This window comes from Aplidium turbinatum, chromosome 9 (genome assembly GCF_918807975.1).
Source record: "Aplidium turbinatum chromosome 9, kaAplTurb1.1, whole genome shotgun sequence".
Classification (NCBI taxonomy): Eukaryota; Metazoa; Chordata; class Ascidiacea; order Aplousobranchia; family Polyclinidae; genus Aplidium; species Aplidium turbinatum.
The window spans coordinates 20545650-20617738 of record NC_137480.1 but is presented as its reverse complement, the minus strand read 5'-3'; the positions used below and the strand labels follow the sequence as shown (position 1 = coordinate 20617738).

Sequence of the window (72089 nt, the reverse complement as noted above, 5' to 3'; positions counted from 1 at the left end):
TTCAAACTATTAGCGTCCAAACAATCTAATTTGTTCATTATCTGTACTTTGTTTGCGTCGGCCTTGACTTCGCTATTTGCGATTTTGTGTCTTGAACTTTGTCTTGTTACGCACGCATCACAACGTCACTTATTTGGTCTGCTGGCGTCATTCACCGCTTATTGTTGTGCTTCGGGGTGGCTGTAATGTCACGTATCGTCCTGACGTCACATGTTGGTTTTTCATCAACTGTCAATCACACAACACGCTGTCATTCCATGATGGTGTCATCCAAACATCGTTTGAGTCCGGTGGATTCTTATGATCACGTAGTGGACCCTGCTGCTGAGGATGATCCAGGAGCGGTTGAGGACACACCTCCTCATCAAGCTGATGTTTTAGAAGAAGCTCAGCCCTTCCTCGATCAAGACCCCGACATACCCCCTTTTCAGGCTGAGATTTTACAAGACGCTCAGCCCTTCCTTGACCTAGACCCTGTCGATTATTATGGTCAGGTCTCTCTTGATGAATTGGACTGGTTATCAGCGTTTGATCCGGATTATGACCTGGACACGGGATATTTTGAATTGCGAGTGCGTGGAAATCTTCGATATTTGTTTCACCCTTCCTTAGGATGGGTTTTACTACCACGTCTAACCGTTGATGCATTACCACTCGGGTCCGAATCACTGATATACCAATATAGCAGTTTACATGGGACTGCCTATTCACCTTAATCCATTTTTTCTTGTGTCGCGTTGTATCGTTTTCACAATGTCTGCTTCGTTTGTTTAATATCTGCTTTTTATTGAGTTGTAATAAATACGTCTTTGCATGCATTTCATAGCAGTTTACATGGGACTGTTTATTCATCTTAATCCATTTGTTTTGTGTCGCATTGCATCGTTTTTACACTGTCTGCTTTGTTGGTTTAATATCAGCGTATGCTGCATATCTTTTCAACTTTGGTTTTCAACATCTGTGTTTATGAGCCCTCGGGCGTTTTGTTGCTGCTGCTCATGTTTGAATATGATGTCGCATACCTCTTGATGAAACATAATCTTGGTTATGATGTCATACTTTCGCGCGACGAAACATATGGGTTTCTAATATCCTGTTATGTCTTGTCACTTTGCTGTTCAATGTGCTTCAGTGGTTGTGATGTCACGTATTGTCCTGACGTCACCTGTTGGTTTTCTATAAACCTTCATTCCATGATGGGGTCATCCAAACATCGTTGTCTCAAGTTTCAATGTACGTCATTGCACGATGTCGTCAAACCAGCTTCGTCAAGTGCGACGTCATGGCTTCAATGTACATCATCTCATGATATCATGTTTGAATATGATGTCGCATACCTCTTGATGAAACATGATCTTGGTTATTATGTCATACTTTCGCGCGACGAAACATGTGGGTTTCTAATATCCCGTTATGTCTTGTCACTTTGCTGTTCAATGTGCTTCGGTGGTTGTGATGTCACGTATTGTCCTGACGTCACCTGTTGGTTTTCTATAAACTGTCATTCCATGATGGCGTCATCCAAACATCGTTGTCTCAAGTTTCAATGTACGTCATTGCACGATGTCGTCAAACCAGCTTCGTCAAGTGCGACGTCACAATGTACATCATCTCATGATGTCGTCATTTCGGTGTCGTCATGTCATTGTGACGTCAATCACCAATCCGATTCGGATTGGTGTTTGCTTTACACTATGAAGCCCGCACAACAAGGCAGCTGATGTCATCGCATGATGTCGTTATCCCCGTTTCGTCATCGAATGATGTCATCGATCCAGCAACGTCATACGTGATGTCATAGTGACGTCAAGCACCAATCCGTAGGATAAAACTCACTAAATACTACTATGCTCAATAGCGTAGGCTAACTCATTAAGGTTTAGACCTGGGAAAAAATGTAGCTAAAAAGCCCAGTTTCCTACTGGGCATACTTATATATAATAGGCTAAGCAAAATGCAAATACAGTGACTTGTAGGGCAACGTTTCTTTAGTATGTTTCTCTATTTGGGCTTTGTTCTCAATTGTCTTCTACGCCCTTGGCCAGACTAACTAATAGTAGGCTACAGTTTGATCATTTATTAAGCCTCTTATATAAGAGGCTTTATAAAAAAAAAATACTGTATATGTCTTCTTCTTGCGTTTGAGGCCACCGCAGGTCACGTTGTTATATCCAGGCACAGCAGCCAATGGATTGTGTGCTCTTCAAGCGTTGTTAGGTCTACATGTCTATCCTTGGGTCGGTATAAAGGACATTGGTAGGTTTTGTGATATGCAGTCTGAAAATTTGAGCTGAGGCCCCATTGGAAGATGTTGGTATTGAAACGGCCCACTCCAGTTCGAAAACGATTGAGCTTCACCCATTTCTTCCGAGTTAGTTCTGCTCCTGGTGGAGCATTGATATTGGGAAGGAGCGTGAATTTAACTGGTCTGGCGACTTCTTTCCGTTCACTGTTCCAATCTTCGGAAATGTGGAAGTTGGAGTTGCAGGTAGCTGCAGCACGGTGGGAAAAAGGCGTCGAAATTTCAAGCGCTTGGAATTTTGGAGGTGCAATTTTAGTACCATCTGGTTGAGGAGGTGGTCATGCTTTGACACAGCTTGTAAAACCAGCTTATGCACGTGATTTTTTCTACAGAGTCTAGCTGGGGCAATGCCTGATAGTAGGCGACCGTCAGAAAGTCAGTGGGAGTTGGAAACAGGCAACCTGTGATTATTTTCATGGTGGTGTTAAGAGCAGTGTCAATTTTGCTAGTGTGTACGCTGCGACAACAAGTGGGGGAATTATATTCGGATGTGCTGTAAACAAGCGCAAAAGCACTTGTACGGAGTGTAGAGGTATTAGCACGCTAAGATGTTCCAGCTAATCATCTCAGAAAGTTGTTGCGTGCTGATAGCTTAGCAAGCAGGGCTTCACTGTTAGGCTATAGGTCAATCGTTTATAGGTTTATTGGTCAATTGGCGCTCGAGCTTTACTTCTAGATAAGTGGGGCATGGGTTGTGTGGTAAGGAGTTTCAGTTAAGAAAGACCGACAATTGGCTCGTGGATTCCATGTTGCATAGGTGAAAATGGTGTGACGGTAGTCTTTACGTCAATGTCAACTGTAGCCTACTGCACACTTACAGTATACATATTTTGGAAGACAACGATATTTCTTATCCGTGGACCTTCAATGAACAGTTGCTTACGCAGAAGCGTAGCCAGCACACAATCTTGAGGGGGAAAATCAGTGTTATTGCGCATGTCAGTGCGCCCGGCAACGAGTCGGCAAAGGCGAAGCACTCAGAGGAAGTCTGGGGAGCCTCCTCCAAAAAGTTTTGAAACTTATACCTCAAAAATGCACATTCTGAGAGTACTTTCAACTAAATCAGTACTAAAATTCTCTCAAAAGATGCTGCAACACAGGTTGAAATGTCTATTTAAAATATTTTTGGGAAGGGGGCAATTGCCCTCCCTGACCGTACGGTATTTTTCGGAGTTTCTTAATTAAAACCTGTAATCTTCTACAGCACACATTAAGCTAAAATAATTGTATTTGATCAAGAAGTTAACTAGCGAGATCACATGCACTTTTGGAATCTCGTACATAGCAGTGTAGAAGGATACTTAATCAGTCGAAAATAAGAAGTTTAAGAGACTGGTTGGTTGGTATTGAATCTTTATCCTGGGACTGACAAAGCCTTGATAGATTATACTTGTAGTAAGGGGGTTATCGGCCTTTTTTTTAAATCCAACTTTAGTCCTGGTATAAGGATACAACAGGACATTCTAAGACCTCTGGGAAAAAATTGAAATTTCCGTCCAACCCCCTACCCTGAAAATGTCTTTTTACGTTTAATTGCCTAATACTGTATTGTATGAACGTCACTTTTTTTACGATAAAACCCTAACCAGAAAAACTGTTTGCGGCTGTCTTGCAACATTATGTTAACGTGTTTTTGTACAGTAGCAAATAATAGTTGAACTTTAAATGCCATAAACAAAAATTGACGTCAATGCAATTTGACGCGAAAAGTAATTTTCGGAGTAGGAGGAGCTTTTTGGATGGAAATTTCAATTTTTTTCAGAGGTCTTAAAATGTCTTGTTTTATCTTAATATCAGGGCTAAAGTTGAAAATAAAATTAACTCCCCCCTACTTGTAGAGGTTTTTGACGCAGGGCCAGTTACAGAGATTGGCAGTGTGAAGTTTTTTGATTGTTGAAGTGTTGTTGCCGGGAAATTATGTGCCGCTGAATGGAGAGCAGTCCTTAGAATGCGTTGCTCAAGCGCAGACTTCGAGAGACAAACCAGAGCCGCTTGATCTAATTCTAAAGCTTCTTCGTTCACGAAGTCACGCGCTAACCAAATGAGCTATTGGGGCGAACAACAAACCAAAAGAAACACTTTTTAAACGTGAGGACCTTTTACAAAAAAAACAGTAAAAGAAAGAGAAACGATTCAACGCCATCCAGGGAATGGGATGAGATGGAATGGAAGGAAGATTTTGGGATGAAAGATGGAAAATGTCAAGGATGGAAAGGAATGGAAGATCTTGATGATGGGATGGAAGACAATCTTCCATCATTCCATCTCAACTCCATCATTAACTTTCTAACGCTTTATCAAACATGCAAAATATTTCGTTGCTTTCTGAAATAATTCGATTTTCGGTTCGTATTAAACCAACGGGACTGTTGCCTGACGCGTATTTGTCAAACCTACTGTCGTTAGACAGAATTGACCAATCAGAAAGCAATAAATGTTTTTTCTTTTTGTTGCCATTAAGCTCCTGATACATGCAATGCAGCTTATGAAATTTTTTGTGGCTGCCAGTCCAGGGGCGGCGCCAGCCAAAAATGAGTGGGGTGGACAAAAATATTTCGAGGTAATATGAACAAAAGAATAGAATGGGGCCAAACGCTCCCATACATTTCCTCTGCGGTCCATAGAATTGCCAACTACGATCTTTATGTTAGCAAGCTTGTCGTTATTTTATGTCATGGAGCTGCTGCAATGATAGGCGGCCTCATAAAAATTTATTGGGTGGCCCCTTAAACAGAATTTTAAAAAACCTGGCTATTACCGGTACCTAATAATAATACCCATTGCCATAGGTTAAGAACAGAGATGTAGCCTACGTATACGCCGCAAATTCTACGCCGCAAGTATGCGGCGTAGACTTTTTGTTTACGCTAACGCTTGCGGCCACATTTTTTTGGATAGTTTGCGCTTGAGGCTACGCCGTAAAGTTTTCGCGGGTTTTTAGCGCATAGCGTCAACGCATAGGCTACTTTTTAATGTCTTTTTTTCGCTACAACACGCCAATACCTTCCAGCGCTGCAGTTGAAAGAATGTTTTCAATGGGCAAAGACATATTGGAACCAAAACACAGCAAAATGTCTGATGAACACTTTCAGATGCTTGTGTTTCTTCGTGGAAATTCAAAATAAAACTTGTTTGTTTCGAGTGGTTTATACCGTGTGAATGTTTGGCACCTAGCAAACAAAATTAGTTTACGCTAATGTATGCGCTGACGCCGCCAACTTTGTTTTTACAAGTTGCGTTGACGCATACGGCGCATGGTTTTTCAAACGTTTGTGTTAACGCTGACGGCATCAATATTTTTTGTATGCGCGTACATTACTGGTTAAGAATCACTGCACTAAAGTTTTATTTTGCGCTTGCAGGTCAGTTGAAAAGCTTTCACCATTTTTGAGGACCAGTGTTGTCGGCAATGTCTCGCTTACTGCTGATCTGCACCAGATGTTCAAGTCTTTGTAATGATGGCAGGTCGCAGATAATAGTTTATTGTCTTATTTTGGTGTGGATACGTTCACAAAATGCCACAGTCATGGGCAAAGTAGCAACAGTAGCAATAATTTGAAACAAATCACTGTACAAATGATTTAAGATCGTTTTGTCCACACAATTTCAAAAGTGAAGGCAGACACAACCACACGGTCCACTTTGGTGCTTTTCAATTTCTAGTTTCCACTTGTGACAATTAGCTGACCCCAAAAAAGAAGATCCTATTGCTGCCCAACCTGATTTTCATGGAAATTATAGAATTTGACTAAATATTCAACTTTAGGCAAATTTGATGGAGACATGTGCGTGTAATAAAATGCAGCTGCATTTGACATTAATTCACATGTTTGATCCGAGTAGCCTAACGCTTTTTAAGTTCATTCAGCATTCTGTCAAAGGATAAAGAAAAATCTCGTCTTAACTATTCTGTAATGGATTCAGATTCACTCCACGGAAGACTGTTGCAACCTATCAATAATATCTGACCATCTCGGAAATGGCTTGGTGGGTAGCGGCATCGCTTAGCCGGCGTAGTGGTTTCACTGGTAATTTGATTTCTATCCGCAAACAGCGATGTGTTGAAAACCAATTTGGTAAAATCTTCCTCTGAACGCAGTGAGTCCAATGCTCTTGTCAAGTCGTTGATAACAGCAACCCCAGTGGTGAGATCCATTTCTTTACTTTTTAAATAATCTGAAGCCTGTTTACTTAACGAAAAGCATTTATGAAGAATTAGACTAGCAGTAACAAATTCAGTTTGCTTGATGCGGAACAAACATCCAGTAGATACACCATTACCTTCGTTTGACATTTGTTGGAACATTGACAGCAGTGCTGGATATAGGCTACATTAATAACAACATCCAGATCATCTGAACGTGCAGACCAATGAGACCATCTAGTAGCCTATCAGATAACGAGTGCAATGCAATTTTTCTAGACGTGATTCCATCCTTTTTAAAATGCTTTTTATACAAAAAATGTATCTTGGGAGAACAGTCCATAAAGTTGTAGATGTTACCAATTGTTTTGACTGTCGCTACGTTTTCAACACTGTGCCCAAGCGCAAGATTTAGTCGGTGTGCAAAACAATGAAAATATACCGACGGTTTGGCACCCGCTGCAATTAGGTGTTGCTGTGCACCTTCATCCTTGCCTGACATGTTGGTGGCCCCATCAAAACCTTTGCCTATTAAGTCTTACAAAGCTTGTGTCTCAGCTGTGATAAAAGCCATCACCTCAAAATGGTAAAATTAGACTACAATCAATCAATACAATAGAGCAATAACCATGAAGATTCTTTATTTCTTCGTATGTCAATGCTGCAACAGTAATTCATAAGTAAGAAGTTGAAATTAATTTATGACGCAGTCACTTGGCCCCCCTAACCCCCTGCATACACCCCCCCAAGTTTTCTCATCGGATCTCGACGAATTACAAAATTGACCATAAATAGAAGTGGGGTGGACATGTCCACCCCAGTCCCCCCAGTGGCGCCGCTACTGGCTGCCACCCATCAGTAGGCTACTAGTGTTTTTGTTTGTTAAACTCACGCAGGACTAGCTTTAACCATATCATCCGATGATGATGACTTTAACGTGTGCTTTTATTACACCAATTGTCCGCAATGCTTCTCAAGTATTTTCGTTACATTTTTATCTTCAACGTAGACTACTACTACAGTTTCTTTAACTTTGCTATACGTGTTGTTTTTTCTGTATTTATAGAATCAATCTACGCTTCTAGTTCTAACACCAAACAGTACGTAATCCTTAGGAAAATAGTGCTGTTAAATTTTTAGCTTAAATTTAGCCTATGGTTTTTAGGTTTATTTGTGGCATATTCAAAGCGGAGATCACAAAATGTGAAGATGGAAGATGGAATGGAAGATGGAAGAGATTTCTGAGATGGAATGGAAGATTTCTAAGATGGAATGGAGATGGAATGGAAGAAAATCTCAGGAATGAAGATGGAAAGAACGTCTTCCATTCCATTCCATCCCATACCCTGACGCCAGCAGTTAAGTTTGAACATAAATTAAAATAGTTTTAAAAGCCCGAAAAGACAAGACACGATTAAAACGTTGAACCGTTGAATTGGTAGAAAACTAACTAAATTCGCTTTGTAAAGGTGACAAAGCTAGCACATACTTTGATAGACGTCTCAGCAACTTCCACACCAAGTTAACGTTTGTAGACGGCAATTGTCACATCAAGTCATGTAGCCTTAAACTGTTCTCGAGGTCTCTGACATTCGTTTAATTAAAAAAAAAATTAATGCTTATTGCAACGTCGAAAAAACACAGAAAAAAAAACAACAATCCAGATTTATAAAATATAAACAAAATCAGCCAGGTTCAAAAACTTGTATAATAATTCATTGAAAAAGCTTTTGCCACCGTAAAGGTAATTAAAAGGTAAACAAAGGTAAATATTTTGTTTACCTTTATAAAAGGTAAAAGCCAGGTTCAAAAACTTGTATAATAATTCATTGAAAAAGCTTTTGCCACCGTAAAGGCGGTTTCTTCAGTATCTTATTCAAATAGAATTATGTCTTGGTTTTTTTTATATCTGAAGTGCTAAATTTTTTAGAAAAATTTTGTTTCAACCAACGTTTGCTTCTAACGACTCGCCACACGCTTTCGTAACCTACAGCAATACCACTAACTGAAAACTTTGCTTCACAACAAATGTAGCCTACCCACGATTCAACGTGTAAAGCAGTATTTCTTAATATTTTTTGCTTCAAGGCGCACTTGCAGACCTGTGAAGATGTAATGGCGCACCAGGCGAGCAAAGCAATCGCAAAATTTCTTTTGGATATCCATACCGGTATTTCTCTTGAATTACTTGGAGTTTTTTATTAGCCTAGCCTACTTTGTATTTTTTAATTGTTGTGATTTATACGTGCTAGCTGAAGATCCTTTTATTATAGCGAAATCGATTCTGAATAAATTACGCTAAGAGGTTAGATTATACAAACGCTAACAATTGATGAATGCAAAATAGCAGTAAGGAAAGGTCTGGTTAGTTGAGCCAGAAATCGATGTTTCTGCAATAAAAATTTAACGACAAACTTTACCAAAAATCGGAAGCGATCATGATAAATTTCAGTCTTTTGCGGTTCTTGTGAGCATGTTTGTGTTTGCGACTGACCCCGATTCATATCATTTATCGGTATTTTGAAATTGACACTCAGCCGGCTCAAATGATACCCTACATTTCACGGTTGAGCCACCCATTGTTCACGGTTGATCCACTATTATTTCACTTCCAAAAGATATCCCAAAAGAAAGCTCAATCTGCATCAAACACAATGAACTCTTCTCTTGAACATCTTGCAAATAAACAGTCAAAAAATGTTTAAACTATGTATTGTATGTAGTGGCTTAAATTGAAATAACAGTGAAAACTGAACAAACAGAAATTTATAGGCTACTATTGAAAACACTGAGAATCATTGAATAGGAAACTTTGCACGAAGCTGCTTTTACTTTTCTGAAAGGATTTCGCGAGGTTTGTGAAGAAAACGAACATTAGCAACCAGTGGCGTTGCTATCGAAAAATATAAGGGGGGAGTGCTAAAAAAATTACTCTCAACCTGGCGCATTACAGAAAGAATTACTTTTATGGAAGTTTAAGGGGGGCAGTTGACCGCCCCCCTCCCGACTACGCCACCAGTTCTACGCATCAATTACAGTACGGTAGGCTACAACAAAACTAGGGCAGTACGTAATTAACCGTATCTGTTACTGGCGTAGACCTTATGGTCTCGCCCTCTGCTAATTCAGCAATTTCACATAGAAGCAGTGACGCTAGAAACCTGAGATTTCTTGACCTTTACTTTTTTTTCTTGCCCCAACTTTTAATCCCGATTATGTTGGTATCGGATAATTGTGAAGTTCACAATAAACCTTTTGTCACAGCCAGTTATAAAATGCAAGAAATTTCCTGATATTCAATAGCTTGATTGACAGTTTACTATTAGCGTGCGGTTTCATTTTGTGTCTGTCAGTCATAACACGACGGCGCTAACATTCCATTCTCTACCCAGGCAGCAAAATCCGTCATTTTTACATTGATTCAACGTCGATTTTGCTGTCTAGGTAGGGAGTTGGTCTTTGACGCGATATGAGTCATTCTTTGCTGGCAGACATCGATTAGGAAGGTAATTTATTATTTGCGCAAATTGCTTTGTAGTGCAAAAAGTGCATGGAATACTGTTTGCACAAAAACGGAAAAACAAAATTGATGAAATTCTGTGTTCTCTGCAAGAGGACTTTCAAAATAAAATGTCAACTGAGAAATTTGACCAAGAAATGGCGAAAATAATTCAAAAACCGAGTCTTTATCACCTTTTCTACCTAAAATACACAATCACGAATATATTTTGCGAAATAAATTGATTGAAGTGATAGCTAAGGCTTTTGACCAACGGCATACTTTTTCCCGTTGTTATTAGATATAAGCCGACGGAGTAATTAGCAATAAGAGAGACGTAGACCTGATGGTCTCGGCCAGTAACTCTTGACGCCAAAAGGAAGCAGTGACAGATACGGGACCATCGGCTCACAAACTACATTCCTTATGACAAAGACGTGGCTCAACGGTGAACATTACAAGTCGCTCAATTGTTAACATTGTCGCCATTTTCAAAATTCATGAAAAATTGCTAATAACCAACTGGCTAAGCAAGCAACGAGAACTACTAAAACAAAGAGTAAGTTGCCCTTAGCTATCCCAGAATTTCGATTAAGACAACGATGAAACATCGTACGAAAAAATAACATATTTCTTATTTCTCTCAAAACTACTTTTACCTACCATTTTACATTTAACTGCTTCACAATTTTTCTGCTTGTAGAAAATCCCTAAAACTACATGTCCTGATGGACTTCAAGTTTTTCCATCTTTTCGTTATGAAACGGTTGACTAATCATGCACGACGTTGCGATAAAACCGGATGGATCAACCGTTACCCGGCTCAACTAACCAAACCTTCCCCTAGTCTATAAGCCTCATAGTTGCATTATTGTCTTCAAAGTAGGCTACTGTAGTTTTGTAGTTAGTACTATAGTGTAGTACTGTAGTCTATGCTCAATGAGATAATCCTAAAACAAAAGATTTCGTTTTATAAAAAGTAAAGCTTTTATACTGTATTAATTTCAATTTATAAAAACACACAGCACAACCTGTGGTTAAAAAAAGGTTCTGACCAACAAAATATCACACCATATAATAAACTGAACTAATCATTTCATTGCCTCAGATTGAGAGAACACATACTTTCTATCCCTGATTCTAAACATAGTAAAGACATCAGTAGCGTATTTAGGGGGGAGGATAAGGGGCGATGGCCTCCCCCTAATGATCAGGTAAAAAAAATCATAAATTTTGCAAAAAAAAGTTGTAGCACAAGACATAATTGCTTGGGTGATTCATCCTGCGCAACTGTGTCACAAGACCTAAGGGGCGATAATAGGCTTTTTCACCAACTTTTTGGCAAGACTTGCTCAGTTTTTGGCGAAGAAATCCGAATGCCGCGGAGAGCACCTAGACAACAACATTGACCTAACATTTCAGCTAAAACCGCGGAGATCTATTTCAAACAAACAGTTTTTCTTCCTTTTCTTGACAATGGACCTTTTACACATTCAAAATCACCAGAGCGTGACGTTTGAGTTACGCGGAGTCTGAAGGTTAAGAATCGCTTGTTTTCTACGGTTTATGAAGACGTTTCTTGTTATTGCAAGCAAGCGTGAGGTCGCTGGCAGGTGAAAGGAAATTTTTTGTGTTTATGAATTGTTGTAAGTTATCGGTACACTTCAGTTCTTGTTCGTTTTAATCATAATGTTGGCTAACAGACTAGGAAAGGCAATTTAGGACGGCCATTGTGGAGCGTGTGCATTTTGACCGGGAATTATGGATCACGTTATTGCAACATTTTCTTTTCATTCTGCATAACATATGCAACAAACCAACCACACTTCATTGGTGATGCCAAGCATAGTCACTGGTATTTTCCTGTCGAAGATGTGAAATTGACGAATTTTTTTTATGGCCCACTCTCTACATGAATGCGATGGCGTGCAATACTTCGTGTATTCAACACATCGTCTTCACTCATTTGAGGCCTACCTAGGAAAGGAGAGATATTCAAATGTAGACCAATACCATGTAGGCTAAATCTTTTTCTATAAGAAACCCTTTTTCGGCCATAACAGCATCATTGAAGTGCAGTGCATTAGCAGCTATTTTCTGCTTCAAAAGGTGAAACATCCACTCCTCTGACGTATTTCTTTGTCACTCACATTACCAGTGTAGCCTACAACTGAGATACAAACATAATAGCCCCATTTCTTAGATCAACTCCCACTAATCTAATGCCTTTGCAGTGTTCGTACTTTTATAGTTCGAGTACGTTTGCGACTGACGGTGAAGTGAGGATGGTGTTTCGAGACGTACTTCAGTGCAGTCGATGGTGATCATGGTGCTTGAGTAGGCTAGTCCTTTTTGAAGTCTAGCTTCATGGCTGCTATGATAACATCACGATGACGGAATAGGTTCAAACTAATCAACCTTGAATACATGAGATGAGATGCATTCATGAATAAAAAATACGGTGTACTATACGAATGCAGAAGTAATACCAAACCTTGTGCCTAAGTCTGTATAAAACAAACCCAGGCGAAGCTTCATCAACACCAAGAAAAATTCATCTTCCACCGCTAGTCTATGTAGCCTAGATGCAGTGCTCCTGTATCATTTTGAGGTATTTCGAAAGTAACATCGTCATCAAGTTCTGCATCAACATTTTGATTTGCATGCTTAGCTTTTGAAGCTGTGTAATACAGGAAATTCTTCCTATCTTTGCCGGGCAAGATCGCTTCCAATACAATAAAGAACGGGTCGAAGGTTAACACTTCTGTAGCCTAAGTTTACAACTTAAAAGAGTTTTATTTTCTGGAAAATTATACTGAAACACTGATACACGCCTGTAAAGACCACAAAACAACAGCTTAAGCAAACGTTAAACAATTTATTCGCCTGCAAACTACGCCACTAACTCTATTGCACAGCATTGCAAACAGCGGCTAGTCGTTCACGACTCCAACGTCACGCTCTGTTGGTTTGTTATGCAAAAGGTCTATTGCATGCATGGACTCCTTAAGTAAAGGACTGGAAACTGACGATCTCGGGGTATTTAACTTGAGTCTGAATGATTAACTTGAGTCCTGGCTTAAATGACTTCTAGAGAAGCTAGAAACACTATCTTGGATTTCATATTAGGGTTTTTGAGGATGGCGAGTTCAATAGTGTTATTTTCAACACCGTTTGAGGTCATTTTCAAGGTCAAAATATTATATTTTAAGGTCAAATTACAGAATTTTGGTCATTTTTGCCCATTTTTGCGTCTAAATCGTAAAGCAAAACTGTTTGAAAGAAGTCTGTGACGAAATATGCTATTACATAAACATCATATGTATTTCTTAACACTATGGCTATTATCTAAAAGAGTCAATGATTACAATATAATACACAAATTGACAATACATAACAAGATGACACTATAATAGACAATGTCTATTACTAGTTGGAAAGCTTTTCTTGCCCCCTGAGGCATCCCAAAGGCTTTTCTTTGTCACTTACATTGAGGACATAAGCTTTCAATTGAATTTTAGCTAAAGTAGTACAAGCAGCATTATACTACCAGCTAAAGGTGCATCTACAAAGGATAACAACTCAGCAAAATGAAACCGGCAACGCATTTCAGTCTTGCCATGCAAATTACAGCTTTGATTTCAATAAATTGTTACGTCACAAAGGCTTGGAACCGCAATGTTTTGCTAGGGCATATGAAATCACCAAAATATTTCCGAAAATAAATAAAAAGAACTTCAAAGAACTTACGCAGTGTAGAGAAAATATCTTACACAATAGATGCAGTAGGTGCACAATATCATATTTCGTCACAGACTTCTTTGAAACAGTTTTACTTTACGATTTAGACGCAAAAATGGGCAAAAATGACCAAAATTCTGTAATTTAACCTTAAAATATGATATTTTGACCTTGAAAATGACCTCAGGTATTATTGAAAGTAACACTATTGAATTCGCCATCCTCAAAAACCCTAATATAGAATCCAAGATTGTGTTTCTAGCTTCTCTAGAAGTCATTTAAGCCAGGACTCAAGTTAATCATTCGGACTCAAGTTACAAACCCCGAGCATGGGAGGTTCCAGTCCTTTACTTAAGGAGTCTATGATTGCATGGCACAAATTCACGAGAGATCCAATGAGCACTGCTCGCTAGCTTTTAAAGTCAGCACATGATATATCTGCCTTCATTGATTCATGAAGATGAGAACTGCCCGATCGACGAGATTTTCGACTTCTACCATGCCTACCATGAAATGCTGGATGTTGAACCAAGCAATTGCTTTGCAGCTACTATTAAATTACTAAAAGCGAATTGGCTTGCAGTTTCTGTGGATAAAAGACATGCGACTTTTGTGGATGCGTGTCAAGCTGTTGAATAACTCGGCAATTATCCATAAATTACTTCGAATCTTTGCTATGCTTCCAGTTACAACTGCCTCCAATGAGCGATGTTTCAGTTCACTAAAGTAGCCTACCTGCAAAATTATTACCGCACGACCATGACCGAGCCACGTTTGGATGGTCTACTAGCTCAGATGTATTTAAACAAGGATATTATACTCGAGTATGATGCAGTCATTGATATATTTGCCAAGCGCAGTCATCGCATTAAACTGTAAATTGTCATTGCGAATCGCCGAGAATGTTCAAAAGGTAGGCTATTCGAGGTCGGAAGGACTAACTTATTGTTTATGTTCTGAAGTGTTTGATATCTTTTGTTGGTTCATTGATTGGAACAGTAACTTACTTCTACAGATTCGCTCTTGATTTTGGGCCCCCTCCCCTCCTATCTGACGGCTTCAACTAACCCTCTCCCCCCATTCTGACGCATCATATGACATTTTGGTATAGCCTACTCCCCCTATTTAAAAGATCAAACAAGTCTAATTTTTACCCAAGTAGAAAAAATTTGAAACAATTAACAACCATTTTCACCAAATTTGAGTTTTCCATGTAGGCTACTACCATTGAGAGTACCCTTATTGGCCTCCAGCCGCTGAGTCAGCCGCTATGCGACTGACTGACACAATGTCTTGGCCCCCCCCTAACAAACTTTCTAAATACGCCACTGAGTAAAGTAGAGATTTTTTTGAATATTTTTTCAATTTTCCTGCTAGCTTCCTCGGCACACACGGTAAGATGCGCAGGTGTAGAGGCTATTATTATAAGACTGTGGATTTGTTTGCGGTATGATGAATAGGCACCGTAGTGTTTGAGAACGACTCTGTGTTTTAGGGTTAGACAACTTTATGACGGAGATATTGTTTAACTTGTTGGCTAGGAAAAATAATTGTTTGTGCACAGCGCGTTTCCTTATTGATAGAGAGAACTTCTTTATCCGACCAAACTGACAAAGCAACATAGCTTACGACCTGCTGACAAAGCAACATAGCTTACGATCTGCCTGTCATCTGTTCAATTTATTTTAAATTTTAGCTAAAAATAAACTCAACAAAACTCATCAGCTCACCTTGTGGTTCTTATGGTTCAAAAAATGCTGCAAAGGTTGGGGTTGCTTGCTGGCCTAAGCTTCAAGACGTAACGTGATGCAAAATTTTACCTTTATGATTTTTTTTAACTGTGTTTTATGTAATTTTGATGAAACAATCATTGCAGTATCAAAATATCAACTAAATCAAGATTTTTTTTACATTAAACAAAACTTAAATTAATGCACAACATTTCAATAAAACTTATCGTATTCTCTTGGAAATTATATTTATTGGATATTTATTTTGGCTCAGTCATTGCTATTGGGTTGGGGCAGAGCAGGCCAAGCACAAATGGAACTACTAAACGTTTTGTTTCAATTAGTTATAAGGCTAAATTATTCAATCAAGCTTGCATGTAGCCTATCTTAACAGCTTTCAGTTATCTATTACACACATCAGCTTATACCAGTTAGGCATAACCTGCAAAATTATGCGCCATGCAACATGCCCATCTGCTCACATGATAAAAACAAATGATGGCTGGTTTGGCTTTATGTCATGGCATAATTGCGATTATTTTTTGCTTGGGCCTAGTACCGTATGTTTAACATTAAATTGATTGAAGCCAACTTGGCGAATTTGTTTCACTTTGTATGCGTAAGCCAAACCTGTTTTATTTTCAGGAACAAAACTAGTCATTTGACTCTTCCTTAAATGTTGTTTTATCAACATAAGTTCAAAATAAATTCGTTTTCTATCACTTAGCTCGTTTAAAGAAACTTTTAAGAAAGATGATTTTATTTGTTATTGTGAAAATGTAGCCTACATAATAATACCAAAAAGTCACCAGTCTTACTCGGCACCATTCGTATTGAAAACGAAAAGGCTATGGTCATGGATATCAAATTTCATTTTCATCAGCTGTATGGACTAAAGGGGCGTTCAATTGTGTAAAGCTATATTTTCTTGTCCTGCTTAGCCATTCTAAAGTTCTTGAAAAGCCTAAAATGATTGGTGGGCAATGCCACTTCAAGATACCCCTGCTAAATAGGCAAAAATCGGAAATTTAGCAGGTAGGCTAAAGCATTTTCCGTTTATGACTCGCTTCGAACCGATTTAAAAGATAAAATTTTGCTTGCTGAGATCTACTGATATGTAAACAAATGCATAAAAAATTTAAATACAAGCGATTCCGTTTAAAAATGACAGAGTTCCAACCAGGTTTTTAGAAATAGGAAGCCCATGTGAGGCCTAATTGGCTCCTTCAAAACGTAATGAATAGTCTACTTTAAAACAAATATTGTACCGGTATTGCACTCAAAAATTTCAGGACATACACAAATTGATTGAAGCAATGACCTGATGAAGACCAATGAACACTTTTGAGTAGTCCATAGTAAATTGGGTACATGCATATCTACCAGGGCTGTGTTGGAGTCCTGGAGTCGAAGTGGAAAGGATTTTGGTATGTCCAGAGTCGTAGTTGTTAAAAAAAGGCCGACTCCGACTCTGGCTTGATACAAAACGATGAACATTGGACAATATATTTTTGTTTGCTATCTTTTTTCAAAATATTTTTTCTTGTTCTCTGTATCGTGCTCTCAAATTTCACCAGAAAGTAAAGTATTTGTTTTTGCCAGTTTTTGAAAACGTTGCTGTTTTAATTTCGTTGGCAACAAATAAAATAAAATTTTAGAAAAATGAAAAAGGACAAAAACTTTCAAAAATCTGGCAACACTACAGCCGGAATCGAAGTCGTCCAGTTCCAAATATCCATCGAGGATTTGGAGTCGTATAATTTTCGCTTGACACCACAGCCCTGATTTCTGCAAAGTCAACTAAATTTAGCAAATACACTGTTAGGTTGCATTCAGGATTAAAATTTGAAAATATTTTCTATTCAAAATTGTTTTTGGCAGCTAAAATTTTCAGTTTTTGCTGCGTTTCTTATTTTAAATCCAGAAGTTAAAAGTGAAACATATGTTAAACGTATTGCTTTTGTGAGTAGCATAGATCATAAATAGGGGCGTAGTCATGGAAGGGGCAAAGGGGCACTTTCCCTCCCCCCCGAAATATTTTGAATAAACATTTCACCTTCTGTTACTGCATTATTTAACAAGGTTTTACAACGGATAGGCTACATGCTGAAAGTACTCTCAAAATGCACAATTTTAATGTATTTTGTTGAGAATTGTCGGTGGGATGACCTCCAGTGGGTACTTCGGTTTCGCCGAGTTGTTGCTGAGTGCACTGACGTTTGCAATACTGTAGTTACTTATCCCCCCAAAATTTTTTGCTCTTTGATCAAAGATGTGCAGTTTAAGGCACCCTGCTTTTTCCTTTTATTTCCTTTACTTTGTTCTCTGTTTTTTCTCTTACATTGCTTTTCCATTTAGATAAGGGAAAGCGAAATGAATATTCAGATCGACCAAAGGTTTTAACCACTCTTCTCTGCAAATATTGCTACTCTTTTCTGATCAAATTTTTTCTGATTTCTAGTCTCTGTTATTTTTTGGAAGCTGTTTTCCAGCTAGCAATTTAACCCTTTATGGCATCAGTGTAAAGCTGGACTACAAAACAAACAAAACATTGCTGACAAAAGAGAAACAAAAATGGTTTACTGTATTTTAAGCGTGTCAACTGTAGTATACACTGTTCTATAGTATAATCACAAGTTAGAAGATCAGACGTTGGAATCGACAAAGTTGTAAAAGAACATTAGGCTACACTTTCGTCCTTGCATGGCTAATATAAAGGAGAAGTTTCAATGGCGGAGGGAACCAGAACATCATTTTCATGGAAGATCTATGTTTGTTTGTCAATATTTACGAGTTGCATTTCATTCTCCCTGCCAAATAAAATATGTTTAAACAAGCCTTTATCCAAACAACACAGCTATGACAAAAGACACACGCCTCTGCTCAGTAGCCTAGAGTCTAGACTACAACAGCCCCTCTGCACAAAAGTCTCAAGCTTGTGAAACAACTTTGAGTTTAGCATGATGCTGGTTTTTGTTGACAAAGTCATTCGACTGTTCGAACATATTTGTTATATGTATATTTATACACGTAGGCAGTGTTGGGCGCGATAACTCATTTTTCAGTTGAGCGATAACGATAATCGATAAACGAAAAATGCTTAAAGCGATAACGATAAACGATAAAATTATCGCCAACAATGTCCGATAACGATAATTTTTTTTTTCTTCTTGTTTAGCGCTGCCCCATCCCATGCAGCACGAACTGTTTTCATCAACATGACGAAAAATCGAACATAATATACTGCAAAGTGACAAAACTTTTTGCAAGTTATGCATGAATAGAATCGCAACAGCGGCAGTGGGTATCGAACCTTCAACCTCTTGATTCAAAATCAAACCACTGAGGTAACCGCCGTGCATATAATTATACCTTCAGATACCAGTTGGATGCTTTTATCAATTGAGTTAAACTGCCGCTTACGTGCAGTGGTAGCCACTTTAACAAGTCGAAATTCTGCCACTGAAATTGACTACAATGCAACCGCCAACCAATCAGAACGTGTTATAAGAGGCTACCGTCCAATTGTGACCCTTCTAGCACTCATCCAGAGAGTTAATGCTTGTTTTGAACTTTATTTGGTAATTACAGAAGAAAAAGAGCAATAGCAGTGGTGAGAATCGAACACGCGTCAATGAAATGACTACTTTCTAGCCCGAACCCTAACCCCTAAGCCAACCAGCTGACAAATAATCCATCACTTAATTTGCTTTCTATGATCTTCTTTTCGCCGTTTTTTACGTCACTTACCGTAGCTTATGATTGGTTGGCGGTTTCATTCTAATCAATTTCAGTGGCAGAATTTCGACTTGTTAAAGTGGCTACCACGTGCAGTAGGCAAAATAAATAAATCAAATGGAAATACCATAAAAAATTCCAAACTTTGTATTTTGCTTTCTGCTTAGGCTAAAGAGCTGTTTACAGCAAAGTCGCCTGTGCGGTTGCATTTTATTTGTAAAATTCACTCGCGATTGCCCATTGCAGCAAAACAACAAGAGAATTATTGCATGCATTTCATTGCATTGCAATTTGCAACTCTAAAAATTGTTGTGTTGTCAGGGCCGTCGCTGCAGGGGGGCGTGCCCCCTCCCCTGACAACGACCTGTGCACACACACTTCAGGCACTGTAGAAGAACTGGTTTCAATTTTAGTTTCATTAACTAGGTGGCTAGTAAAAATATTACTTTTCATGTTCTTTCCTCTTGTGTGTTGATCCGAAATAAAATTTATCGGCGATAATCAAATATTGCCTTTGGCGATAACGATAACTGAAAAAATGATTGAGCGATAACGATAAGTGTTATGTATTTTAGTTTATTTGCATTGAAACGATGTACTTTGTTTTCGTTTCCCTCGGGTCTTCTCTTTTGCTTAATATTCATCCGCCTGCTTTTGTTAATTGGCACTTCTCGTTTTGGGCTTACTTTGCAGGTTTCACACTATATCTTGGTTGTGCAATTTTATAATAAAACAGAATTCCAGTATGACTCTGATTGAATGAGCTAAAAACACAACAATAAGCAATAAAAATTTATCGACGATAATTATCGCCTGTAAATTATCTCCGATAATGCCCATCACTGCACGTAGGCCTATAATACCTCGGGTCTTCTATAAGCAACTATGTTTGAATATTAATCAAAGGTATGGGGATTGGCGTATTGTCACTGTCACTATTGTCACAAATCACTCGGCCGATATTTCTAAACTACCCCCCCACTCCCTTTAATTTTTTTCTGGGTGCGCTATTGGAAGTCGCTGGCAGGTGAAAGTAAATTTTTTGTGTTTATGAATTGTTATAGGTCTTCTTTTTGCGTTTGAAGCCGCAACAGATCACATTGTTACGTCAGGCGCAGCAGCCAATGGATTGTGTATTCATCGAGCGTTGTTAGGTCCACATATCTGTCCTGGGGTCGATATGCAGGACAATGGTAGATAATGTGGTGTGCAGTTGGAAAATCTGAGCCACACGCACAAGATGGTGAATCGGCGAGGCCCCATTGGAACATGTTGCTGTTGAAACGCCCACTCCAGTCCGCAGGCGATTGAGCTTCACCCATTCCTTCCTGAGTAGTTTTGCTCCAGGTGGAGTGTTGGTATTGGGAAGGACTGTGAATTGTTGGTCTCGCAACTTCTCTCCATTCACTGTTTTAAACTTTGGAAATGTGGAAGTTGGATTTACAGATAGCTGCAACAGGTCTGAAAAACGGGCGTCGAGATTTCAAGCGCAGGGGCTTTTGGGAGTGCGAGTTTATGACAATCTGGTTGAGGAGGTGGTCATGTTTTGACATAACTTGTAGGACCAGACTGTGTAGGCCTACGTGGTTTTCCCTACGAAGTCTACCTGGGGCGATGCCTGATAGCACCAGCAGAAAGTCAGTGGGAGTTGGAAGCAGGCAACCAGTGATTAATCTCATGGTGGTGTTGAGGGCAGTGTCAATTTGCAAGTGTGTACGCTGCGGCACCAAGTGGGGGAAGCATATTTGGAGATGCTGTAAACAAGTGCAAAAGCACTTGTACGGAATGTGGATGTACTAGCACCCCAGGATGTTTCAGCTAGGCATCTCAGCAAGTTGTTGCGTGCTGATAGCTTAGCATGGAGGGCTTTAGCATGGTGTTTGTAGGTTAATCTTAGGGCTTCAGCAATTGTTGTAGGTTATCGGTACACTTCAGTTCTTGTTCGTTTTAATCATAGTGTTGGCTAACAGACTAGGAAAGGCAATTTAGGACGGCCATTGTACAGCGTGTGCATTTTGACGGGTATTATGGACTGCGTTAATGGTACCTTGTCTTACAACATTTTATTTTGATTCTGCATTGCCCTTTCTCTGTCAATAAATTAAAATGTTTGTCATATTCTGTCTGTTTACTGGTGTATTATATACAGAAATAACATGCACTTCCACTATGATTCATTACTGACAACAGAATGTAACTCCGGGATACTTCCCAGGGTTGCCAAAAGATAATCTGGTAACCGGTTATAAACATAACATAATAATCACATTTCAATACACCACATCCCTTCCTTCTCGGTTTAAAACGTAGTGTGCAAAGGCATTACTTCTTTTGATAAAAACCAATTTTACATTAAATGATTAGCCTATAACAGGTGATGATAACCATGAGCACTTGAACCAAAAGACGCATCATCATTAGGTTTCGATTACGTAAGCATTATTCATGCAATCTATGGTGTACACAGATTAACTTATAAGTACCAACATTTACTGTGAAAAGCCACAACCCAAAGATCATGATTAACACGTTTGCTTCTACTTTTCACACTTTGAACTTGAAATTGTCGTGGCGAACAATTAAATAGATTACCACTTAATTGACATGACGTTTAAACAAATAGACATGCGTTCCAAGAGCTAGTCTTCATAACGAAAGAACAAAAGGAATCATAGGCATACAAGTCTGCATTCTTAATAGTCACTTCAGGTTACATAATCATTAAAGCGGGCAGGTTTACTGACATTACGTGTCGGACGAGTACGTACAGGTATTGAAGACTCATTCGATTCAGCGTTCACGGTCATGTCCACAGGAGGTGAGTTTACATTTTCATCACTGGTGTTCAATTTTTTAAAAAACGACGAATTTCGTGTCAATTGAACCCCTTCATTGTTTTGTACTGTCACTTCCCCCCTTTCCTTCCTAACTACCTGTTGGGTAGCGCTATCAAAATTTGCAGAAAGTTTATTTGATTTTTGACTTTTAACCAAAACTTCATCTCCGACCCGAATATCTGAGTCGACAGCACGTCGCTTAAAGTCAGTATATAGTTTACCGTCTATTTTACCCTTCCAGTCTCTGTCTCGAATTCCTTCATCAAAAATCTGAGGTTCTCGGCACAGTTCAGGTAATTTAGATTTCATTTCTCTGCGAAACATCATATAATAAGGAGTATAGAACCTGTAGAAACTTGCGGAGTTGAACGATATGCCATTAGAAATTTGTTGATCTTATACCGCCAATCTTTCTTTTTAACTTGAGCAACTTTGATTGCCTTTAACAATGTTCGATTTTGTCGTTCCACCTCACCGTTTGCTTGAGGCCATAATGGTGTTGTTTTGCGGTGTATTACTCCATATTCTTCTAGAAAATTCTCAAAATCATTCGATACAAATTGTGGACCATTATCAGTTCGCAATGAGTAAGGTACTCCAAACCTTGAAAACATGGGCAGAATCGCTTGAATCAATTTTTCGCTTGTGATTGATTTCAAGATTGCAATTTCGTAAAAACGACTAAAGTAATCTACCACTACCAAAATGTTCTCACCACTTGGTAATGAACCAAGAATATCTGCCGCACAATCTTGCCAAGGCCCACTTGGTGGCAATACCCGAGCGATTGGTTCTGGTCTGCAAAAGTCACTGGTGACTTGACATCCGTGACAAAGTTTACACATCTTTTCTGCATCAGCATCGATCTTTGGCCACCACACCTTTGTGCGTAATCGGTTCTTTGTCTTGACAATGCCTTGATGACCCTCGTGTGCCAAATTGAGCACCTTTTCACGCAATGTAGCAGGTATAACGAGTCTTGTCCCTCTGAGCAACAAGTTTCCATATGTACACAGTTCATTTTTTACATGCAAAAAGCTTGTGTCTGTACACTTGGACCAATTTCCTGAATGAATATAGTCCCTAATTTCTGACAACTGTGGATCAGCAGCTGATTCTTGTTCAAGTTCTTTTGTAGATAAAGCGACTGGCATACTTTGCAGAACAATAGATCTCACATAATCATAAGGTTCTTTCAAATCTTTGCTTTCTTCATAGGGCTCTTTATTTAGCCTTGACAATGCATCAGCAATGTTAGTTTTCCCTGGACGATAGATAACACTAAAATCAAACGATTGTAAACGCAATACCCAGCGTTCTATTCTTGCTGATGGTCTTGATTTCTTCGTGTAAATGTATTGCAAGGGCTTATGATCTGTTTCAAGTTCAAAATGTCTTCCAAATACATACAAATTGAATCTTTCACAAGACCAAACCAACCCTAGAGCTTCTTTTTCCGTTTGGCTGTACTTCTTTTCCACATCAGACAAACTTCGAGATGCATAAGAAATGACTCTCCACACTCCATCTTGTAACTGTGTCAACACAGCACCTAGACCAACTGGAGATGCATCTGTCACAATTCTTGTTTTACAGTCATTCCGATAATATGCCAAAGTATCAGCCTTTGTGATCGCTGTTTTTAATTTCAAAAATGCATCTTGGTGTGCTTTATGCCATTCAAACTTTGCAGTCTTTTTGGTCAAGTCTAGTATAGGCCTTGCAATGGTTGCTAAATTTGGGATAAACTTAGCTGAAAACTGAACAAGACCCATGAATGATCTGACTTCACTAGCTGAAGTTGGAGGTTGTGCTTTTAGAATAGCTGCAATTTTCTCTGCACTGGGACCTACCCCTTGTTGGTGCAAGTCATGTCCAAAAAATGTAAGCTTTGACATTCTAAACTGACATTTTGTTTTATTCAAAGTCAATCCAAATTTTAACAGCTTTTCCAGTACAACATGTAATCGACTGTCATGTTCTGTCCTATCTTTTCCATAAATGACAACACCATCGCAGTTCTTCAATAAATCCCAAATAATTTTCTGATATTTTTCAGGAACAGAACTCAGTCCAAACATTAGCCTTTTATATCTGTATAGACCTCGATGTGTAACAAATGTTGTAATATGGCGGCTCGTTTCATCCAACATTATCTGATGAAAATCCCATTTTAAATCCAACTTACTGAAAACAGTACTACCATTGAGTTGATACAACGGTTCTTCAACAGTGGGAATTGGATGTCTCTCTCTAACAATAGCCTGATTGGCTTGTCGCATATCAACACAAATGCTAATGTCACCATCACTCTTAGGTATGACTACCAATGGAGAGATCCAACTTGATGGTCCTTCTGGGACTTCTTCTATAACATCAGCGTCAAGCAATTCATTTAACTTTACATCTACCTTTTCTCTTAGCGGAAATGGTACTCTTCGAACATGTTGAGCTACTGGCCTGAAAGAGAATCATCAATATGCAATTTTAAGTCATAATATTTTAACAAGCCAACACCAGTAAATAAACCATCATACTTAGACACAATGTCATTATCAACTTGAGGCTCAACATTATTAGCACCAGATTTAACACCATTTACGTGTATTGGACCAACATGCAACAAACCTAAAGTCTCTGCAGTGCCTTTGCCCAATGGTCTGTGTCCATCGGTATCGACTACCACAAAGTCAGCAACACATACTTTTTGTGTAACTTTTGATTCAACCTTTGCCGTAAATGTTCCTAATGTTGGAATTGGCTTCTTACTTCCATACGCGTACAATGTTTTAGCAGATTTCCTTGTAGTTGCATTAATATTACATGTCTTCAACCATTCTGTCACGATTTCTTTCTATCTCTTACCAGGAAAAAGACTTGGAAAGATTCAATGACGTAGTTTAATGGGTTATAACCGAAAAGCAGTCAATTGAATGTCGAATAATTCTACTAGTGAAATGATAATCTGACTTCTTGAAGAACTTTAACGAACGGCTTCTCAAATAACTCTAATTTCTGCATCAACTACCAATCCACAACTCATAGCACAACTCTCATAATCAACTCATAATAATCACCATAATCATAATAAACATTACACAAACTACACCACTATTTATAGTTGGTTGTTCAGTCCAGTAACTTCGAGAAGGTTACGTAGTGTTGCATCACACGAACTCATCGTCGGTCACGTAGCATTGAGCGGCATAAACAAGCAAGTTTAAAGAAATCTAAAGAATGTCACGTAGGGGTAGAGGACTGTTACATAATACAGATTTCGTAATCAGAGGTCCATTCGTAAACAAGCTTGTGACATCATGACAAACGATATTGGCAATTGTGAAAACAACAGAACGTTCCAGATATAGAATGATTTAGAATTACGTTGCAGAACAACGACTTCACAATTAGAGGTTACTACTGGTCATTGACCGATAATAACATACCGCTCAAGAATTTTATAATGAAAACAGCACATTCTGTCAAGACGCAAAGCAGCCTGACGCGAGGCCTTGCACATTGATTGTGATACATTCCCAAGTTCGCTTGTTCACAATGTTGCATGATGCACCGGAATCAACTAACATGTCTTCCACAGACACACCACCAATGTTTAAATTTACACTGCACAGCCCATGTGCTGAACTTTTCACTGAAAAGACATTACTTGATGCACCAAATTCATTTTCACCCAATCCTGAATTATCTATTTGATTGGCATTAGATTTTAAAAAGGTCTTAGATTTTGCATTTCTTTGTTGATAAAACTGTGTGGTATTCCTTACTTTTGATCTGCATTTCTTTTGAAAATGTCCCAGATTTCCACATTTGTGGCACTTCTTCCCTCTTGCAGGGCACTGCCTGTCAAGTTTGAAATGACCAAATAATCCACATGCAAAACACTCTTGTGTGTCTTTGCCATGTTTTGACTTAACGTGACTCTTTCTTTGTATAGGAACTGAATTTACTTCATGCTGCATGCTAGGTTCTAATGATTTTCCTTCTATCATCTTAACCTGTGAATTAACTGCTTCATGTGCTCTAGCAATAGCTAATATATCATTTAACTGCACATCTCCTTTTTCCAAAAACTTTCTTCGTAAATGATTGGAATGACACTTATCAATTACTTGATCACGAAGTTGGGCATCCAATGAATCACCAAATTCACACATAGCTGCCTGTTGTCGCAGTCTGCAAACAAATTTATTCACCGGCTCATCATGTTTTTGCATCAATTGCCTAAAAACATGGCGTTCAAAAGGTACATTAGCCATAGGAAGAAATTGATCATCCAACAATGTTAAAGTCTTGTGAAGAAAGGGGCGTTCTTCCCGGCTATCAGCACAAGGCTGAGCACTCACTAGTACAGCGAGCATAGTTGCGATTCGCTAACTATAACAGTGACTTCTTCACAATGTCCTCTGCCCTGGCGCCTGCTAGTTTTGTTGGCTCTTTTCTTTCCACAAAGATAAGAGTTAAACTGACTGGTAAAGGGGTGGTTCCTGGTCCGGGCTACGGAGAAGCACATTTCCTTGTTGATGAAATCCTTTCTTATCCCAAGCCAGAAACTTCTGACATTCACTTCCATCATTCTCCCGTCCGCGTCATACCATCTGCGACTCGCAGATGGCGAGTGCGGCGCTTTAGACAGTATGAGCTTCTGAAGCTTGACCGACTGGTTTTGCGGTGTTTGAAGGTGGCGTGGCGTCTTCCCAAGTGGGCCTGCAGCGCGTTCTTTTACTGTAAGCCTGCATTGGGAGGTTTGGGCATCACAAACTTGTGTCGCGAAAGTGACACGCTTTCGCTAGCTCATGCTTTCAAGATGCTGACGTCACCTGACAGCATTGTCTCTGCCGTCGCTCTCGGGCAGCTTAGGCGTCATGCCTGTCTGAGGTTCGGCACTCCAGATCCCACGACTGACCACCTGGCCAGTTATCTGAATAGTGACCCCCTCCTGACGGCGCCCGTCCTAGACCGTGCCCTACAGGCGAGAGCCTGTGGGGCCGTGTCCCGGCGGCCACCCGTCGCCTGAACGTACGTTGGTCCGCCCGCCCGGATGGCGGCCTTGAGTTGGCCGCGGGGAGCTCCAAAATCACCTCTCCTATAAGGAAAAAAAGTGGTGCCGACCCTCCATCAACACAATGACTTGTGGTGGAGGAGACAGTGGGAATCCAAACCTGACCAAGGCAAGACGGTCAGTGCCCACTGCCTGTCCGGATTTTCAAATTACTGGACCTGGCGCCCGGAGCTTCTGGATCACGCGGACCGAGTATTTGCGTACAAAGCTAGATTGAATCTAATGCCACTTGAATCAAAACCAAGCCATGGCCGCCGTTACCTACCTTCCATGTGTCGTGCGTGTGGGAAAGCGGAAGAGACTCTCCCCCACATATTGAATCACTGCCCTACCGTGATGTCTGTCGTCACGGAACGACACAATTCAGTATTGAGGGAGATCGTGGGGCACGTGCCTGCCGAATGGCAACCCGGGCTTTCCATAGATAGTACGGTTCCACAGCACGTGGAAGCGGGCGGTGCCGATCTGCGTCCTGACATCGTCTTGCAACGCCCTGACGGTGTCACGGTCGTATGTGACGTCACATGTCCGTTCGACAACGGCGCGGATTCTCTTCGAAAAGCCGCCGACAGGAAACACGACAAGTACGGCGAGTTATGTGTCAACATAAAGAAAGACAGGAAGCGCCCTTGCAGGGACGTCCTGTCACTTCCGTTCGTCGTAGGCTCCCTTGGGAGCTATGCCCCGACGAGCTCTGACGGCCTTGGGCGTTCCTGCTCGTCATGGGGTAGCAGAGGTGGCTAGAAAAGTGGCTTCCCTCTCAATCGAAGGATCCTTCCGCGTCTGGAAAGCTTGGAACGCCGGGCTCACTTGTGGAGGGGCTACGTCATAGAAAAGACGACATCAGCGATCAGAAACTTATTCCCTAATAACGTTGCAGTAAGTATCCGAGCGCGCAAGACAGCAAACCGTTTAGACGTTATAACTTTATAACAATATTGGCTTAAAATTGATCACCTTATGTCATCACCTTATTTCTATAAACCTGCGCCATTTCTTTTATATGATGATTGAAATTGCTTAATTGCTATTAAACCAGTTTCAAGTCACAATGTACATTAGACATTTTATTTCCTTCCTTTTTACTTTAGAATGATTGTTTTTGAAGAGACTGGATGACTTTCCACATTTGAAAAAATTCATGGCTTCAAAAATGGCTCTTTTTGGCTCAACGTATTTGTGCGAACAAATTTTTTTCTGAAATGGGCGTCATGAAATCTCTCTATCGAGCGGTTCTGACAAACAAACACTTGGAAAATGGACTTCGAATTGAGAGCACTTCCATTAAAATAAATTTGGAAAAGGTCGTCGGGAAAAGAAGCCAGCTGCAAATTTCTCACTGAATTTGTTTAAAGTCGGTGTGACAATAAATTTGAAGAGCAGTTTTCTCGGAATTTTTGCGTCTTAACTTATTATTTCTGCAAGGAGATAACCCTTAATAATGCCAAAAGAATAACATGAATAACAAAAAAGAAACCATATGTTAAATAAACCTGCGGCCCGTGGTTTCACCCAGTTATTTATATCTGGCCCTCCTGTAATAAAGGTTGCACACCCCTGCACTAAACTATGAAGAGCAGTTCAATGTTCTGTTAAATCTACATAAAATGGCTCATTTTGTTGGTCCAAGAACAAGAAATGTGGCCTATGTGATCAGACGAGCGTGAATTTACACAGTAGGCTAGCCTATGCAAAGTTGGTTGGTTGTGTAAAATCATATGTAGCCTATGCCATTTGTTTGAATGCAGTGTTGAACTAGACAAAACATTATTTTATTCTCCAAGTATAAAAACTACGGATTGTAATCATAGAAACTCTGGTTAATGAGAGAATACATACAGTTAAAGGTGCACTGCAACGAAAATACATAGCTTTTGTATTTGTAGATCTTTCTGAAATAAAACGTTTTTCAACAATTTTTTTATTTTTTGTCTTACCATTAATTAAAAAACCTAAAAAAAACTTTTTTTAATTGAATGATTCTGATTGGTCAAAATTTTTGATGACGTCATTGGCTGGCAAAGCGGCATCCAAGGTCTATTGTTTTGCGTACAAACACAAGGAACAAATTGCGTAGGCTACCGAAACAGCGAACAATTTTGTGCTAAGGGAGTTTTTACACCCTTAAAATGGTGGCTACTTGTATGGCTCCCGGTTGTACTAACCGGGAAATCGTCAAATCTTTCATCGTTTACTTCTGAATAATGACGACAAGCTGAAGAAATGGATCTCAGCGATGAAACTCAAAAACCCACCTGTAAACAAGCACTGCGTGTGTGCACCAATCATTTTCTGGCCAGCGATTACCAACGCGATCTACAGGCAGAGCTACAAGGCACCAAGTCCAAACACCTGCTCATCCCTGAAGCTGTTTCTTCTGTCTTTGATTTTTCAAGATATATGAAAGCCACTGTCAATACAGTACAGTACCCACAAAACTCGATCGACCTAGATACAGGTCTGTGAGTACGATCGGGCGTTTGGATCGAATAGCAAAGCGAGAAAACAACAAGACTTTGAAACAGGTCAGTAGGACAGTAAAACATTGACAGGGTAGGCAAAGGCATATTAGGCAACTCTGAATACATAGGCTACTTTTAGTTGATATAAACCACTTGGTTCAAGCAAATTATTTTCCTGCATTTTTTTCAATGCAAATTTTCCATCCGCCTGCTGTCTGAACTGGTGTTGTCAGAGCACGAATCAGAATGATGTTCTTCGCTGTCAAGTCGCCGTCTTTTTGGTTCAAAGAGAAATCCTTGTCTTGTTTCAGACATCTTGTTTATGCTCAATATACAATGACCTATGCGACGTTTCTAAGGCAAATGCATGAAGCTGTTTACTTGGTTGCCAGCCGATGACGTCACAAGACACATAGCGCCATCAGGTGGCTGATTTTCATTTGGTTATATCTCCCAAACAAAAAAGCATATCAAAAAATTTTTTTGAAAAATATAATACTTAAACACCAAAGAATCACCAAAAAAATCACCAAAAAAATTCCGTGGAAGGTAAATTGATACATTTGAGTGACGTTTTTGAAATTGATACAGCCAGAAGGTAATTTGATAAATTGATACACCCGGAAGGTAATTTGATACAGTAAAACTAATACAGAAATCCCCCTTTGACAGCAAAGCAATAAATGAAAATTTAAAATGCGGTTGGCTTGCTTGGGTGCAAGGATGACTGTTGAGACCTAGTGTGCGGCAAAGCTTCTGCAGCGGGATGGACATGGGAAGGATCATTGGCTGGAGTTCTTATTCAAGGGGAGTGCTTTGCGCTTTTCTCATTTTTTGAAAGCAGATAGCGTGTAGGACTACGAAAGCCCATATAATGGTTGTTTCCCAAAGTAGCAGGTCATGTTAATAAAGAATCACTTATTTAAATCAACTAGATCAATAACAACATTTATTACAGTCACAAAAAGAATTTAATATACTGTATCAATTTACCTTCTCTACATGTATCAATTTACCTTTTTCAAGAAAAGTTATAAAATTCTGATTTTTGTATGCTTGGATGCACATTGCAGAAAAAACGTGACATGCATTTGAAGCCTTATCAATGAACTGTCAAATGAGTTTGGTTTCATCTTTCAGGAACTTTTCTTTAATTTTCCAGACGAAAATAATCATGAGTTAAAATTTTTACGAAAATACTCAAAAAACACACTTTTACAATTTTATGCCATAAAAGCACGAGTTAGCTGCATGGTGCAATTTTTGTAGGCATTATTTTCACAGATCTTCCACCTAATGACAATATTTTTGACTAATATTTTTGTACATTTCTGTAGGGGGGGTGTATCAAATTACCTTCCGTATCAAATTACCTTCCCTTCCCCTACAGGGTGGATTTTAGGCGCTAACTTTGGATTTTGCATAAGACTCTTTTTTAAACAATAATATGTTATTACAATGCAGAATCAGCAAAAAAAAGAATTGAACTTTAAGCGTTTTTGGCGGTTAGCACCACAAAAAACTGAAAATTGCATTTTCGGATTGTGAATTTAACAAAAAAATCACAATTTTCTGGAATAAATGGTTTTCAAATGTAAAATACTGCATAAACTTGTCATTTTTTTATGCAAATAGGCTCTGTGAAGATGGAATAATAACCTAATGACTAATTTGGAATTTTATTAGTCAAAGAAAAGTCCAAAAAACACAAAAAAAAATGGTGCAAAGCATAGATATTAAGGCAAAAACACCTAAAATTGAGTTTAATTTCCGAAATATGAAGTAATGGTATTTGATACTGTCTGCAATACTTGAGGAATCTTGCAGAATGCAAGATAATGCTTCTTGGTACCGATTTACTCTGTACAAATCGGTTAAAATTATCTTAAGTGCCAAAAGCCAGCAAAAATCGGGTAAAAAAACATACAAACGAAAATTATGAAAGTGTACTCACACTTCACTTTAGAAATTGTTCAATAGTTTTGGAAATAAAAGTATGATTATCAATGTAAATGTCATATTCCTTTTTTGGGAAACATCCCATTCACCATCAATAATGCATTCAACGATAGACTCTGGTTTTAAATTTATTATATCCGTTTTTAATGGATGTTTCCATTTCAAATCGGACCCTTTTTGTACTCTCGTGAGGTGATCCATTGTATATCTGCCATTGGTGTTTTGCCCCTCGTACGAAGCAATATAGGCTACCATGTATCAACATTTCCTTCAGTCATCAATGTGATATAATAGTTTCCTACTTCCATCACGTTGTCGTCTTCAGTATTTTGAGTTGACGTAACACAGGATTGTGATGACAAGACCATTGCAGCATCCTTGTTTGATGGCAAGGAAACATAGTCATATACTGAGTCATGTTCTGCAAGAAGAGCACACAAGTTTAATAATCGTTCCTCGTGTGGGATAGTATTCATTTTGAACAAATCTGGTTGCTGTATGACACCAGCTTTATGGGTGTCTCGATAGAAGGATAACTCTGTTCGTACTATTTTTTCCTTTTTGTCAGGATTTGATCTGAGAATTTCATGCAACTCTTCTACACTTGTTGCTGGTCCTTTTCATCCTTTACACAATTCCAAACATTTTTGAGTGTAATTAGCTTGGTTCTTTGCTTTTTCAATTTTTTTCTGAAATTTTTAATTCGAGGAATTGCTGTTGTTTACCTACCCAGTTCTTCTCCACGTCGTTGAGAATCTTAAATATAGAATTTAACCCTTTACTTACTTTGTTCTTGAAAGTGGGTGATTGAAACAATGTGACATCATTTCGGATCCCTTTTGCAGTAAACTTCTTATTACGGAACTTCGCAACAGGTGCTCTTTTGCTAAATACAGCAAGGTGGCGTTCTGCATCAAGGTTGTGCGATGGCAAACTGGCACGTTTGTCTTTTGAAAGCAAGTGCAGTTGAGTTGCACGGGGAATGTTGTCAACCTTATCACCAAAACCATATTCCCGGCCAGCTTGTCTCCCCAAAACATCAGCAGCATCAACACACATCTTCTGCAATATTGGTTGTGCAATATCTGCTGTTGGTTTGGTGACTTGAACATGAGGGTATTCGATAATATAATCTTTGAGTGTGTCCATCTTGCCTTTCTTCAATTCGTTGTACAGAAGAGGGAGCATTTGGAGGAGTTCTTCTTGCGTGTTTACCTCAACAACATACAAGTATGGTAGTGTGACTGCATGCGTAAAATATGCAAGAATATGCAGCTCTGTAATAAGAAACTCAGAGTCCAGAAACATGCGTACTATTCCAATATGCTGGTTACCAAAATGTGACTCGTTCAACAGCATACGCAAATACGGTAGACATTGAATGATGGATGCAGCCGAATAACCCAACTTGGTAAACCGTCGCTCATAGTACATCGCGATGTGTTTCACTTGATTTTCTCTTTGCAATATGTGATCAAACAAATGAGCTTGGTTTGTGCTGTGAGCTGACTTATCATGACTAACAAGACCCAAAATCAAAATCGATGTTATGGCACATTCAACTATGCTGGTTTTGCCACGAAGGAAGGATCTGACAGATGGGTTCATACCTTGAAGCTTCTCCCGAAATTCTAGATGTTTTTCAATACCAGCCAAAACAGCAAGGTTTGAGCGATCAAAACCTTCAACAGGATGTGACTTGCATAGCAGATGAAGCGGTACATGACTTGATTGAAGGATTTTGGCAGCTTCGTCGCCTATATTAAGGTTTTTACTTGCAGAATCAGTCATGATTGCTGTTGTTTTCTCCCATAAGGTTTTCGCTGAGATGGAATGTTCATCTGTAGTGATTGTTGCAGCCAACCGTGTGTAAGTTTCGACAAATAACCGAGCAATTTGTGCACGATCTTCGTATGCAAAAAACAAAGGTCTCAGAGGAAATCGGCGTTTGTCTGAGAATATCAGGATGAGGCAAGGCCAGTCACCATCAATCTTTGAGCGGGAAGTGGTATCATAATGTAAAGTTACCTTGGTTCCGGGTTGGATTTCATATAATGCTCTCGCTGCCTCCTTTTCATGCTGGATTGCCAAAACCTGTTTATGGTCATTGAGAGTTTTGGCACTTGGCAGTATGTTTTCATATAGCCTACTTTCCATTCATTGGTAGAATGTGGGCATGCTGTGCCTGCTTGGGACATGCTGAGGTTTGTCCATTTTTTTAGTTTTGGAGCAGGAGGTTTTGGCATAGCAGCGCTTTTGTGTTCCTTCAGGGATGAATCCTTCTCAATTGCTTCTTCTTTCGTTAAGTAGTAATTATGATTATAAAGACCACTACAAACTATCTGAACTGCAACTCTTGATGCTTGAGTAGAAATGTTGCATTTCACTGACACTTCACTACATATTGACTTGATTTTATCAGTGCAGTTTCTTGTTTTCCAAATTCTTGGACGATTACCATATGAATCAAATTGTACACCAGTGTCCACAGTTGTCGTTGTATTTCGCATGTGTCCCGACCGATTAGCACTGATATTCAGTTGATCACTTGATGTATTCAATAGCTAGGTTTTATCTTTAATTTGCATGTATTGTTCTTCAATCCTATCTTGTTCAATGATTGTTTGTTGTTCAGCTAGTTTTGATTCCTGGTCTATGACATACTCAGTATAAATTTCTTCACTGATGCGCATGACTTGATCCCCCAGTTGGTCGATATAAAAAGCCTTTTCGTCACCTGTTAAATCATTCATATTCTTCCCTATGTCAAGAAGACCATTGATTGGAACTGCATATACGTCTTGCGATTCTTTATGGACATCAATGACATTTTTCTCCATGATTTGTGGAGTTGCCGGATACTCTTTTTCACGAAAGCTATTCCTATCTTCTTTGGTTTTGTGCGGTTGTGTTCGGCATAAACATGATTATGGTAGTGGGTTATGACCTTTTGAACTTTTTCCGTAATGCATTTCCGGTCAATGATGTAATCTTTACCAAATGCTTTTGTCCATGTTTTTATCAAAGCAGTAACATATAATCTGATGCAAAGCGTCATCTTCTCTGATTTCAGTTTTTGGGCAACACTAAATATAGCAATCGCTGCATCATAATTTTTGGGAAGTAGGCTACATTCCCTAGCACAAATATTGTATTATTTTCTACCGTCAGAAAAAAAATAATTATACTATTAGTAACAAGATTAACATAATCATGGTACTAAATGTATTTTATGAAATCTGTTTAGGTATTCTCCTTCAGCGGCATGACTCTGGAATCCATTACCCAAATCCTTATTTCATCCTCTCTACCCCCCCCCCCAAATGCCCTCAACAGTTTAAGAAGTCCATTAAATGCATTAACGTCGAAAGCTTCCCCATTTTATATTATATCCCACCATTCTTCTATCTCTTCTAGTGTCCGAGGCTTTGCAATAAGCCTGTCCTTTCCTGAACACTTTATCATAAAAAATTGATGCTTTTTCACCATTTTTTTGTGTTTTTTGGACTTTTCTTTGACTAATACAATCCCAAATTAGCCTTGAGTTATTATTCCATCTTCACAGAGCCGATTTGCATAAAAAAGGGCAAGTTCATGCAGTATTTCACATTTCAAACCATTTATTCCAGAAAATGGTGATTTTTTGTTAAATTCACAATCCGAAAATGCAATTTTTAGTTTTTGTGGTGCTAACCGCCAAAAATGCCTAAAGTTCAAATTTTTTTGCTGATTCTGCATTGTCATATCATTTTATTGTTTAAAAAAGAGTCCTATGCAAAATCTGAATACCTTCAATTTTACTGCCTACCCCTATTAGTATCCCTTTAAACTTATAGTTCTGGCTTAAGTCTAATGAATCATAAAATCTTGTTTCGACTGGGACCGAGAAATTTTTTTCAGCAAGTTGTGCAGCTGCGCAACTTGCCCCGTCAACTGCACAACATTATTTGTTTTTTATTGAACTCATGTTGACAAATGGTTTAAGATCAGATATTAGGCCTAGATCTAATTTTTAACTTCCCAAAAGCTTTAACAGGGGCTAGGATCTAGGTTGATGGGGGTGTTCACTCCCCACATACACATTTGGATGCTGGGTGATCAATACAAAATTACCCTCCCCATTCATTTGGCTTTTGGCACATCGCTTGACTGAAAATCACCCTCTCATAATTCAGAAAGTGATCCTAGGCTCTGGCTTCAACAACAACGTATTTACTTCTACCTATTTTTTTTTACAGAGAATTAAATTAAAATAATAGCAATATGGTTCGTACTGGTACGGTACGTATAAACGGAAGACAGATCCGTACCAAAAGCAGTTGGTGCAAAAAGCGACTGGTTTTTCCTTGCCAATTCACTGAATGGAACATTGACTAGCTGTAGCTACTAAACTGCTTCTTGGATGATTTGAAAAATTTGTCTCAACAACATCCGAAAATTTTTTGAAACCCCAAGCAGAGCCCAAAACAGGGATTAAAAGTGGATGGAAATGTTCGGTTGAGCTCAGGGGGAAACAGCTCAACTGCGTAATTTTCCTTCTCCATATACCTGGACAGTAAAACATGTTCTTTTAATTGGCTGTCGTTTAATTCTTTTATCATTTGAAGTGAACTTTTGATAATGGTTTGAATTTGGTCAAGTTTAGGTGGCCACCAGATAGAGCTAGTACTATTTTGGGACTTAGTCGTAACTTAATTGGTTAGATCTATGCTTGTGCTTTCCAAAGATAGCAAATTTGTTGAAATTGAACAACAAATGTGTTATAGTCGTCATCTACGTTGAATATATGTAACTCGTGACCAGCGTCACTACATAATCACCGTTCAGCGTTTTCTGGTACAGACGTTGGAATTGATTACCACCGCACTGCGCGTGTAATCAATTAAGCGTTCTGTACCACGTTCCTTAGTTGATTGTTTTGCGTTTCTTTCTTACTATATATTGCGTTGATTTTATACACTGAATCAGTAAGTAACAAGAGGTAAATGGTTTTCTCACTTGGTTGGCTATCGCTACAATTATTATTGTTTATTTTATATTAAACGTCTGGAAATACAACAGACATTTAACTGGCGTCGCCGGCAGGATCTTTACAGAATTTCTACAGGATTTTAGAAACATAGAGAAACTGATCGAAGTCCTGCAACAACAAATTGCCAACCAAGAACGCCAGACGAAGGAGCAAATTGCCAGACAAGAAGAACGTCACCAAGAACAAGTACAACGTCACCAAGAACAAGTACAACGTCACCAAGAACAAGAACAACGTCATCAAGATCAAATTGCCAACCAAGAAAAGCGCCACCTTGAACAACTACGAGAAATACGAGCCCAAACTTCAAGACCACAACCAACAACAATACAACAACAGGTATCTTTACCTAAGTTCGTAACGTTCGATGCCACCACTGAACTGTGGGCAGACTATTGGAAGAGGTTTAACACCTTTGTAGCAGCACATTCAGTCGCACAAGACAAAATGCCGCAGGTTTTTCTCACCAATCAATCACCTACAATCTACAAAATGTTAACAAATTTGGCTGCGCAGGAAACAAACCCAAAAGAAGTCAACGATCTCACCATGACGGAAATTACAAATTACATGGCTCAACAATTCGACCCAAAACGCTTCATCGTGAGGGAGCGATTCCGTTTCTGGAGCGAAATGAAGCGCAAGCCCGGTGAAACAGCTCAAGAACTAGCCATCCGCATACGCCAGGCAGCTGCCACCTGTGACTTCTCGTCCATTTCAAATCCATTGGACGAAGCTTTACGTACTCGTTTTATTTGTTCAATAGGTAACGAGGCGGTGCTTAAGGCGTTATTCAAAATCAGAGCTGATGAACTTACTTTCAAACGTGCGGTGGAGGTTGCATCAGAAACCGAAGAGGCAGCCAAGGTGGCCAAAGAAACTGTTTACGGCACTCCACCAGTACCAGTTGCGAAAGTAAGGACCATCAGCAAACCTCCAAAAACTAGGCAACTTACAGGTACTTTCTTTTCTTCTAAAAATAAAGAATGCTATCGCTGTGGTAATTCCAACCACAACGCCAATGACTGTAGGTTTAAGAAAGCCACTTGCCATTTCTGCAATATTACGGGACACTTACAGAGTGTTTGTCGAAAGAAAGCTAGACAGTTCAAACCTTCTAAGGTAAATTGTATTAAGGAAATTAACATGCTTTCTAGTTCTTGCAGAAAACCTCGAAATTCAAAGTTGGAGGTACCGATCTCCATTAATTCGGTAACCACACACTTAGAACTGGACACTGCTACAAATGGAAATTTACTTTCCAACGACGTCTGGACTCGGGTAGGCGCACCTCAATTGCAAGCACCAGTGTCGCAGTTCCAATCTGCTACCAAGCATCTAGTACCAATCACGGGTTCTTTCACGGCCCAGGTAACTTGTCCTTCCACGGGAAGGTCAGATAATATTTCTTTTGTAGTCACGACAGTCAAAGGACTAAACTTGCTAGGTCGTGATGCAATCTCGTCTTTAGGAATTTCTATCGATAAATTCCTTCTGTCTAACTGTTCTACTTTACAGAGCATCCAGTCATGCGACAAGCCTGATAAGAGTCTGGAGAAGGCATGCTCCCTCTTATGTGACGAGTTCAAAGATGTTTTTAAGCCTGAACTCGGGTGCTTGCGAGATTATGAACTAGACATAGATTTTAAGTCTGATGCTAAACCTGTTTTTCTAAAACCTAGGCCTGTACCTTTCGCGCTAAAGGAGGACTTAGCACAAGCCTATGATTCGGGCATTGCACGTGGTGTATGGACACCAGTTCAGTTTTGCGATTGGGGCACACCGGTTGTTCCAGTCCGTAAGCCTTCAAACTCTTCAGAAGCGAAGGCCAAGTTACGCATATGTGGCGATTATTCAGTCACGGTGAACCCTTCCCTGGAGACCCATCGTCACCCGTTACCCTTACCAGAAGACTTAATGCAAAAGTTGGGTGGTGGGTATGGTTTCAGCAAGATAGACTTGGCTGATGCCTACAATCAGATTCGACTTGGTCCTGACAGTCGAAAACGACTCGCATTAAGCACTCACCGTGGCGTACTTTTACAAAATGTTTTACCTTTTGGCATATCTTCTGCTCCAGGTTATTTTCAGAAGATCATGGACGACCTTACAGCCGACCTTCCAGGGGTTGCAGTCTACCTAGACGACATTCTTGTCAGTGGCACTACTGCTGAGGAGCATCTCCAGAATCTTAGACGGCTCCTCGATCGACTTCACTCAAAAGGCCTGAGGTGTAGGAAAGACAAGTGTAAGTTTGCACAACCTCAGGTAGAGTATCTCGGACACATTTTGTCCAGGCAGGGCATCTCCAAAGGTCCCAAGGTAAACGCCGTACTGGAGATGTCTGCCCCCACTGACGTATCTTCTCTTCGTTCGTTTTTAGGTTCCTTACAATTTTACTCGAAGTTTCTACCGTTGAACGCTTCTACTGTAGCAGAACCACTATTACTATCTCACGAAAAAGGACATTCCTTGGAGATGGGGAAAACAAGAGGAAAACTCTTTTGCTCAGCTGAAGCATCATCTATCTACTGATGAGGTTCTTACACATTTCAATGCGTCACTTCCGGTAGGTATCGCATGTGATGCTTCTAGTGTGGGCATCGGTGCTACTTTGTTTCACCGTTACCCAGATGGCACAGAACGGCCTATAGCAAACGTTTCAAAGATATTAACAGCCTCTCAGAGAAACTATAGTCAAATTCAGAAAGAGGCTTTGTCGATAATTTTTGCGCTAAAGAAATTCTATCAATATCTTTTGGTAGATCATTCATTTTGGTCACAGATCATAAACCATTGCTTAGTCTTATTGGCCCCACCAAATCGACACCTTCTTTGGCAGCAAATCGTTTGGCTCGTTGGGCACTCTTTTTATCGCAATTTACATACACTATTGAGTACAGGAAGACGAAGGATCATCAAAACGCTGATGCTTTGAGTCGCTTACCAGCAGGAGGGGATAAAGTCTTCGATGAAGAGGAAAGTGCGGATGACATTGATATCGTCTGCGCTATCGATGCTTTGGATTTGCAGGTCCAGACCCCAAGTGCCGCCTCACTGCGTAAAGAATCTTCTAAAGATCCTATCATTTCCACGGTAATGCGTTTCATTCATGAAGGATGGCCGGCCAAGTCTTCTCCACAAGACCCGGTCGAACCGTTTCGTAAGTACGCAGACTCTCTTTCTACTTGTTACGGGTGTCTACTTTACGGTTCCAGAGTGGTCATCCCTTCCAAACTTCGTCCTTCCGTTCTTCAGTTGCTTCATGAAGGACATTTCGGCATTGAGAGAATGAAGCAGTTGGCAAGAACGTCCGTCTACTGGCCAAACATTGACCGAGACATAGCGGAACTTTGTCACAAGTGCAGTACCTGTGGCGAATATCAACCGCAATCTAAAACCCAGGTCCAATCATGGACGGTTCCAGAAGCACCGTGGAGTCGCTTGCACATAGATCATGCGGTAGAATTCATGGGTTACCATTGGTTACTCAGCATTGATGCTTTTTCTAAATACCCATGTATTCATGCTACTACTTCTTTATCTTCAACAGCTACTATCAACCTGCTAGAAGAAGATTTTGCTCATTTCGGCTATCCCCATACTATAGTTACCGATAATGCTACTACTTTTAAATCCACAGAATTTCAAACTTTCTGTAAGGAGAGGGGTATGGTACACATCACGGGTGCACCTTACCATCCGGAAACCAATGGAGCGGCGGAGCGCCTCGTACGTACGTTCAAGCAAGCACTTCGCAAATCTTCCCTACCCCCGAAGCAGGCCGTCTTGGAATTCCTACAGCAATATCGACGCACGCCCACTCCGAGTGGCTACTCTCCAAGCCAATTACTCAACAATCGTCAGATTCGAACCAAGATCGACACGCTTCTCCCTACACCGTCTCAAGTGGTACCCCGACAAAACCCTCACAACACCGACGCCTCCGAAGGTACCAAACGACATTTCAAACCGGGAGATCCCTGTTACGCGCTATCATTCACTCCACGACGGAGCCAGGATCCTCGTTGGGTTCCAGCCGAGGTGATCAAGCGACAGGGTAGCCGAATCTTCCTGGTACGTCTGCTGCCACATGGTCCGACGTGGAGGCGCCATATGGACCAACTGCAACCTCGCTATGCATCATCGGAGGACCAGGAGCCGGGAGATACTCCTGCACCAACAATCGACTCTTCCGCTGTCCCCACCTCAGCCCGAACGAATTCGGACGACACACCGACTGTACCGGACTTCGGGCCACACAACCCACGAAGGTCGAGCCGTCGCCGCAGACCTCCGGCTCGTTTCGGACTTTGAGTTTTATTGTTAATTCGGTGTCTTGTTCATTTTTTATGTTTGTGTATAAAAATTATCGGGGAGGTGTTATAGTCGTCATCTACGTTGAATATATGTAACTCGTGACCAGCGTCACTACATAATCACCGTTCAGCGTTTTCTGGTACAGACGTTGGAATTGATTACCACCGCACTGCGCGTGTAATCAATTGAGCGTTCTGTACCACGTTCCTTAGTTGATTGTTTTGCGTTTCTTTCTTACTATATATTGCGTTGATTTTATACACTGAATCAGTAAGTAACAAGAGGTAAATGGTTTTCTCACTTGGTTGGCTATCGCTACAATTATTATTGTTTATTTTATATTAAACGTCTGGAAATACAACAAAATGAATAAATGGGAGACAATTTCCTTCAGGTGTTTTTCAGTGCATTTCCACCCCAGTACTTTTTCCTTTATAATAGTCCATTCCAACGTGTGTGACGTCTTCATCCAGTTGACCAAAAGGGCGAATGGTGAAAGAGCACCAAAATGGCTACACTTAACATCTAAATCATGCCTACCGATAATTATAATTGTTAGGCTACAGTACTTGAAAATATCACAACCTAATAATTCTTTTCAAGACAAGCGTGAACAATACATCTCATGCTTCTACTGGTCTGAAATGATTAAAAATAATTACAGTAATTGGCTTTACTTCACATCAAAACTAGTCTGTCTCAGTGACTTCTCAAAACACAGATCAAGTAAAGTAACCTACGATCCCTTTACCTAATCAACGATAGCTTCTACAGGCTTACCCTAAAGATTTACGAAAACCAAAGTTGGAATCCCTGACCAGGGTCTGTTCATAAGGTAGGCACTTTAACATGCAGATATCCAATCCAGCAAGAACCAATCAGAAGCTACGCTTTTCATGACGTCATCAAGATTGCGTTTGGGAAGAATAAAAGAAAACTAGATGCAAAATTAAACATCTCGCTTTTCCTTTCATCACAAGTATAAAAGTAACTCCTTTCAATTCTCTCATTTTCGCAAACCATCATTTTTTTCCGATTAGTTTTCTTTTTTCAATTTCTCTTTCGCCTGAGTTGTGTGATGTTCCAGGTTTTTCCCCAAAATTTGCAGACCCAGAGTTGCCAATTAATTGTTTTAATACAAAATTATTTTTTTTATTACAAAAAAAATTAATATCAAGAGTTTTTTAATTCTTCAAGCAAAATAAATTGAAAAAAACATGGAAAAACTATCTATATGTATTATAATTCAGATTCATAATAATATATTATAATAATTCACATATGCACAAAAATGTTGGGGAGGCTGCAGTTCCGCAGTCTCTTATGACGAGCCGCCACTGCCTGGGACTATGCTAAAGGTGCCTCAATTTTTTTTTTTCTAAAGGTTTATGTGAACCACCTTTGTTAATTTACAAATGCTGTAGCCTGTTAGCCATTTTTACTTAGTTTCAAAGTCTGGAAAAGTTTAATCAATGTAAAAATAGCTGATTTGTTACAATTGTCTGTGTTTTTGCTGGCCGTAATATGTTGCTCAATTTGCCCCTAGTGTTGCTCAACCGACCCCATTGTGCTGCACAACTTGCCCCATGGTGCTGTACAACTTGCCCCGGAAAATAATCCGGGGCATGTTGTACAATCGCTACTTAAACTCGAATACAGTGCAAAATAATAATTAAAACCAACCACTTTTTGTCTTAAAACTTGGCTTATTAGCATGTGTTTGAAATGCAATACTTGAGTCTTCGAAAAAGTTAGTGAAATAAAAGAAAAGTAGATTTAAAAAAAAAAACTGCTCAACCCGCCCCGCCTTCCCCTAGAGAAGTGGTTCTCAACCGGGGGTCCGCAGACCCCAAGTGGTCCGTGAAGCGATTTCAGGGGGTCCGCGAAAGTTTCCGAGTTTTCCACATGATGGATAAATTAAGAAATTTAAAAATTGTTTGTGCTTTGTTTATGTATTAGCCTGCAGTGATTCTCAAACTGTAAGTCGCAACGCACTGGTGCGTCGTTTGAAATTGCAAATTACATTGCACAAAGGTTTGGTTTCTTAACTAAAATATCATACAAATTACTTAAACCTTTTAATAAGGCTATGTTGGCTATGTTCAACTAAATTCTTTAAAGACAGCAGATTGTTGATCAATGATTAACTTAGAAATATAAAAGTTAGTCCGCAGTCTATCACCACTCACAGTTTTGCAATGGCTGTGATTATAACGAATTAGCCTAATATTGATTACAAATGAAAACGGGGAGAAATTCTTTGTAACGGTCGCAAGTATTCTATTAACTTTTGATAAAATTTATAGAAAAACATCAAATGAGCATATACATTACTGATGTTTGATCCTGTGTGCCAACATATAGCTCATAACATAATTTCGTCAATCTCATCAACCGTCAATTGCGTTGCGAATTCAGCAAATTCTTGTAAGTGTGTTGCTTCAAAACTTATGTAACATATGATTCCATAAGGAGACGCGATATAGCCTACTAAAATTTCAAATTGAAATTTTTGGGGTTCTCGACCGCTTAGAAGGTACCAAAAGGGGTCTACCAAGACAAAAAGGTTGAGAACCACTGCCCTAGAGCTTACATAAACCTATTAGTGTTTCTTCAAATCATTTCTTTTTCAGATTTCTTTAATTTTTTTCGACTAGGGATTGCCTAGATTATTATAGGCCTGTATAGCTTTCAGAAAGAGTCTTGTAAGCTATCACCCAACTGGACAAGTTGAAAAAGCTAAGCATTGGGTAGCATGAGTTTATTAGTTAAAATTTGCAACTGAACAGTGGCACTGAGCGGCTATTTCAACTAAGCAAACAATAGCCTAACAATCGCTGCCTATATTATTATTTATTTGTGTCAGACAAAGCTTGTCCATATCCAAAACAAAACAAAACAAGGAAATAATACACAAGCTGAAAATGCACAAAGGTCACAGAGAACCACTTTGGATGTCGTCAATTTAAACTCTCACTAAATAGGCTATCTACTATTACAAGTTTATGGTACGGTAGTGTTACAAGTTACAAGAATTGAAAATTTTCAGAACGATAAGAACAATCAGATGACATCACAGCCATCAAGACAAGGTAACAGCATACATAGAATTATTATAATGAAGACGGTAATTTGATATACAATGGCAATCGGACCTCATCAGGGAGGCAACAATAGAGTTAGACAATACTTCGCATCTTCCAACAAAAGAGAAAACATATTTCCGAAGTAATGGATTAAATGTTATAATGTTGCACAAGATTTGATGTTCACGTACGCTATAGTGTTTAGGCAAATTGTGAATAATTCTAAATGCGTTATTGAAGGCAACACGCAGGCGATTAAGGTCACGTTGATGATAATAATTTTCCCACAGATGACATGCATATATCGGAGTAGGCCTACAATATGAACGGAATAGAACATTTTTAATATCACTGGAGCACTTGTAAAATTTTGATTTTAATTTGTTGGCAGAACAGTAGATTGATTGCACTTGTCAATTTATATCCTTGTCGTCACACATTGCCGTATCAAGAAAAACACCCAAATATTTGACACTGCTTTGTCTACGAATTTGATCTCACTTCCATTGAGCCGTACGATTGGATTCAAATTTAACTTTAAGTGATTGGTTTGGAAGTAGGCTACATAGCAAATGACTTTTTGCAGTTAAAAATGACATCGTTAGAAAGCGCATAATCTTCACACACATTCAAGATATTCTGCAGACCATGAACACTTGGAGAGATGCAACAAATATCATCAGCAAACATGAGATGATTGACAAGTGTATTACCAATATAACAGCCCGCCTTGGTTTTGCTTAACAGTCGCTAGATCATCCATATACACAGCAAATAAGTAAGGACTGAGGACACCACCCTGTTTGGCACCATTGCTGACAGAAAAAGACTGTGAGTAATGACAACCCCAGCGTATGTACATCCGCTGATGGGTATATCAGTGCTGTATTCGTAAAAAAAAGCACAGGGTATACTGTCAGATTTGCCAAAATGATAAATAATACACAACTTGCAAAATACTAATCTTTATTCTATTTCTACCATAACATGAATTATCAACATCAAAATTGGCCGAGAGGTACAAAATTGTTTATTTTTCTATAAATACATTCCAAACAGTCTACATCTTTAACCTCTTTACAAATTTGGGATCTAGTATTCTTAGCTTGTTGTTGTCGTATCCAGGCTTACACCTGGTGGTTGGAGACTTAGATTAAGTGGACGGAAAGACAAGGAAGCCGATCTTTGTGTCCACCTTCAGGCATGCCTTTAAGTGTCTTGCCAAAGACACAGCTGCATGCTCGTAAGCGGTATCGAACCGGCGCCTTTCGAGTGCCTTTCCAGGGCTCTCACCACTCGGCAATGCAGCCGGCTATGCAGTCAGCTCGGCTATATATCTTTAGCTGATCGGTGGTTGAGCAGCCAGGATCTTAGGGCCTACATATTTTTTAGCGGTAAATTGATAGCCACAGGTAGTCCATTGCAATTAATAAACATCAAACAGCTCACATTATTAATGGTCCTCAAAGGGTCAAGTAGTTAGTTAGTAGTTGTCAAGAATTAAGGATAGCATACGCACTCTCTTTGGAAAACCAGAGGGTATACTAATAGTTGCTCGAAAAAGCAGAGAGTATACTGCGTATACCGTCGTATACCCTCGAATACAGTACTGGGTATACTATACCAATAAACTATTAGGTAGCCTACCAATAAACTATTAGACGAACAAGGCATATCGGTACTCCTCGTTGAATTAGTTTCTTGAATAGGAGGTTGTGGTTTACCCTATCAAATGCTTTCAAAGCATCTAAAAATACAGAGAAAACAGGACTTTTACGTTTTCTGTAGTAAGACACAGCTTGTTTAAGTACAAAAATGCACATATCTGTATTATACTTAGATTTAAAGCCAAATTGATTATCATTTGTTGTGAGATAGTCATTATTGTAAAAAAGTACAACATGCTCAAATAGTTTAGAAACGACAGTAGCAGGAGCAATATAATAGGTCTGTAGTTTGCGATGTCTTTTACGTCACCAGATTTGTTTTTAACAATGGGAACTAATTCAGTTTTAAGACAAGCATTTGGCACATACCCATGAACAATTAAGGCACATATTAAAAAATGGTGAAAGAGATACACTGATACTGAAATCTGCATAAGCAATTTGCTCAGAAGATATTTTATCACAACTAACAGAGCAATTTAATGGCAATTTATGAAACAAAGAAGAAACTGTGTCAGCAGAAGTCAGAAATTGGCTAGTATTGTGATAGCCATGTAGGCCTATATCATTTAAGTGAGATGAAACAAATTCTTCATTGGCAACTTTTTTACTAGTCGAGTTTAGCAACTGATTAAAGTGACACATAATGCTAACCACTTGTGCTGTGATGCCTATTAGGTTTCAGCATATAGAGGGGCATTCAAGATTCATAATGTAGTAGACCACTGCAGAGTCATGTTTAAAAATACTTTACGTTTCTTTTTTCATTCTTTCTTATCAGCAAAGTTAAAAGTATCTGTTGTGATATCTCCTTTTAGATGTGACACAGCTTGAGCGATAGCGTGCCATTGCACAAAAGCAGACCAGCAGGACAAGTCTAAGTTCAGGTCAGTTTTATATGCGATCACCAAAGCATAAAATAATACTTGGTAACAAACTATAAGGATTGAAAAATGGTAGTAGCGACAAACCAGAAGCGTTCAAGCAAGCTCGAGACCAAAATGATATAGGCCCAGGGCCACTAAGAGGATAATTTGGGCCCAGTATCAATGAGACCCTCGAGTACAACATCAAGACACTTCTAAAAAAACACAAGATATTTCAAGGATGTGCGATGGTTTCTTCAAATTGCTCAGCCACTTGGTAAAGTTACGGACCCCTAAATAGGCTAATCCCAGGTCTGGATCCAAAGGCACCACCTGGACCCCTACACAGTATGAAGGTGGACCCCCCTTCATACTGTAGGCCAATTAAGTGTTAGGACTTCAGTGAGATTGCAGTTGTTTACATGGCATCGATATTAGTTTAATAATCAAACTCAAAAACACTATTTTTAACTTCTGTAGCGCCTTATTTTGCATTAGCCTATATGCCATGTCAATTTTTTGGGAATAGCCCCAGATTCACTTTGCATTGCCTACTATATAAGTTTACTGATTTCCCCGCCTGGGGGGCCACCTCTGCCTATAGGGATCTACTTACACTTAGTCTTAGGACAAATATTTCTAAAGAAAATTAAACAAAATTATTTTCTGTCGACTTGTTATAGCCCAGTGTTGCAAGTTTGCTAAATGTTCTGCGTTAATTAGAGTAGCCTTCTTTTTCCAAATAAAACCTAAAATTTGATTTACGTATGTGGGCCGTGGGGCACTACAAGGTACAGTAGCCTAGTTGACCGGGTGTATGGTAATTAACTTTAAAGCCACGGTTTTTCTAATTAAGAAGTCATTGTTAATTTACTACTTTTTTTACAGCAATCTAACTTATAATAGTAACAATATAATCTATATAGCGAAGGAAAATACTCAAAAGTCATCGTACTCTTATAGGAATAGTGTACATCTATGCATGGATCACTGAATTAGATCTATGCTGTGTCAGACCTGCCAATTGAAGTTATATGGCCCATTCTACTGTAGACTAATGTATGTTGAGATAAAAAGTCACATTAGAGTATGAGCTATGGTAGGCTACTAGCCTACTTTAGTAAAAAATCAACAGAATGGGTAAAAAATCAACAGAATATTACGGTAATTCATTCTGTGTGGTACGGTATTGGAATTACTAGATAAACGTTAAAAGTTAGTTTTGCTCGCAAATGTAACTGAAAATCAATAATGCTTCTTGCATTAAAAGAGGTTTCGTAGGATGATAATCTGTAGTAAGAGGCCATAGAGTTGTCATACCCCACAAATTGACAAAAACAACATTTTGTATATTTTTAAAAGTCTCGCGTAATAAAACGTCGTATCTATAAATCAACCATTCAAATGGTCTTTTTGGTGTACTTGATACATTCATTCCTTTTATGACAATTTTAGTTTTTGGAAATCTTTTCAAATGCTTAATTATGGCTGTTTTGATCCCTTGGAGACGATGAATATAAATATATACGTCGTATTGGAGTAAGTGTAAGCCCAAATTCAACATTACAACAACATCTTTGCCTCCCACTTGGATCCCTTCAAACGAGTCACTTATATATGGTCTGGAGTCAGTCGTACCCGGGTTACTGACTGGTGGGCCGTGCCCTCGCATGTATATTGTGATGTTTTTTTCTGTATGTCGCGCCATGCGAGGTCTGAGCCAGAATCTGGTTTGATCTGAAATTGTCAAGTCCATGTTAAATCCTTTCTGGAGCAAAATAAAAAACTGTCGAGTTGTAGAGTCGCCAAACATGTACACAACTTTATGAGCAAAACAAGACATGCAATCTTGTAGTGAAGTAAGGTTGTGATGGTGTTCTAGTGACACCCATCGGCCTTCGTTACAGTACCCCGATGGATGTTTTATAGTTGCAATCTTGTTCCAGTTGTAGCTTTGTACATTTTGCAAAGGTAATCTTTTTACAGTTATCTCTGATCCACACTGAGGGATAAGTCGATATAAGTGGAAGATATTCGATAAATCTGAACGAATATCTAGAGGGGCATCACTAAAGTCACTTATTGCTTCCATAAAGATAATAGGCAAGCACTTTCCAGAGGAAGGACGTGAGCAAAACCATGGCTCTTGGTTTCTTGGATTACTGTAATCACACGGTTCATGGTCTTTAAATCTGAAAATCAAATCGAAGTTAAATTTAAAGAAACAAAGTATTTGCATGCTTGGGATAAAATGGAATACCGGTTAAAAATAGCCTACGGCAGGCCCGGATTTAGGAGGGGCAGAGGGTGCAGGTGCCCCGGGCCCCCGACTTTTGAAGGGCCCCCTACGTGGAAAAAATGTGATTTTGTGTTATTTTTTCTTTCTTTCAGCCTTTGAAGTTTCTGAAAAATGCTGTGCAGTACTGGATTAATGGTACTGTACACGTAGAGGTGGGTTTTCGCGCCGTAGGCTTGAAAAAATTTTTTGCACGGGGCCCCCCTAGTTAAAATTGCCCCGGGCCCCCCATCAGCTAAATCCGGCCCTGGCCTACGGTAGGTTATACTTATATAATGATAGTGATTTAATTTATTAAGAATGGGTGTACAAAAACTATGCTTTCTGCTCTTTATGGCTAATCAAAATTAGTGTCTGCAGTCGATTTGTTGTGGTCTGCCGTCCTTTTTTAACATAACATTTGGATGAAAAAGTAATACGGTTCGAGTGTATACAGTGGCCTACATACCTTTTGCAAATGCAACACAGCAGACAACTGAAAGCTGCAACAAAGTAGGCTACAGACCTATGTTAAAATTTCTTAAAGTGCAACTGCACGATCAAATTAACATTGGCTAGAATCCATTGCCAAGACGTCTGGTACGGGATGAAAAACTTACTTCCTTACAATTCAGGCCCACAGCCAAGAAACCGACCTTTTTCCCACGCTCTCTAGCGCTTCTCTCTCACGCTTCCTGGAAGTGGCAAACTCGTCTACGCCACCTAGCGATATGACGTCACTTGTAGTCGAACTTTGTGGAGACCAAACTAGACGCGATAGGTAAATGCGCTAATTTATAAGGTATCTATAATGAAGACGCATCTTTCAGCCAGCATATTATACAAATTTAGTTGTTGATGCCTGTGTGCCAGGAGTGGTTTGCGATACCCATCGCCGAAGGCTAGTTTCGTAGATTTGAACCGGCAAACTTGGTTACAGTAGCCTATATCGAAAAGATTTTGTATTGTACAATAACGCTTCAACAATCAGTTCAGTTTGTTTTTATTTCAGACCATCACAACGAAAAAACGATATATGGCAAACATAGCAGAGGTCTAGAAAAAGGTAGAAGCGACAAAACGCGGACGTTATAACGTGCATGATAGCCTACCAAAGCAGGACAATCAGTTTAAAATATGGCACGGTCGCAACATCATTGTGGCTGTTTTCTGAATCCAGCATAATCCCCATCATCGCTGGGGCTTTTTCTACGAATAAAAGAGACAATGCAGGATGGCAGCACGACTCTGTTCGACTTGCCCAAAACTTCTCCATCCAACAGCCTCTCCAGCACGTGCCTATAAGCGACCAGCCTGAGAGGCATAACAGCTTCGTTAAGTACGAATGGAACAATTATGCAACTAGCTTTTGAAAGGCTGTTGAACAGTAAACAACATTACTCACTCATTTGACAACTTTCCATTGCGTAGTCTGGGCTTGTCATCTTTTTCCCAATTTTCAAAATCATGCTCAAGAAAGAGATTTGAGCAGATAACACTGCTAGGAAAGGGTCCATTCCACATACGGACTTGATGAGCAAACCTGCACCACTTAATTTGCAAATGTTGATCGTTCGGGAAGGCAAAAAATGTCACCTTGCAACAGGAACAAATTTTGTGTGACAGATAGAGAACATTTTCACCATTTTAGGCCTAAATATTTAGTTCAGAACTACAATAATCTAAGAAACGAAATTGCTAGAAAAATGTTTTCTTTTAAAAGTTCATTTTTCCAAGAGATACATTTGAACGAAAGACTTGAAACTTACAAGAATGTTACATGACATTGGTTAAGACGTATGCTTTCTTTATGGGCCTATGACAGCTTTGGTCAGTCTCTTAAACCAACAATCTCAATGAACAAGACAACAGACCTGGCTTATTTTTTCAAACTAGAGGTTGCAAAGAGCCTATACTACTTGCTTTCACATAAAAAGCACGTGCCACGAGATCGAAGCAGCGAAAAAAAACCTCTTCCCTCTAAGTCTCTAAGACTAAGCCAACCAAAGCACTTGCAAAACCGATAGTCGCTCCGAGGTCTGACTACAAGTGACGTCATAATCCGCGTGTTGCGCAATGCAATCCGCCATTACAGGAACGTGGCCAAAAATACAAGCGCGTGGAAAACCATGGTTTTGATAATTTTTACTGAGATAAATATAACCTTAAAATGCAAGGGCGAGGTTGGTATTTATAGATTGAAACATGCTCTTTCAGATAAAGTGAGGTCAAAGTCATCGTGCAGTTGCACTTTAAACGAGGGCTATTCGCAACACTGAAGAAAGTAAGACTTGTTCCATGTTTGTAGAGCGTGAGTGGGTGCTGGATCATTGGTCATCGACAATTAGACATTTAAGCTACGTAGATATAGATTTAAATGAAAACATCAAAAGTGCTCAAAGCCACATGGAAGGATTAGCCTACACTATGTAACACAATTTTTGTTTGGCTACTCTTTTTGATGCCTCTTTATGTATTTTTGGGTGCTGAGTTCAAAAATCCAATTAGTTTTTTCGTAGCCTATCATTGTTACTTTTTGAGATATTCAATTTTTTTGTTTTATTTGATGTAGCTGTAACTCGCAAATTGTGTTATACTCTTGCAGTTGATTTCAACTCGACATCAAGGTCTATATTATCTAATGGTTGAAAAAAACAAACTCTCTACCCAAGTTAAATCAGACTACTGTGTATCAAACGCTTGTTCTTTCTATTTTTACATATGTTTGTCGTATCCAGGTTTACACCTGGTGGTTGAAGATTTAGATGAAGTGGACGGGAAGGCAAGGAAGCCAATCTTCGTGTCCACTTTCAGGCATGCCTTTAAGTGTCCTGCCAAAGACACACCCGCGTGCTCATGAGCGGTGTCGAACCGGCGTCCTTTCGACTGCCGTTCCAGCGCTCTCGGCTATGCAGCCGACTTTGTGAAAGATAATAATAATGTTATGGTTTTATTTATTGTCGCTCTACAACAGCTAAGGTCTTTTAGCGACAGGGCTCATTTTTAATTTGTATCAGGTTTACGATGTTATCACATTATTACCCGACTCATTCTCACTGCGCTATGCAGGATAGAACACAATCGGTACCGTTTTTAAAGTCTTCGGTTTGACCCGACCTGGAATCGATCTCAGATCTACCAGCACCAGAGCCGAAGGCGAAACCACTCGGCCACTGAGCTGGTTCTTTGTGAAAGATGAAAACCAACTGTTATAGTCGTCATTTTATTTACCTTGATTTTATGTAACTTGTGACCTGCCTCACTACATAATTACATTCAGCGTTTTCTGGTACAGACGCTGGAATTGATTACCACCGCACAACGCGTGTAATCAATTAAGCGTTCTGTACCATGTTCCTTAGTTGATTGTTTTGCGTTTCTTTCATACTATATATTGCGTTGCTTTGATACACTGAATCAGTAAGTAAAAAGAGGTAAATGGTTTTCTCACTTGGTTGGCTACTACTGTTGTTATTGCTTATTTTATATTAAACGTCTGGAAGTACAACAGCATTTAACTGGCGTCGCCAGCAGGAGCTTTACAGAATTTCTACAGGATTTTAGAAACATGGAGAAACTGATAGAAGTCATGCAACAACAAATTGTCAACCAAGAACAACGTCATCAAGATCAAATTCAACTCATCCAATCAAATGCCAACCAACAACTTGCCAAACAAGAACAACATCAACAAGAACAAGAAAGGCGCCACCAAGAACAACAATGAGAAATACGAGCCCAAACTGCGAGATCACAGCCAACAACAATACAACAGCAGGTATCTTTACCTAAGTTCGTAACGTTCGATGCCACCACTGAACTGTGGGCAGACTATTGAAAGAGGTTTAACACCTTTGTAGCAGCACATTCAGTCGCACAAGACAAAATGCCGCAGGTTTTTCTCACCAATCCATCACCTACAATCTACAAAATGTTAACAAATTTGGCTGCGCGCAGAAAACAAACCCAAAGGAAGTCAACGATCTCACCATGACGGAAATTACAAATTACATGGCTCAACAATTCGACCCAAAACGCTTCATCGTGAGGGAGCGATTCCGTTTCTGGAGCGAAATGAAGCGCAAGCCCGGTGAAACAGCTCAAGAACTAGCCGTCCGCATACGCCAAGCAGCTGCCACCTGTGACTTCTCGTCCATTTCAAATCCATTGGACGAAGCTTCACGTACTGGTTTTATTTGTTCAATAGGTAACGAGGCAGTGCTTAAGGCGTTATTCAAAATCAGAGCTGATGAACTTACTTTCAAACGTGCGGTGGAGGTTGCATCAGAAACCGAAGAGGCAGCCAAGGTGGCCACAGAAACTGTTTACGGCACTCCACCAGCACCAGTTGCGAAAGTAAGGACCATCAGCAAACCTCCAAAAACTAGGCAACTTACAGGTACTTTCTTTATTTCTAAAAATAAAGAATGCTATCGCTGTGGTAATTCCAACCACAACGCCAATGACTGTAGGTTTAAGAAAGCCACCTGCCATTTCTGCAATATTACGGGACACTTACAGAGTGATTGTCGAAAGAAAGCTAGACAGTTCAAACCTTCTAAGGTAAATTGTATCGAGGAAATTAACATGCTCTTTAGTTCTTGCAGAAAACGTCGAAATTCAAAGTTGGACGTACCGATCTCCATTAATTCGGTAACCACACACTTAGAACTGGACGCTGCTACGAATGGAAATTTACTTTCCAGCGACGTCTGGACTCGGGTAGGCGCACCTCAATTGCAAGCACCAGTGTCGCAGTTCCAATCTGCTACCAAACATCTAGTACCAATCACGGGTTCTTTCACGGCCCAGGTAACTTGTCCTTCCACGGGAAGGTCAGATAATATTCCTTTTGTAGTCACGACAGTCAAGAGACTAAACTTGCTAGGTCATGATGCAATCTCGTCTTTAGGAATTTCTATCGATATATTCCTTCTGTCTAACTATTCCACTTTACAGAGTATCCAGTCAAACGACAAGCCTGAAAAGAGTCTGGAGAAAGCATGCTCCCTCTTATGTGACGAGTTCAAAGATGTTTTTAAGCCTGAACTCGGGTGCTTACGAGATTATGAACTAGACATAGATTTTAAGTCTGATGCTAAACCTGTTTTTCTCAAACCTAGGCCTGTACCTTTCGCGCTAAAGGAGGACTTAGCACAAGCCTATGATTCGGGTATTGCACGTGGTGTATGGACACCAGTTCAGTTTTGCGATTGGGGCACACCGGTTGTTCCAGTCCGTAAGCCTTCAAATTCTTCAGAAGCGAATGCCAAGTTACGCATATGTGACGATTATTTAGTCACAGTGAACCCTTCCCTGGAGACTCATCGTCACCCGTTACCCTTACCAAAAGGCTTATTGCAAAAGTTGGGTGGTGGGTATGGTTTCAGCAAGATAGACTTGGCTGATGCCTACAATCAGATTCGACTTGGTCCTGACCAGTGGCGTAGCTAGGGAATGTGCCGCCCGGGGCGGATTCAGATTTTGCCGCCCTTTCAAGAAAAAGCATGTGAAAATGAAATTATTTTAATTGACTTAAAGTGGAATTATTGTATGTTTTAAATTAGTAACGTAGCCAGTAATTTTGAAAGGAGGGGTTTTAAGGGCCGGCGGGCGAAGGCGTCCTTGCCAAAAACGACACCCAGCGGCGGGGGGTCTGAGGGGCCTTCCCCAGAAAATTTTAAAAAATTACTTTGGATTTGGTGCATTCTGAGAGCATTTTCAACAAAAATGTGGGTATAAATCCCCTAGTATAAATATTCCTGTAAAATGGTGCTGTCCGGTGGCATAGAAAAAGAATAAGATCATGTTTTCTTGGGAATTTTTCGGTAACTTAATAAAGCTAAGTCTCTATGTTTTCTTTTTGCTAATTCCTGGCTGAGATATTTGAATGTTTGGTATTGGCAAAACTCGCTCTTTTAATGGAGTTTGGTTTAAAATTAGGCAAACTTTTTTTAGAGACATAGAGACTGAAAGCATCATTTTCAATATCGTGACGTCACATGCGTGCCAAAGGGGGGTTGTAACCCCCAAACCCCTCCTCCCCCCTGGCTACGCCACTGTTTTGAACGTTGCCATTCTGTTTGCTTTTATTTTCCGTGTACGTTTGCATTATCAAAAAAAAAAACGTCCTGTCTGAAAGTGCCGCCCCCCAGACGTGCCGCCCGGGGCGGTCCGCCCCCCTGGCTACGCCACTGGTCCTGACAGTCGAAAACGACTCGCAATAAGCACTCACCGTGGCGTACTTTTACAAAATGTTTTACCTTTTGGCATATCTTCTGCTCCAGGTTATTTCCAGAAGATCATGGACGACCTTACAGCCGACCTTCCAGGGGTCGCAGTCTACCTAGACGACATTCTTGTCAGTGGCACTACTGCTGAGGAGCATCTCCAGAATCTTAGACGGCTCCTCGATCGACTTCACTAAAAAGGCCTGAGGTGTAGAAAGGACAAGTGTAAGTTTGCACAACCTCAGGTAGAGTATTTCGGACACATTTTGTCCAGGCAGGGCATCTCCAAAGGTCCTAAGGTAAACGCCATACTGGAGATGTCTGCCCCCACTGACGTATCTTCTCTTCGTTCGTTTTTAGGTTCCTTACAATTTTACTCGAAGTTTCTACCGTTGAACGCTTCCACTGTAGCAGAACCACTATACCATCTCAAGATAAAGGACATTTCTTGGAGATGGCGAAAACAAGAGAAAAACTCTTGTTTAGCTGAAGCATTATCTTTCTACTGAAGAGGTTCTTACACATTTCAATGCGTCACTTCCGGTAGGTATCGCATATGATGCTTCTAGTGTGGGCATCGGTGCTACTTTGTTTCACCGTTACCCAGATGGCACAGAACGGCCTATAGCAAACGTTTCAATGATATTAACAGCTTCGCAGAGAAACTATAGCCAAATCCAAAAAGAGGCTTTGTCGATAATTTTTGCGCTAAAGAAATTCTATCAATATCTTTTTGGTAGATCATTCATTTTGGTCACAGATCATAAACCATTGCTTAGTCGTTTTGGCCCCACCAAATCGACACCTTCTTTGGCAGCAAATCGTTTGGCTCGTTGGGCACTCTTTTTGTCGCAATTTACATACACTATTGAGTACAGGAAGACGAAGGATCATCCAAACGCTGATGCTTTGAGTCGCTTACCAGCAGGAGGGGATAAAGTCTTCGATGAAGAGGAAAGTGCGGATGACATTGATACCGTCTGCGCTATCGATGCTTTGGATTTGCAGGTCCAGACCCCAAATGCTGCCTCACTACGTAAAGAATCTTCTAAAGATCCTACCATTTCCACGGTAATGCATTTCATTCATGAAGGATGGCCGGCCAAGTCTTCCCCACAAGAAAGACCCGGTCGAACCGTTTCGTAAGTACGCAGACTATCTTTCTACTTGTTAGGGATGTCTACTTTACGGTTCCAGAGTGGTCATCCCGTCCAAACTTCGTCCTTCCGTCCTACAATTGCTTCATGAGGGACATTTCGGCATTGAGAGAATGAAGCAGTTGGCAAGAACGTCCTCTACTGGCCAAACATCGATCGAGACATAACGGAACTTTGCCACAAGTGTAGTACCGTACCTGTGGCGAATACCAACCGCAATCTAAAACCCAGGTCCAATCATGGACGGTTCCAGAAGCACCGTGGAGTCGCTTACACATAGATCATGCGGTAGAATTCATGGGTTACCATTGGTTACTCAGCATTGATGCTTTTTCTAAATACCCATGTATTCATGCTACTACTTCCTTATCGTCATCAACTTACTAGAAGAAGATTTTGCTCATTTCGGCTATCCCCATACTATAGTTACCGATAATGCTACTACTTTTAAATCCACAGAATTTCAAACTTTCTGTAAGGAGAAGAGTACGGTACACATCATGGGTGCCCCTTACCATCCGGAAACCAATGGAGCGGCGGAGCGCCTCGTATGTACGTTCAAGCAAGCACTTCGCAAATCTTCCCTACCCCCGAAGCAGGCCGTCTTGGAGTTCCTACAGCAGTATCGACGCACGCCCACTCCGAGTGGCTACTCTCCAAGCCAATTACTCAACAATCGTCAGATTCGAACCAAGATCGACACGCTTCTCCCCGCACCGTCTCAAGTGGTACCCCGACAAAACCCTCACAACACGGACGCCTCCGAAGGTACAAAACGACATTTCAAACCGGGAGATCCCTGTTACGCGCTATCATTCACTCCACGACGGAGCCAGGATCCTCGTTGGGTTCCAGCCGAGGTGATTAAGCGACAAGGTAGCCGAATCTTCCTGGCACGTCTGCTGCCACATGGTCCGACGTGGAGGCGCCATATGGACCAACTGCAACCTCGCTATATGCATCATCGGAGGACTAGGAGCCGGGAGAAACTCCTGCACCAACAGTCGACTCCTCCGCTGTCTCCACCTCAGCTCGAACGGATTCGGACGACACACCGACTGTACCGGAATTCGGGCCACTCAACCCACGAAGGTCGAGCCGTCGCCGCAGACCTCCGGCTTGTTTCCGACTTTGAGTTTTAGTGTTTAATTCGGTGGCTTGTTCATATTTTTCTTTGTGTATAAAAATTATTGGGAGAGGTGTTATAGTCGTCATTTTATTTACGTTGATTTTAACTTGTGACCTGCCTCACTACATAATAACATTCAGCGTTTTCTGGTACAGACGCTGGAATTGATTACCACCGCACAACGCGTGTAATCAATTAAGCGTTCTGTACCACGTTCCTTAGTTGATTGTTTTGCGTTTCTTTCATACTATAAATTGCGTTGCTTTGATACACTGAATCAGTAAGTAACAAGAGGTTAATGGTTTTCTCACTTGGTTGGCTACTACTGTTATTATTGCTTATTTTATATTAAACGTCTGGAAATACAACACCAACATTAAAACTTCAAAATACCATTAACACATCACACACTTATTGAAAAGAATTTTCAAAATTTCGTACACTGAACATATTCGTAATGACTTGTTACACAGTGCTGTAGGAAAAACTCTTCCTTCAACAAATCAGCAAACGTCAGCTTATGGTTGAGACATAGTGCGACATGTACTAATTCATTGTGTGTGTAATGTGTTAACGGTATTTTGAAGTTTGAATGTTGGTTTCCATGTGTTCACAAACATGTAAAAATATTTAAAAAAAAACAAGCGTTTGATACACAGTAGTTTGAGTTTTAAAGATAATTATTATTGTTATTTATTTGCATCAGACACAAAGTTCATAGAATTCATACAGGGATTATTGTGAACAATCATCACACAAAATATCAGAATAATACAACACCATGCAGGCTATATCAAACAATATACAAAATACTGTTGTAGTGAATATAAAATGTGAAATTGAAATAGTATACAGAAGACATAAGATTGCGCAAAAGTGAATTATTAGATCTTTTGCAGCGTTCTACAAATGCATGAATATTGAATAATGACAAAGTAGGCTGCTGTTCCATATAATGTGTAAATGTGATCGCTTGCTAACGTTAAATCTTACTGGTTGGTTGTATGAACAAACTGAGCTCGTAATTTCATTCCAATTACTTTTGTGCTGCAACTGCGTGTATAGGCTACTATTGTAACCTATGGTACCCGGACATTTTGCCGAAAGACATTTTGCCGAAAGACATTTTGCCGAAACCCATTTTGCCGAAACCCATTTTGCCGAAAGACATTTTGCCAGGGGCGTATCCTCAATGGAAGCAAGGGAAGCATTGCTTCCCCTGTCAAAATTGAAAAAAGAGAAGCTGATATTTTTCAGTAAAACGATTTCGTAATTTCTTTACCTAAATGCGATTTAGAACGGTTTTTAACTCATGCCCCCCCCGTATGATTTTAACTCGGTTTTAATTTTAAAAAAGTTGGAAGCCAACGGAAGCGAAGATTCGTATTGCATCCGTTGCTCTCGTTTTTGCAATAAGAAGAAACAAGTTTGAAAGAAAGGAAAAAAGCAGCGCAAAGTTTTCGCAATTTACGTTTCTTTTAACTAATCGCTGAAAGCGATTTAAAAATTGCTTCCAGTCGCGGGGTTGCCAGATTAGCTAAATTCCGCGAATTCGTTTTTTTTTTAAATAACTCTTCAAAATGCATAATAATCAATATTTCTCTAATATTGTAACCTTACCAGATGAAACCATATTCAACATTGTTCAATACATGTTCTATACTTGTTTAATACTCGTAATGTGGCGGATCAAAACTCATCCGCTACTTTTATAGGCTAACTTGCTATTTTTTGGGCTACTTTCAGAATTATTTTTGCTACAATTTATTAAAATCCACTACAAGTTATAAAATATATATGTAAATTTTATTATTTTTGATAGAAACAGGTAAATATATCCATTTGGCCTTTTTTGTTTAATATTTTCTTTGGTAGGCTACGAGTTAACCAAGACCTTGTTTTGGCCTTTTCTTTTTATTATTTTTGCTTTAAGACTTTTTCATAATCTGGCAACTCTGCTCTGTTGGATGTTGTGCCAGTGAGCTATGTAATGAAAAAATCTAGGGCACTGTATGGTTATCCAAGGTTGCCATATTGGCGTTTTTCCTGCCAAATTCCACGAATTTGGCGTTTTTTGAAAGCGTTTGGCAGGAGAAAATTACGTTTGGCAGTTTGGCATTTTTTTGGCATTTTTTACTTTAGTGTTTTTTTGGCATCTTTTGGCGTTTTTTTGTAATTATTGCCGGTACAACTCACCACTACAGTTTTTCAAAAACTTTTATCAATGAAAGTCCATCAAAAAACTTTAATTTAAGGTCTGGAAACTCCGAATTCCTAATTTATTCAAATGGAAGCTCCAGAGGCCACTGGCCAGTCACCAACCAAAGTTGGAGTTGGACTGGACAGCTGAAGGGAGGCGTTTTTGACATTTATTTTCTTGCCAATGGACCAGTAAGTGTTAACAGATTATGGTTAATGATGCGATGTCGCACCGTTTGAGTTGAAGTAGCCTTAGTAAAACAAACAAATTTATTTTCATACGAGTCAGTTCAATCATGAACAGATAAAAATCGATTTTGATCAGTTAGTAGCTAGATCATCTTCAGTTAAGCTTATTCAAATAGAATATCTGCAGATTGCGCCGCAAAAGTTTTAAACAGTTGTTTAATATTATGAATGCATGTAAAAACCCATCGGATGCCAGAATAGCTCCACATCCATTTGTAAAAACATGCACTACAAGATGGCTTGTGAGAGAGAAAGTTCTTTACAACTTACCATATCAACCAATTGTAATGAGCTTATCGCAGCAGAAAATGCTCAATCAAGACCTGATGCCAGATATAAAACACGTTTGTAATGGATTGCAAAATTATCTGTATTTTGTGTTTTCTACACCAATCGTCCAAGAAGTTGAGGGCGTCAATGCAGATGCCATGCATTTGTGCTAATAACTGTAGCCTCTTGACATGCAAAGTTATCAGGTGTAGGTGTATTCCCTTCATGCCATTAACATTGTGAAAATCCTTAACCCTCGAAAGTGTTTGTGATATTTGCCAATGGTGTTTCCTGACATTGTTCACTTTTCTCCTGTTGAAGTTTATTGCTGAGTTTTTTGTTTTTCAGACTTTGGGTAGGTTGGTTAATATAAAGCATGCATTAAATGAATGGCCTACTGTAAAAAGTAGATATGTGGGACAGAATATTTGTGTCGCCAAGCAAGGAAAACAAACCTGAACTAACATACCACTACCAGTGATTCTGATAATGAGGAATGCCATTGCATGCAGGTTAAACTTATAAAACCTGCTAGAAAAGCAGCCCTCCCCCATAGATTCCCCCAGGCCAGTTGGTCTTTATCACCTTCCTCTGATTGCGCTTGATTGATACCGGTACCGTACTTGATAGCTCCAACTATGTGGCTGCCTCCTACAACCTTTGAAAGTTTGTTTTAAATTAGCTTGATACATGCAGTTTGTGTTTCATTATTCATACTAAGGGGTCTATCAAGTTAAATTAAGACAATATGATATACCATCAGAACTATATTTGATTGATTGCTTTTTTTGATTGCTTGAATCTTTATCCTCGGACTGGGAAAGCTTCTTGCAGAGCTTAATCCTGGCAGTTTCGCATACTTGTAGAGGCTTCGGATCACTGACGCAGGCCCGGTCACCGAGATTGACAGAGTGAAGTTTCCGATTGTTGAAGTCTTGTTGCCGGGGAACTATTCCATCCAATAGATGCCGCTGAATGGAGAGCAGTCCTTAACGTGCGTTGCTCAAGCGCACACCCCGAGAGTCGAACCAGCGCCGCTTGATCTTGAAGTTTCTTCGTTCCAGAAATGACGCGCTAACCAATTGAGCTATCGGGGCGGTAAAGTATTTAGCACCCTATTTAGCACCTATTTTCTATTTAGCACCTTTTTTATTATTTGAGTATTTAGCACCATATATTCTGGTGTATGCCTTGCTGGTTAGCAGAACAAGCCGCACTAACAGTTTGGCAGTTTTTTTGGCAGTTTTTTTGAAACCCTGAAAAATTTGGCAGTTTTTTGGCGGTTTTTATGAAACATTTGGCAGGCAAAGCTATTTTGGATCTGGCAACCCTGGGTTATACTGTAATATCGGCCTTGTAAGCAAAAGTTTGAGCCAAATGTTGGCTTTACACTGTTATCCTGGCTGGATAGACTTTGGAATAAGACAGTATATGTGAGGTCTAAGCTAGACTTGACTTTGTAGCTGAGTTTTTGGTGTTCTCTAATTATAGTCGCATTTTTTGCCTATTGCCCGTTCGTGTGTAAGAGCTACCTTTAATAAGTTAATAGCTGTTTATCTGCTAATAAATTTCATACAAAAATTACCCTAAAAGTGTTTCCAGAAAGCAGTATAATTCATTATTTGAGTGTAATTTTGCAAAAATTTTCCGGGGGAGCATGCCCCCGGACCCCCCTAGAAAACACGTGCCTTCGGCACGCTCTATTCCCCTACGAGTTTTATTGCTTCCCTTGCTCAACCAACCAGGATACGCCACTGCATTTTGCCGAATGGACATTTTGCCGAAACTCATTTTGCCAAAAGGACTAATTGCCGAAAGGACTAAATGCCGAATGGACAAATTGCCGAAATTATACAAATGCATTTTATGTATTATCATAACCTAATAACACATAAATGTCATTCACAAACAGATTTCACTCACAAATTATGTGCGACAGCGCGTAAGTATCCGACAGAAGTGTTATATGTATAAGCGAACGTCTAATACTGATCTCCAAAACCTGTGGAGACTGCATAGCCTATAGCCTATACTTATAGATGAGACTTGGTGTCACTTCAAACTAATACTGATTTCCAAAAACTGTGGATACTGTATATAAAGCAATTTTTAGGCAAACAACAGTAGCAAAGTAATTACTACAGTATTTCAAAGCCACTGCTTGCATGGTAACGAGACTTGGTGTCACTTCAAAATAATTATCAGTTCAAAGGCATTGCTTGCATAGCAATGAGACTTGCGACTTGGTGTCACTTCAAAATAATTACCAGTTCAAAGGCACTGCTTGCATAGTAACGAGACTTGGTGTTGCTTCAAAGTAATTTTTAGGCAAACAAACTGTAGCAAAGTGATTCTATTTCAAAAGCACTGCTTGCATAGTAACGAGACTTTGTGTCACTTCAAAGTAATTTTTTTCCAAATTGTTTCGGCAATTTGTCCATTCGGCAATTAGTCCTTTCGGCAATTAGTCCGTTCGGCAATTAGTCCTTTAGGCAATTTGTCCATTCGGCAAAATGTCCTTTGGCATAATGTCCTTTCGGCAAAATGTCTTTCGGCAAAATGTCTGCGCACGGTAACCTTTGATGCCTTTTATTTTTGTATTTTTCTTTTTTGTGTGATTTGAATATGGACATTCATGTGTGATGTGAATATATAATAATAATAATAATACTTTCCTATTATCAAAACTGATCAAAGGCAAACAGCGCAAACTTTCAAGCAAAAGCTTGGACCCCTTGAAGAATACAGCCGGAGGAACTGAGACAGTTGAATAATGCCGATTATGAAGACTTATTGTTATTGCTGCTATTTTGCACGCAACTGGTGTGAAATAAATTATTATTATCATTATAAAAGGACGTGAGAAAGTGCTGTGACTACTGACGAGTTCACTGGGTGTTTTACCTATAATCTCTATGGTAAAGTGCGATTATGATCTTCCAGTCATTCCAAAAGGGCTTGCGAGAGCTTGTTGATAACTCTGAAGTGGTGCAAACAAATAGTTGAAAAGCACTGGCCTACACAGTTAGTTGCTTTCATTTTTACATGTCGTTTTCTTGCATGTTTCACAGCCGCGTGTCCTTATGCGTGCGAGCCAACTCTTTATACGTACGGTACCCAAATTAGATATAACTAATGGACTGATTGTATGCTAAGCTTACACATCTGCACTTAACCACTTGACTACATGTCGAAAAAATAAATATTTGATCTTCAATATTGACCTATTAGCTTTCTCAACACGCAAAGTGTAGGCTACCTTATTGTAAACTACGTACAGCACGTAATACCATAGTATGAGCTGTGCTTACCTGTCGTACAACGGTAAGTCAGCATTGCACTCTGTTTTTTCTTTAGATGATAAAATAGCTTCAAATGTAAAACTTCCGTGAATTCGTGCTGCTGTCCATTCGTGAAGATGAAAAATTCCTTCGACCGAAAGAACAAGCAGCACTTCTAGCCTGAACGTGCCTTCGACAGGCAGAACTGCTTCTATTGTGTATGTCCCGTCAGAGTGATCTATGACACTACATGGAATCCCATCTTGTAGTTGCTTTTTTCCTTTTTCTTTAGGCATAACTTTTATTAACCTTGCTCGAAAGTAATCTCCACCGAAAGTCTTGTTGCGAGCAAAAGAGTCTTTTGCTTGAATACGAATTTTAAGAACGTCACTAACATTGTACGTTGTTGGATTGTTGTGAAAGAATAATGATGCGGATGACGTTATACTTTTGGGATTTTTGCTTGGGTTAAACTGTTTGTATTTTTCAAAGCCGCCTGATAAAGCAGGAAAATAACTTAACCACCGCGGTAAATCTTTGATAAATGAATCATAAGAAAACTTGGCTGTTGCATTTATCGGCATCCCGTCTTTGTCTTTATAAATCATTCCAAAATATTGAGAATTTGGATCTAGAGCTTCCTTCGGTATCCTTGCGTGATCTTCATCACTTTTCTGTAATTTCACAAGTTTATCGTTTTTGAGATAGTCTTTGTTTTTATCTTTTTTGACTTCAAGATCTTCTTTAACTTTCACCCATTGCAATTCACTGACGCTGCTGTGATGTACTTCTTTATCATTTTGAGGTAATGGATATGGATTTTTTTCGTTTATATGCCAAAACGAAAACCCATTCTTTATGCTGTATATGAAGCAAATAAAAGTTATAACAATTACCACTATCACCACTTTATGTTTTAACATCTTAAAACGTGACAACAAAGCGTTTAGAATGTTTGATTATTCGAACCGAACCTAATTTACAAGTAGCCTAGTTATGCTCAGTAGTATATAGTGAGTTTTATCCTACGGATTGGTGCTTGACGTCACTATGACATCACGTATGACGTTGCTGGATCGATGACATCATTCGATGACGAAACGGGGATAACGACATCATGCGATGACATCAGCTGCCTTGTTGTGCGGGCTTCATAGTGTAAAGCAAACACCAATCCGAATCGGATTGGTGATTGACGTCACAATGACATGACGACACCGAAATGACGACATCATGAGATGATGTACATTGTGACGTCGCACTTGACGAAGCTGGTTTGACGACATCGTGCAATGACGTACATTGAAACTTGAGACAACGATGTTTGGATGACGCCATCATGGAATGACAGTTTATAGAAATCCAACAGGTGACGTCAGGACAATACGTGACATCACAACCACCGAAGCACATTGAACAGCAAAGTGACAAGACATAACGGGATATTAGAAACCCACATGTTTCGTCGCGCGAAAGTATGACATAATAACCAAGATCATGTTTCATCAAGAGGTATGCGACATCATATTCAAACATGACATCATGAGATGATGTACATTGAAGCCATGACGTCGCACTTGACGAAGCTGGTTTGACGACATCGTGCAATGACGTACATTGAAACTTGAGACAACGATGTTTGGATGACCCCATCATGGAATGACAGTTTATAGAAAACCAACAGGTGACGTCAGGACAATACGTGACATCACAACCACTGAAGCACATTGAACAGCAAAGTGACAAGACATAACAGGATATTAGAAACCCATATGTTTCGTCGCGCGAAAGTATGACATCATAACCAAGATTATGTTTCATCAAGAGGTATGCGACATCATATTCAAACATGAATGTAAGGGACATATTACACGAGCAGCAGCAACAAACGCCCGAGGGCTCATAAACACAGATGTTGAAAACCAAAGTTGAAAAGATATGCAGCATACGCTGATATTAAACCAACAAAGCAGACAGTGTAAAAACGATGCAATGCGACACAAAACAAATGGATTAAGATGAATAAACAGTCCCATGTAAACTGCTATGAAATGCATGCAAAGACGTATTTATTACAACTCAATAAAAAGCAGATATTAAACAAACGAAGCAGACATTGTGAAAACGATACAACGCGACACAAGAAAAAATGGATTAAGGTGAATAGGCAGTCCCATGTAAACTGCTATATTGGTATATCAGTGATTCGGACCCGAGTGGTAATGCATCAACGGTTAGACGTGGTAGTAAAACCCATCCTAAGGAAGGGTGAAACAAATATCGAAGATTTCCACGCACTCGCAATTCAAAATATCCCGTGTCCAGGTCATAATCCGGATCAAACGCTGATAACCAGTCCAATTCATCAAGAGAGACCTGACCATAATAATCGACAGGGTCTAGGTCAAGGAAGGGCTGAGCGTCTTGTAAAATCTCAGCCTGAAAAGGGGGTATGTCGGGGTCTTGATCGAGGAAGGGCTGAGCTTCTTCTAAAACATCAGCTTGATGAGGAGGTGTGTCCTCAACCGCTCCTGGATCATCCTCAGCAGCAGGGTCCACTACGTGATCATAAGAATCCACCGGACTCAAACGATGTTTGGATGACACCATCATGGAATGACAGCGTGTTGTGTGATTGACAGTTGATGAAAAACCAACATGTGACGTCAGGACGATACGTGACATTACAGCCACCCCGAAGCACAACAATAAGCGGTGAATGACGCCAGCAGACCAAATAAGTGACGTTGTGATGCGTGCGTAACAAGACAAAGTTCAAGACACAAAATCGCAAATAGCGAAGTCAAGGCAGACGCAAACAAAGTACAGATAATGAACAAATTAGATTGTTTGGACGCTAATAGTTTGAAGACGTGTTGCTTTGACTGGTTGGAATTGTTTCAACAACTAACACACATTGCGGACATGGTGGTGTCACTGGTGGATAGCCGGCTTCACGTTTGAAATAGTATTCATTACCACACTCCTCACAGCGATTGCGACAGAAGCATAATCCGCACCGTTTGTCATCACACAAGTGATTGTATCTCAAATCATTGTAGCACTTGATGCACAGGTAATTGGAGATACAGTGACATCGGTCGTAGTCGCTCATGTTTAAATTGCCCCAGGCTTCCAAAAACTTGATATCCTCACAAGACATTTCTTCAGGATGCATTGCCTTCCGACATGCCCAACGCGTGAGGTAGTCCAGCTTTGCCTTTGCAAACGTTGCTTGAGTCATGCCTTTACTTACAACAAGTGTGATATTTTGCTACAAACTGTGAAAAGTTGAAAACATGTGAAAAAGTTTGCAACAACAAACAAAACGTATTTCATACAACTCAATAATGCGGACTCAATAATTCCGACTCAATACTCAATAATCCAGATCATCTGGAGAGACCGGACCATAGAAATCGGCGGGGTCTGGGTCAAAGAAGGGCTGAGCATCTTCCAAAATCTCAGGCTGAAAAGGGGGTGTGTCTTCAACCAACCACGCCCGGATCACCCTCAACAGCAGGGTCTTCTACTTCATCATAAGAATCCTCCGGAATCGATGGTGAGATCAAACCTTCAACGGAAATGTTGTCAGGGGAATCCAATTCAGTGACATCAGAATCGTAAAGACTCGATGATGGGATCAAACCTTCAACCGAAATGTTACCAGGGGAATCCAATTCAGTGACATCAGAATCGTAAAGTGATTCGGACAATGACATTGCAATGCATTTGCTGATGAAGCCAATGTCTGATGACTGATGCAATGCTTGTATAAATACCCAAAAAGATCAAGATTAAACCAGCCCTAGGCATACAGCAACAAGAAATGCCATGCCGTACGCGGTAGAAAGCTGAGGATGGCACTACAAAGAAGCGGTTGACGTCATCCACCAAGAAAGGTAGTAGCATCGTGCTGACGCGACTAGATCAGAAGCAAGGCGGCCAAACCGAAAGAACAAACACAAAAGCTATTTTGACAAACCCGCCAGAAGCGATGAAGTTGACAGCACTGGTACGAGAAATTGATGCTGTACAGCCCAATAACGGAGTTGATGTCATCCAACAAGGAAACACTAGCCAGTGAGAAAGGTAGTAACATCGTGCTGACGTGACTAGATCAGAAGCAAGGCTGCAAAACCGAAAGAACAAACACAAAAGCTGTTTTGACAAACCCGCCGGAAGCGATGAAGTTGCTGATTACCCGCCACTTCGAGGTTGAATTTCATCTGTTTTGCCTTAAATCAACGGCTATTGCAAATTTTTCTTGGCAATGGCATTCTTTTTACTTTCACGTTGTTTCAATGTCGAGAAAACTGCAAGAAACTTTTTCAAGTTTGAGAATCTTTTAAGTCTCTTCTACCATGGCCACCTGGAGATGCGGCCTGATTTGTCACATTTTGCAGATTTTGATTACAGCTACTGTTAGTGCTTGACTGACAATTTTTGAGATGTTTTTACTTTTTGCGGTTTCCTAATGACATAAAACTGTTTTGTTACCTTGGGGAAGCAGTAGCAAATGAGAAAAAGTAAGTTGAAAAACGCAAAATCAGACTGTTATTGAAAATTAACAGTCTGACTAAAATCTACGAAATCAAATTTTCTTTGTTTTTCAACATGTGAGAATGTTAAAACCTATTGTGTCGTCGGGGGAAAAGAATAAAGAAAGCGTAAAAATCTAACTTTTAGAAAAAATTATTTAAACGTTTGTCCAAAGTTAGAAAAACCTGAAAATTTCTGCAAAATGTGACAAATCAGGCCATATCTTTAGGCGGCCATGCTTCTACCTAATATATACCAGTGCCTCAACAAATCCTTCACTCGATTCAGTATAAAGTTGCCAATCCAGCATCTGCAACATTTTGCTGGCATAGGAAAAACAAGAGCTGGCTTCGCACAGTCATCCTAAGTCGAAAAATTTTGATTTGACGTTAAACATAGCAGACATTTTAGTTGAAAACTTCCTTTAAAACCAAACAATGAACACAACATATATAATGGGTTTTTAACCAACTTTTGCATAGAGATTACTCTACTGCCAAAAACCTTCTTACCACATTCGCTGGACTTATGTGTCATTTAGCACTTTCGTGTTATGTATAGCCTATTGTACTAATGATTTTAATTCGTTTATGCTTTACATTTTGATTTTGCCTATTACTGCCACGCCACTAAGATGACAACATAGTGTTTAATAGCCTACTCTTGTAGACAGCCACAAAACAAAATATCGTATTAAATTTCGTTTTCATTTCGAAAGTTTGCTTGTCAAAAGATAACTTTTAGTTTCATATTGGCAAAAACAAAAAAATTGAAGTCAAACAGGCGTTCTTAAACTAAGCTTGCAAAATATTTGTAATAAGTAAATCCAACTCTATATTCAGTGGCCTTTTAATATAATAATCTGAGAAGAAATTTTATAATTTCAAAGTGAGTATCAGATGAACATGATATTTCAAGGCAGGTACGCGCTCAGTACTGTGCTGCAAACAATGCAAAATCTCATTTCGCTAAATGCTCACCCGCTGTAAAAAGCATTGTATTTCGCTCTTATTGTATGTCCTTTTACGCATCCCAGTTGTGGAATAAGTTTAGATCTTCTAATATAAAACGATTACGTGTTGCTTACAATGATTCTTTTAGAATATTGCACAATTTGCCTCGTTATGTCAGTGCCCGTAAATATCAAGTAATGTAAAATATAACAACGTTTGATACTTTATTGAGGAAAAACATGTTTTCGTTTTTCAACCGTTGCATTCACTCCTCAAATCGCTTTATATCAGACCTGATGTCATCTGATTGTTTTTATCGTTCTGAATACTTTCAATTCTTCCAACGCTCATTGTATGTAAATTTGTAACAGTAGATAGCCCATTTAGTGAGCTTTTAAACCGACGGCATCCAAAATGGCTCTCTGTGACCTTTGTGCATTTGTAGTTTGTGTATTTCGTTGTTTTTGTTTTGGATATGGACAACTTTGTCTGATGCAAATAAATAATAATAATAATAGATCCCATGTTTTTTTTAATGTAACTTTTCTGAAAGTAAATTGCTCTGCGGTTTCCAGAATAAATTTTAGTTTTCTTTGCTTAACTCTGATGATGTCAGGACGCTTAGCGTATACAAAAGCAGATGTTATGGGAATAGTAACATGCTAGAATTAGGTAATTGCCAAATTAAAATTAATGAACAACACACTTGCTCAGAAAGTACATGCTTATACAAACGCCATCAATTATGCAGCATGGCCAATTTCATTTTATGTTTCATACCATTTAATGACATTTTTTTGATGTATCTCCATTACAACCTGCATCGTTGACAAAGGGTTACAGAGGGTACTTTTGGACGCGCGCCCAGGATGACTTTAGAGGCTTGTAACCATTCTAAGGGGCTGGGAAGCTTAAATAAACCGCCTGGCGTTCGTTGAATATGGTGCGTTTGTCTTAAAAGTGCCTAAATTTGGAGCCTGAGAGTTTGATTGCTACCGGGCCCGAATTATCCTCTCAATCGACCTAGCTGCGACAATACGTTTTCATGTTGGAAGCATTCACAAAACATGAAAACACAAAGCCCAAGCTTGTTGCAAATTTTGCAATGCTTTTGTTGTGCTTACCAGTCATAGACAGGCTATGATCACGTAAGTACGTTTTTTCCAGATTTCATAATCTACCTATGGGCACATTAGTCCACATACCGCTAACGAGGAGAAATGCCAGTTGTTTCCAAAGTTATCCCTGCATAATTACTGTTCCTGTACGTGGCACAAACTGTTTAACAAACCCACTCCAGCCACGCAAGTAAACAAATCTTGAAGTCGAGAAATGAAATAAGTAAACTACAATTGTTTTAACAGTATAATGGAAAAGTATTAGAAGCAACAAAAAACAAAAACATGTTAAGCAGTTTTCAATGTTATGTACAACTGCTTGAGACTATTGACAACACTCTCGTTTGTGTTTGTGGAACTACGCTTGAGCAACTTACATAACGGCTCGCCTTGACAAAGCTTTGCTTTGAACAATTTTTTTTTTCTTTGAAGGTGTATTTGTAGTGCATGCTGGTTTCTCTACCTACAATTTCCATTCATCTCATTTGGTTGTTTCTGCGTTCTGTTATTCGTTGAAAAGGTACACTACCCGTAATTTTTATCTAAATTTTTTCCCTTAAAGGAGTGGCTTGTGAAGGATCATGTAACGTATTAAGAATGAACAGGTTTCTTGCTTTTGTACTGTACATAGAGATTGGCTTTAACTGATTAAAATCATTAGTACAATAGGCTATACATAACACGAAAGTGCTAAATGACACATAAGTCCAGCGAATGTGGTAAGAAGGTTTTTGGCAGTAGAGTAATCTCTATGCAAAAGTTGGTTAAAAACCCATTATATATGTTGTGTTCATTGTTTGGTTTTAAAGGAAGTTTTCAACTAAAATGTCTGCTATGTTTAACGTCAAATCAAAATTTTTTGACTTAGGATGACTGTGCGAAGCCAGCTCTTGTTTTTTCTATGCCAGCAAAATGTTGCAGATGCTGGATTGGCAACTTTATACTGAATCGAGTGAAGGATTTGTTGAGGCACTGGTATATATTAGGTAGAAGAGACTTAAAAGATTCTCAAACTTGAAAAAGTTTCTTGCAGTTTTCTCGACATTGAAACAACGTGAAAGTAAAAAGAATGCCATTGCCAAGAAAAACTTGCAATAGCCGTTGATTTAAGGCAAAACAGATGAAATTCAACCTCGAAGTGGCGGGTAATCAGCAACTTCATCGCTTCCGGCGGGTTTGTCAAAATAGCTTTTGTGTTTGTTCTTTCGGTTTTGCAGCCTTGCTTCTGATCTAGTCACGTCAGCACGATGTTACTACCTTTCTCACTGGCTAGTGTTTCCTTGTTGGATGACATCAACTCCGTTATTGGGCTGTACAGCATCAATTTCTCGTACCAGTGCTGTCAACTTCATCGCTTCTGGCGGGTTTGTCAAAATAGCTTTTGTGTTTGTTCTTTCGGTTTGGCCGCCTTGCTTCTGATCTAGTCGCGTCAGCACGATGCTACTACCTTTCTTGGTGGATGACGTCAACCGCTTCTTTGTAGTGCCATCCTCAGCTTTCTACCGCGTACGGCATGGCATTTCTTGTTGCTGTATGCCTAGGGCTGGTTTAATCTTGATCTTTTTGGGTATTTATACAAGCATTGCATCAGTCATCAGACATTGGCTTCATCAGCAAATGCATTGCAATGTCATTGTCCGAATCACTTTACGATTCTGATGTCACTGAATTGGATTCCCCTGGTAACATTTCGGTTGAAGGTTTGATCCCATCATCGAGTCTTTACGATTCTGATGTCACTGAATTGGATTCCCCTGACAACATTTCCGTTGAAGGTTTGATCTCACCATCGATTCCGGAGGATTCTTATGATGAAGTAGAAGACCCTGCTGTTGAGGGTGATCCGGGCGTGGTTGGTTGAAGACACACCCCCTTTTCAGCCTGAGATTTTGGAAGATGCTCAGCCCTTCTTTGACCCAGACCCCGCCGATTTCTATGGTCCGGTCTCTCCAGATGATCTGGATTATTGAGTATTGAGTCGGAATTATTGAGTCCGCATTATTGAGTTGTATGAAATACGTTTTGTTTGTTGTTGCAAACTTTTTCACATGTTTTCAACTTTTCACAGTTTGTAGCAAAATATCACACTTGTTGTAAGTAAAGGCATGACTCAAGCAACGTTTGCAAAGGCAAAGCTGGACTACCTCACGCGTTGGGCATGTCGGAAGGCAATGCATCCTGAAGAAATGTCTTGTGAGGATATCAAGTTTTTGGAAGCCTGGG

The 72089-nt window shown here is 39.6% G+C and overlaps 2 protein-coding genes across 2 annotated transcripts; one reads left to right on the top strand and one right to left on the bottom strand.

Moving 5' to 3' along the window:
• Positions 1–35755: 35755 nt before the first annotated feature.
• On the top strand, positions 35756–44674 carry LOC145776770 (uncharacterized). Its single transcript, XM_082587996.1, has 4 exons — positions 35756–35768; positions 36616–36863; positions 37041–37715; positions 44576–44674. The coding sequence occupies exons 1-4, from the start codon at positions 35756–35758 to the stop codon at positions 44672–44674; spliced, it is 1035 nt and encodes a 344-aa protein (XP_082444122.1).
• Positions 44675–46330: 1656 nt separating this feature from the next.
• LOC145777533 (NXPE family member 3-like) lies at positions 46331–63583 on the bottom strand. The gene is made up of 2 exons (XM_082588936.1): positions 63284–63583; positions 46331–48655 (listed from the first exon to the last, which is right to left on the bottom strand). Exons 1-2 carry the CDS (start codon positions 63547–63549, stop codon positions 47680–47682), a joined length of 1242 nt encoding a protein of 413 aa, XP_082445062.1. The 5' UTR covers positions 63550–63583; the 3' UTR covers positions 46331–47679.
• Between the last annotated feature and the right edge of the window lie 8506 nt (positions 63584–72089).

What these genes read in the sequence shown, in the direction of transcription:
- LOC145776770 (XM_082587996.1), top strand. An exon ending in CAACAACAATACAACAACAG is followed by an intron (nt 36,864 to 37,040) that starts GTATCTTTACCT and finishes TTGGCTGCGCAG; the next exon opens with GAAACAAACCCAAAAGAAGT. An exon ending in CTCGAAATTCAAAGTTGGAG is followed by an intron (nt 37,716 to 44,575) that starts GTACCGATCTCC and finishes GATATTCTGCAG; the next exon opens with ACCATGAACACTTGGAGAGA.
- LOC145777533 (XM_082588936.1), bottom strand. Translation starts at nt 63,549, where the DNA reads ATGCCTAAAGAAAAAGGAAAAAAGCAACTACAAGATGGGATTCCATGT. An exon ending in GACTTACCGTTGTACGACAG is followed by an intron (nt 48,656 to 63,283) that starts GTAAGCACAGCT and finishes TTTGATTTTCAG; the next exon opens with ATTTAAAGACCATGAACCGT.